The following is a 72089-nucleotide window of genomic DNA, read 5'->3' as shown; positions in this document are numbered from 1 at the left end:
ATTCCAAGATAAGATAGTTCATGCTGTTCCCAACCGAATGGGAAGTTATGTTTACATTGGGTCACCGTATTGGTCGGTAATATTGAGTACTTTCGATTTCTCAAAATTTATTTTGAGGTTGGATAGAGTTTTAAAAAGTGAAAAGTCTGCCAGAAGGTTGGGAATGGTGGTAATGGGGTCAGTGAGGAAAAGCAGGATGTCATGCGCGTATGCGGCCATTTTATATTGTCTGTGATTTATTTCTATGCCTCGGATGGTGGGGTTGTCTCTCAGTTTTCGGAGCATGGGTTCTATGGTCAGGAAAAATATTAGCAGAGATAGGGGGCAGCCCTGACGAGTTCCACTGGATACAGAGAAGGCGATTGACAGGCGCTTGACAGGCCACCCTGATTCTAGCCGTCGGGGATGAGTATAAAGCTAGGATCATCTGTAGTATGCGGGGTGGTAGGCCTAAAGCCCGTAACGTAGCCTCCATGTAATCCCAGGCCACTCTGTCAAACGCCTTCTCTGCATCAAGGGAGAGGAAAAAACCTGGAGTGGAAGTTTTGGAGAGCCAATGGTAGACGTTGAGAGCTTTGGTGGTGTTGTCCCTAGCTTCTCTGCCCGGGACGAAACCAGCCTGGTCCAGTGATACGAGATTCGGAATGAAGGGGAAGATGTGATTCACCAACGCTTTGGCGTAAAGTTTTAAGTCCACATTCAGTAGCAAGATTCGGCGGTAATTGGATACCAGTGTGGGGTCTTTACCCTGCTTGGGGATAAGTGTGATATGTGCTTCGAGGATATCTCTGTGGGCAATTGAGTCTGGTGAAAGGTTGATGAAGGCTCTAATGAGCTGGGGGATGAGAATAGTCGGGAAGGATTTGTAGTAGCATACCGACAGGCCATCTGGGCCAGGGCTTTTGCCTGTCTTCATTTGTTTTAGGGCCGTGAGGATTTCCTCTGTAGACAGGGGTAGGTCTAGTGCTAGGGAGTCATCAAGGGAGAGGGGGGTGGGCCGTATTGTGCTAGAAAGTCCGTGATGGCCGTCCTGCGATCCATGGTGGCTTCAGTGATTTGGGCGGGAGGAAGGTTATATAGTTTAGAAAAGTATTGGACGAATTGGTCAGAAATGTCCTCATTAGTCACCAATGCATCACCGGAGGGGTGGATGAATTTGTGGATCACATGGGCTTGGTTAGGAGAGCCCTTGCCAATAGTTTACCGGCTTTCGATCTGTCAAAGAGGAGACAGCGAGGGACGCCTTGTGTGTCTGTTCAAGCGTATGGATGCATGCAGTCAGTCCAGCAATACGTGCATTTTTAAGTTTGTTACATTGCTCTGCTAGAGATAGTAGTTCACCCCGGATAACACATTTATGTATGGCCCATGTGACAATAGGTGCTATATTGTCTGAGGTATTTTCCATAAAAAAGTTGGATAGGCACGTGGTTATCCTGTGAATGTTGGTGACGTCAGTCAGCAAGGAGTTGTCGAGTCGCCAAATATATGCTCTAGTGGGGGCTGTTAGCAGTTGCAGGGTCATAGATATGGGGTTATGGTCAGAGAGTACAGCTGGGTCAGTGGTGGCTTTGGTGAGGTCAGATCTTTCTGGGAGACAAAGAAGTGGTCCAATCTGGAATACTTATTGTGTGGGACCGAAAAGAAAGTAAAGTCCTTTACTTTGGGATGCAGTGTGCGCCATGTGTCATGGAGCAGTAGATTGCTAAATTGTATTTTTATAGCCCATAGGGCCCTGTAGGTCAGGGAGGATGTTCCGTTTGAGGTATCCATGGAAGGGGTTAGTGCAACATTGAAGTCTCCTCCAACTATTAGGGTACCTGTTTGGAAGCTGGTGAGCAACTGGAGTGTGTTATGAAAAAAGCGACTTGTTTGGAGTTGGGGTGGCGTAAATATTGGCGATTGTGAGTGGTTGACGGTGTAAAGTGCCTTTAATAAAAGGGAATCTGCCTTGCAGGTCTTTTTGAACATCAGTAACCTGAATGGGGCAATTTTTGGAAACAAGAATGGATACTTCATTAGATTTTGCCTCAGTATTGGAGGAGTGATAAACTGTGGGGAAGTAGGTGCTTTGTAGTTTAGGAATGGTGTCTGTTTAGAAGTGCGTCTCCTGTATAAGTGCTATCTGGGTCTTTGATTGTCGAGGTAGTAAAGGAGTTTAAACCTTTTTTCAGGGGTGTTGAGACCCATAATGTTGAGTGAGCATAATTTAAGGGAGTGTATTTGGGGCTGTGTTTCATCCAATCGGGGTCCGGTATCTGTTGTGCCCGCCATGGGTGTGAGGTTGGTGGGTGAAAGTGGGGGGTGAGAGGGGGGAAGAGTCCTCAGTATGTGAGGTTAATGGGAATGGAGCGAGTGGGTCACTGGGAGTAAACCGATGAGGCGTGGAGAAATGTTTCCATCGATCTTGAGGACTTAATGAATCGGTGAGGTACAGAACGTGTACAGTGTGCGTGACCCTTAATGGAATATAGCACCTCGACACGTATCTGTGTGGGAGTTGACCAAAATCAGAGCAGTGAAGAGGGACTATGAATAGGAGATTGGATAGATTCCATAGTCCGCCGCCACAGGATAGAATATAGTATTAGTGGAGGTGGGTGACAAGTGGTTAAACTGTACAGGTCGTGTGGTAGAATCTCGGGAGGGTGTAGAGCAGTAAAACTAGCCGGGGATGCTAAGGTGCTAGCAAGTAACCAGGGACACATCAAGGAGAAGAACCAGTAACAGACAGCCCGTTGGGGGCGGCCGTCAGCCGTAACATGAGGGGGGTGGCAGACTACTGTCCATGCCATCCCCTCCAGGTCAGCATTCACCGCAAAAGAGGGTAATTGCGTGGGCTGAAATCAGGTACCAGGGCAATAAAACAATTGCTATAAGAGTTTGTACACTAGAACTAGAAGCTTAAGGTACTGTACTCCGAAGCTACATGTCAGTCTGTCCAAAACAAAGTGGCAAACAGAGTAAGTTGCAGTATTGAAGTAAAACAGTGAATAATCTGAACTTGAACATGCAGTACAAATAGTAACAGATAGACAGTGGAGGTGCCGTGTTACTACCTTAATCGCTCAATGAGGGTAGAGGGAGAAAAGTACAGGTTGTGTGAGTGATGTCCGTACTGACCCAGAGGTAGGTATCGGGTTTTCAGTACTTTTTTGGCGGGTCTCCGTACTGGTCTGATGTAGGTGCGGATTATCCGCAGTAGATGCAGAGTTGCAGTGTCAGACCCAGGCCGTATGCCTTTGTGTGGTATCGACAGCTGGAAGGGAGTTGCAGGCAGTGGAACCACGGGAGTCTCAGGTAATTCCGCTGCGAAAGGGAGTCACTCGAGACTCGAGACAAACTCTTGAGTGGCGGGCAAGGTGTGTACACCTGCCGGCGAGGGACGAGCTCCAGTTTGCGGTCAGCGCAGGTTATGGGGCTTCCGTAGGTGGGTTTCCGTAGGGACTTGATTGAAGAGTGTCACCAGGGCTTCCGGGGTGGAGGGCGGCGTCTGTCAGGCTTTCCTTCCTGCGAGGGGCGGAGTTACACTTCGCAAAGTATTGTGGTATGTGTAGTTCCAGGCTCTTAGCAGTGTCGCTAGGCAAATTCCAGCCTCCAGTGTGTGACATCTGATACCATAGTGAAGAGCGAGTACGGGCAGCTGTGAAACGGCAGTCAGTGCTATGAGGTGGAGGTGAAGACGTTCAGTTATTCTGAATGTGTCTGAGTGTAGCAGAAATCGTGGAGGATGGGCAGAACTGAAGGGATCTTAGCCCTAAACTAGGCAGACTCCAAAAAGCTGAATAACAGTTAGGGAGCCAAAACATGGGTAAAACAGATGTAAAAGACAAGAAAGAAACCGGTTAATAGGAGCCAAAAGGGGCAAACAGGAGTTAGAAGCCGGGTCACATCAGGCAAAAGTTAGCGGTCCCGGTTAGCGAATCTGTAGGGCTGGGATCTTGGAGTCCAGTAAGGGGAGCGGTGTGGCTTCTGAGAGCTGAAGGGGAACGTCTCCTGCGGTACCTGACATCCTGAGCTTCCATGGGTTCTTCCCGTGCCGCATATTTTCTTGATGTTGTGCAGCGTACCAGTTAGGTACAGGTATCAGGGGAATACCGAGCGAGCTGCAGAAGTGAGGCAGGTCCTCAGGCACCTTAAGGAGGGCTGTGCGGCCGTGGGCTGAGGTAGAGAGGCAAAATGGGAACTTCTATTTATAAGGGATGCTTTTCTCCCATAGGGTGTCCAAGAGAGGTTTCAGGTCCCGTCTATGCTGCAGCGTTATCCCCGATAGGTCTTGGTAGATTTGGATAGGTGTTCCTTCATGGAGAATCTGCTGTCTGCCCCTTGCTTGCTTAATGATCTCTTCCTTTAATCTGTAATCCACTATACAGCAGATGATGTCCCTCGGAGGGTCATTCTCTCTGCCCTTGGGGCGCAAAGCGCAGTGGATTCTCTCCATGGCGATGGGAGTTTGAGTTGGATTGCAAAGAAGGCTGTTAAAGAGCCCACAACTGCATAGGGGATTTGATCGCCCTCGATTGTCTCCGGCATTCCTCGAATCCTGAGGTTGTGGCGTCGACCTCTGTTCTCGAGGTCTTCAATGTGTTGTTGCATGTCCTGCATCTGTAATGTGTGTGAGTCGATGTGGGTGGTGGCAGATTGTATGACCATCTCATGGCGTTCTGTCGCTTTTTCTACATATTGCACCCTGTCATTCAGCGCGCGTAGGTCTAGTCTCAGCTCAGAAATGGCGGCAGAGAGTGTCCCTTATGTCATCCGCAATGGAGCGGAGGTCCTGTATGTTCAGCAGAGGCTGGGTCTGAGTTCAAGACCGATACCCCCCTATTTGGGTGAGTATGCGGGGATGCCGAGGGTTTCGGATCAGTCAGCGGTAGTGGCTGTGTTTGAGAGCATGCCGGTCCGTGGCGGGAAGGTGCCATATTTCCTCTGCCGGCCCTGAACATCTCCAGGATGTTTTGGCTCTGTGTCCCGGATAATTCCCTGGGGGAGTGGGAACGGGAGGTAGAGGAAGTTCGTGAGGCTGTCCCCATCGTTGGAGTGCGGTCAGCAGTGGGAATATCACCGTTTTTTAGGTAGTTATCTCCTGTGGCGGCCGGAGCTCAGGGATCAAGCGACCATCTTCATGCCAGGTTATGCCACACCCTGTGTGGGTTACTACAAGTTTAACGCCATAGAGTTTTGTGCATTACTGTCAGTTTAACACCATTTACTTCTGTGTGCGTTACTGCTAGTTTAACGCCATACAGTTCTGTGCGTCACTGTACGCTTGGCGCATTATATTGCAGTATATTATATTGTATCCATGGAGTGTGTCTTTGTAGTGTGAGTACTCAAATTAAAGGGCACCAAACGCCTCTTTACATTGATTAAAGTGCATCTACGTACAGATTTCAACTTCTCTTTTACATTTGCTTATAAGCACCGCCCCCTCCCTCCCAATAATGTCTGGGAGAACAACAAGGGGAGGCAGACGTTCCCTTGGCACTGTAAGGGGGCCAGCAACAAATGTGTCCACAGGCAAAGGTGGACGTGGTGGTCAGTCCTCAGGCAGGGCATCATTTCCTCTGTTTAGTGAGTTTGCCCATGCTATCCAGCCACAGCATGCAGAGGAGGTGGTGGACTGGCTTACAAAACCTTCCTCATTCTCCTCATCCTCTGTCACACAAGCAGAGACAAGTGTGCAGTCCCCTGCAGTTGCCAGAGTGGATAAACCTGCCTCCTTGTCCACATCTATTCCTGCCATAGCCCTAACATCAGCCATGAGGAGTCAGCTGAGTTATTTGACCACAGCGTCAGCCACTTGCTCCTTGATGATGCCCAGTCATTACTGGATTCAGATGCTGGTTCTGAGGTTGAGGATGGCAGGAACATGAGCCTAGAGAGAGGGAGGAACACTGGTAGACAAATTGGCATTCATGTTCCCCAAGCCGCAGCGTATTGCCAAGTTGTCTCCAGTGGTATTGATGAAGATGGAGGAGATGAAGATGATGATGATGATGATGAGGTCGCTGATGCGACTTAGGTGCCAGATAGAGCAGAGGAGGAAACTGAAGGTGAGGCGGCACAACCCCAAGGAGGTCGGCATCAAGAAAGAGTAGAGAGCAACCACCCTATTCCATCACAATCTGCAGCTGTTATCTCCCTGCCCACTCCCCACAGCTCAGCTGTCTGGGCCTTTTTCAGCACATCTGCAGCAGATCGCACTGTTGCTATCTGAAAACTGTGTCACAAGCACATCAAACGTGGCAAAAACACCAACCATTGTCCAACCACTCAGCCCGTTGGCAGGAGCACCTAAAAGCCACATAAAAGGGGCACAAATCTGTCCCTCCTCCTCTTCCTTACCCACTTCCGTCTGCCCCTGTGATACCGAGTCATTACCTTTCAGCAGCCTTCACTGACAGGGATGATGGTATAGCACAGGGTGTCCAAGGTCCTAGCAGCTCATCTGCCTGCAGCACACCTCCAGCTGTAGACTGTAGACCAATTTTTCTGCAACCATAATAACCCAGCGCCAACGAGTGTACACCCAGAGCTGCACCAGATTTTGTATTCTGCAGTTTTGGTAAATCAACCCCCGTGTGGCAAAGAACGTTAATAAACTTGTGAACAAAATAAACCGGAGGAGTTTATGGCACCACCCTTTCTTGATGATCAATGGACGAAGAAAAAAGATTTAGGAACGCCCTCCCCTCCAGCTGGGCTGACATCATCGCTCCTCGGCACGGAGCTCCGGCCGGACTTCCCTCCTCTCTGTGGAATCACTGCCTGTTCTCAGGTTACATGCACGAAGCCGCCTTCAGGAACTGGCGAGCCATCCCATCTGTATCCCACAGCCAGTGGGGAGTATGTGAGTCTCCAGAGGCTGCAAGCTTTGGGCTTTTTCCTCCCCTTCATCCCCTTTCACTCACAGCCTGGGGTTAGGTCAGTTGGATGGATCTCCGGTTAATGCTATCTGCTACTGATTGGACTTTTCTGTCTGTTTTATATATTTCTACATTTCTCATTCAAGTGTACAATGCTTTGTTATCATGGTATTAATTTTGACAATTGTCTTACTATTCACTAATTTTTTACATTCTGGATCTATTAAAACTTTTTAATTAATTTTCACCTTGGACTGCTGCTATTGTCATTGTGACACCCAGAGCGCTGGACAATTTTTGTCAATTTTTCTGCACCTGTTTGACAGGTGCATATCATTGCAATTTTTTACAGCAAGGCAAATTCTTGCTTACATCAAGAGTACCTCTATAGGGTTATGGTGGGAAGTCACCACCAACACCCACAGACCAATTTTTCTGCACCTGTTTGACAGGTGCATATCATAGCAATTTTTTACAGCAAGACAAATTCTTGCTTTCATCAAGATTATCTCTATAGGGTTACGGTGGGAAGGCGCCACCGACACCCAAAGACCAATTTTAACGCACCCGTTACTTCTATACAAAGTCAAAGTGACACCAGAATGTATCCAAAAAATCTCTAATCTTGTTCTCAGTGCACTACATTGTGGCCTCATCATACACACTTGATTAGAAGTCCGCGCTTAGGAAAATAATTATTAGAAGAGCTGCAGCCTCCCCTTAATTAATTCCTATTAGGAGTTAATTGAAAGTATGTAATGGAGAGATCTGGGGAATTGGCGCTGCCCTATTAACAGTAAGTATTACTTGGAGGTCAGAAAAATAAATAAATAAATAAATAAATAGATAAATAGAAATAGTGACAAAAAATGTGTATATGCAAGGAAAGGACTAGATGTGTGTCCCTTAAGTGAATGTACCCCTATATATGCGCCAAAAATAAATGAATAAAATAATTAATTTATATAGTATAAGATCCTAAAGGGTGAACGTGTAAATCCTCTGTGTTGTGTGAATAAATAATACAGTAAGTGGGTTGGGTTTACACTTGCTCTACCTTCAATGTGAAACTTTGCATATGCAATAAACCAAACAAAACAAAAAATAAAACATTTTTTGTTGAAATTAGTGAATAGCCTCCTTTTTAAAATTATTGGGGTCCGTGAAAAAGCACACTGTTTGGGGGCTAATAGTATCCGTATGAGGTTACCACATATCCCCAATATATATGGTGACTAAAGTGCACTGTGTATAAAGCGAAACCAAAGTGCAAAAAACCTCTATAGTACAGTATATTAAATTTCCTCAAAATTCATATATAAAAAGATAGGAATCCAAACAGTTAACACTCAAATTAAAAACAGCGAATATGAATACAACATCTGTAAACCAGTCCCTGTATTGGACCCAGGCAGGAATAAAATGTCTAATTTGTAGAGACAGGAATAATTAAAAACAACAGGATCGGTTGACATGCATTTAAAAATGTCCAAGGGGTGATAAGAGGTGACTTCCGTGCAAGTAGAAGCTGGTGACTCCAAGTGCTCCCCCCCCCCCGTGCTCCCCCACTCACCAGAATCCGTCACCCCCAAGGGGGTATTAGGCAGAGGAGTGGGTGTCTTTGGGTAGCTGCCTCTGATGGATGTCCCTTTTAGGCTTCACTGCACCATGAGTTTCTTCCGCTAGACCGATGATAAGGGTCCCCTTATACTGATCCAGGCCCGGGTACCTCCGCTACTATCCACCTCCATGCTGCTAGATCCTCCACTGTTTTTTTGGTTAGTTCTCCTTTAAGGGGGTGTGACAGGGGGGCTTGACCTATGCCTACATACCTTTGCTAGTGGGTGTCCCTCATTCCTATCTCAAACTGTTGGAAGGTATGTTCATGTATGAGCTACTGTGATATGGCTGTGAAAAAAAATAGGTTTCAGGTTCTGATGGTGCCCAAACACCATAAGCACACAGAATAGTTCCTGCAGAGCACAGGATGGACCCTGTTTTATCAAGCAGAGAAAAGATAGTGTACTGTTTTTTCAAGCATTCTCATATGTACAACTGTGCTATGGCTGTGAAAAAAAATGGGTTTTAGGTGTGGCTAGTGCCCAAACATTGTAAGCCCACAGAAACATTACTGTGTAGCAAAGAGTGTACCCTTTAAAACAAAACTTACATTTGCACAATTGTGAAAATTGTGGGTGCCACAATAAAATGTATGTTGCAGAGAACAGTAGCTATTGCCCTGGTTTTAGATTGTAATGGTAGCAGGCCGACAGCAGTGGCAGGAGATGATTACAATGGCAGGTAGTGGAATGTACTAACAGTGATTGGGTGTGCTCATAGAGACCAGACATTGAAATGGAAGGTTGAAATAGGTTTAGGAGCATGAGGCTGCAAATTACTGAAGGCAGAGGAACCTGAGTCTTCTTGGTCACTGAAGATAATGTAATCCTCAGCAACCTACCCACAGTCACATACCACTTCTGTAGTTTGGAAGGTATGAAAACCACCCCTGGAGTACTGCCCCATGTCACCTTCAGCCTCAATGTACCCAGGACATTCATAGTCCTCCTCTTCCTCCTCCCACTTTTCCAGTCCTGCTGTGGCCTCACGGGGAGAGTGTCTGGATAGAGCAGGCCCTGAGATGCAAGGAAGTCCTCCTCTTCCTCCTGCTGCTCTTCCTAGAATGTCCTGTCTATGATGCCACACAGTGTGTGCTCCAGCAGGAACACGACTTGTGTCGCTGATGCATGCATCTTTATGGCTCACTATTCTTGTCGCCTCATTAAACGGTGACAATACAGTGCATGCGTCCTTTATCAACAGCCAATGGCGTGTTGAAAAAACACCAGTTCTCCTGAGCTTGTTCTCTTGCTATACTCACACAGGTATTCATTAATAACCCTTTGTGGCCAAAGTCAAGTTCCACCTGGTTTCAGGTAGGTGGAATTCCCTCTGAATTTCACCCAGCCGAGCACTAGCTGCAGAGCCGATACAAGGCAGGGGCAGAAGGGGCAGATGCCCTGGGCGGTACAGTTTACTGCAGGGAGGGGGGGCGCAGGTGAAGTGGGCTTCTAAAAACTGGCTGGAAATTGTGCGATTGTACACACCAGCTGCTAATAGCTGCAGTTGCAACGATGTGCCGAGTGCGCTTCTGCACCTGGCACAAGCCAACATGCCAGCCCTTCACTTGCCTTCCCTGTCAGTGGAGATACTCGGACTCCCCCCCTGGTTCGTGGTTCCGGCCGGCCCGCCGTGACGTCACTCACTGAGAGGCCGGCGATGATGGGAGACGGGTTGGGAGGACGCAGAGGAGCATCATAGAGTGCTGCTGGTGCTGTGACCAAGAGGAGCTGAAGAGGAGGAACTAAACACTGCATGACTGCAGTGTGTATCGCACAAGTAAGCCTATGATTGCAGCTTAATTAACTCTGTAGATTTGGGGGGGGGGGGGTGGAGGTGGCTGAGGGGAGGTTAATTACCAATGGTATTACATTTCAGTAATATACAGCATGAGGGGGTTAATGTATTGCCATTGGTCAAGGATGCATTAGTGACCAGTGTCAATTAATTAACCCCTTTGTGCTGCATTGGTGGCACCAGTGCTAGTGTTAATTAACACTGACACTGGTGCCACTAATGCAGCACACAGGGGTTAATTAACTGCTACTGGTCACTAATGCATCAGTGACCAATGGCAATACGTTACCCCCCCCCCCCCCCCCCCAATGCTGTATATTACAAATTGGGTCAAACACCAGTTGATAAGATAAAAGTCCCAATTACTTGATTGCATCTACCTCCTATCACATGTAATCGCATTAGGAACAAAACAAGCTGGCTGGCTAATCACAGCTACCCGTCCTTCCGGGATTCGAGGAGCGCAGTGATGTCAAGTGATGGAGCGAATCCCAGAAGGACAGGTAGCTGCGATTAGCCAGCCGGCTTGTTTTGAGTCTTGTGCGATTACATGTTTTTGCTGTAAAAGCAAAATTGTATACTTAAATAATGCTTTAGATGTTCGTGTTTATTTTAGAATAATTAGCACAGTTTTTTGCTTTATTTGATGCATATTACAAATGCCATTGGTAATTAACCACTTGCCGACCCATCACAATACATATACTGCTTTGGGGTGGCAGCTACAGGAGTATGACGCTGCCTGTTTCAGGATGTCGGTTGCATGCTCCCACCCACCTACTCACCTGTGATTTGACACATCAGAAGACTGTCAGCAGATACCAGCCAATGATTCATGGCTGGGGCATGCTGATCTGCAGTGTCAAATCACAGCCCTGAACTCTGTTTTGACAATCAATGCAGGGCTCTTTACAGAGGGAATGATCACTTTTTTTCTTTTCCCTGCAAAGCACTGACTCTTTGTTTACACGGGGGGCGCAGTTTGCCATCTTCGCCCTTGGCACGAAATGACCTTGTCCCGGCACTGACTGGCTGTGTAGGACCATCTGAAGTGACTACACATTCTTTTGGCCTCAGAAGATCTTGTAACCCTGGATACCTATCCAAGGACTGCTGCAGGCATTCCTGGCCTGGGGATACTAGTTCACACTTTTTGTAGCATTTCCCATTTTGGCAGCCTTGGGTGGTCACGTACCACCCATCCAGAGATGTTCCTTTGTTTATGCTATGTATGTATGATGTTTTATTATTTCTTACTTTTTGATATCAATAAACCAATTTTTTTGCAATCATGGTTGTATGGTGAGTGAAGTTCTAGATATGTGCTACCATGGGATTGATTGAGCTACAACAGGTTTTTACTGCGTTTGTATCATGTATCTATCTATCATGAATTTATTTTACCAATTTTGATTCCACTGACATACACCTATTTTGGTTTACTATACCATTCTTTCCATGGATGTGCAGTGGTGGTGGGTCCATTTTTTCTTTTCTTTTCTTTTCCTTTCCCCTTCTACTCTTTGGTCACATTTTGTTGTTTCCTTTGTTTCCTTTGTGGATAGTTTTGGACACACTTTCCGGACACCAGCACACCTTCCTTCTACATACACTTAACTTTATATTTTTGTACCTTTATTTTTCCAGGGTTGTACGGATTAGATGTGTCCCCCCACTTTCCATTGTATTTGGTCCACATCACGAAATCTGTCCTGTTTCTTTGCTGTTTCCCTGGTCTGGACAGGGTGCTTCTGCCTCAGCTCCGGGTCAGACACTGTATCTGACACCCTCCGTTTCTACTCTCACTAGCTGGGACAAATTTCTGAGCTGACATGTAAGTATCAGACCCCTTGTGTTTTAAGACTTTCCCTTCCTTGTTCTATATAGGAAATTTTTTACTAATATACCATTTATGTTTAGCACCCACATCTATAGATATTTTTTGGCATTATACTCCTGACGTGTGGATAAATCCACGAAACGCGTAGAGTTCTTGAATGTCAAAACAGTCTGACTATTACAACCTATATCTATCATGTAATTGCTCATGTAAACAGTATCATGTATCTATCTATCATAAATTTATTTTACTAATCATGTGTTATATGTCAGTTTTTTAATGGCCGTTTTTGGCTTTATTACATGTCTCATATAAAGTCCCATGACTACTGTTCTGTGCATATACATGTATAATAGGGATGGAGGCTTGTCAAGGTGTTTGTGTCAGGTCTAACTTTGTTTTTATATGCCTCTACATTTAACTGTGTGCACTACAAAGCCAAGTCCATGGCTTGCTACAAGCAAGGATTTCTGCTTCAGCTTTAAAGAAAAGAGTTTGTTGTCCTCAAACTGTACATAGTTTCTATTTTTGGAGTATCCCACTCAATTCCCTCAACCCTATCTAAGTTCTCCAAAAATAAAAACAACAAAAACAACACCCCTAGACTGGTTATTGAGGAAAAGTGTGCCTGAGATCATGTGCCTGGCTACAGGGCAATCCACTAGGGAAGAACCTGAGCTAATTTCCAGCGGCTCCTACAGGAGTAAGCGCTACACATGGTCTCTTTGAGTGTAGATATTATTATTACATTACTTTAGTAGTAATATTTAGCTATATATTCCAGTAGTTTTCAAAGATGGATCCAAGGTACTATATTTTTTCTAGCAACAAAAATCTATAATGCTATTCTAGCTGTCTTGCTGGAATAGATCAATAACTATCATCAGTGCTGCTGTTAGTAATCATGGGGCCCCATACAGCCTACCTCCCAGAAAATACAGAAAGTACAGGGCCCCCTCCCAGAAAATATAAAAATTCTATTTTTTATAAAAAATACACTAAAATCATTATTAGTGGACCCAAACATTACATAACTTCCAAATATCTGCTAAATATAAAAGCTGAAACTTTATTGAGTTAATACATAAAGTTCTGTGTGTACATGAGGTCTTGGGGTTCATTAACATGTGTGCTGTAGCCTGTACAGTGTGAATCTGTGTTTTTTATTTTAATGTGGCTGGAGCTGTTTGCAAGCAAACTACAGTTGTGCTCAAAAGTTTGCATACCCTGGTAGAAATTGTTACATTTTGACATTGATATTGAAAATATGACTGATTGTGACAAAAAACTGTCTTTTATTTAAGGATAGTGATAATATGAAGCCATTTATTATCACATAGTTGTTTGTGCTCCTTTTTAAATCATAACGATAACAGAAATTGCCCAAATGGCCCTGTTAAAAGTTTACATACCCTGGAATGTTTGGCCTTAGTACAGACACACAAGGTGACACACACAGTTTAAAATGGCAATTAAAGGTTAATTTCCCACATCTGTGGCTTTTTAAATTGCAATTAGTGTCTGTGTAAAAATAGTCAATGAGTTTTTTTAGCTCTCATATGGATGCGCTGAGCAGGTTAGATACTGAGCCATTGGGAGCAGAAAAGAATTGTCAAAATACCTGCGTAACAGGGTAATAGAACTTTATAAAGATGAAAAAGGATATAAAAAGATATGTAAAGCCTTGAATATGCCATTCGGTACTGTTCAATCACTTATTAACCACTTGCCGACCAGCCGCTATCATTATACTGTGGCAGGATCGGCACGATCCCGTGAATCGCCGTAGCTATACCTCAGCTCGCGGGATCGGGATAGCAGGCACGCGCGCGCTGCCGGAGGCATGTGCCTGCTGCACTGCGGGGGTGCCGATGCTCATGGCCGACGGTCATGATGAGGGAGGAGCGGCGTGCTGACGTCACCACATACCGCGCTGAACCCAGAAGCTACGGGCAGCTATTGAGAGCCGGCTGGCTCGTGTCTTTGAATGCTTTTATATACAGCGAAATTCGTATATCTACTACAACAGAGGACACCCCACATAGAGAGTCTGGTGACGTCTAGCCATTCAAGTTTTAAAGGCCCATGGCTGAGCCACAGGCACTCACGATCTCTTTAACAAGAGATCTAAAAAGCTGGTAAGCGGCATTGAGATCACTGGTGGAGGAACTTTCCTATCACACTTTACCACATCTCCTATGGTGTTGTGGACGTATGCCACGAACGTTTGAAAGGCTAAGATATCATCACTGGGAAAATCACTAAGAACTGCCCTTTTAGTGGGATTTCTATCTAAATAGCCCATTGGATGGGACTCTATCATAGATATATTATTCATATATTTTTGTATTCAATATATTCACTTTTATGTTTATTCAGCACAATTTACCTGTGATTATTCATTTATTGGTGTGACATTATGAGTTGTCCATGTTAATTTTATGAATATCTTTTAGGTCACATTTTTTTGATTATTAATATATAGCGCAGCTTTTTTCTTATATATTGTATTTGGTGTGTGTGTCTCACATTATAGATGCAGCTTGGTTGTTTTATTTTTATTTAAGTTTTACTTGGATAGAGCAGTATTATTACCTTTTTTAGTTGGAATTCTATAAAGTTTATCAGATAAATTGATCATATTACGTTGTTGACTCCCCCTTTGTGAGCATTCCTGGGACCGCTGTGGTCTCACCCCTCTTTTTTTTACATAGCTCTTTTTTGCTACGTAGGGGATAGCCCGTCCTATTGACGAATCGTCTGATCTTTATTATCCATTGGTATTTTACAAGTGGATTCAAGGGTGTGCTTTTATTTTTTCTCTGGAAAAAGACTGTGTGGTTGTTTTTATGGAGTACAATAAGACGATATTCGAATAAAATGAGCTGCATGGTCGAGTTGCCAGAAAGAAGCCTTTACTGTGCCAATGTCACAAAAAAGCCCAGTGAGGCATATCAAGGTATTGTTGCCCATATTGTTACCAGGATTTTTTGTTGCATTCATGCAGTAAACGCTTCTTTCTAGACATGCAATTTCTTTCCACCCAAATTTAAATTCTGACAAAGTTTAGGTTATGCGGAGATTCAAATTTATCCGAAACCTCAAATGAAATAGTAACAAATTTAGTTGAAATTTTCAGAACAATGCGAATTTGGATTGGTTGAAATTGATCAACCAATGTGAATTCTGAGTAAAGACTATCTGGTAATTAAAGAGCAGGCCGGGAAGCCGGTCGCCATGTCCTTAACAACCTATGACTCATTAACTGTCAGCGTGCTTCCCCACTGACAGCTGAAATGTAAACAAAAGAATGCCGACAATAGCAAATACTGAAAAAAAATTGTGTGGTGTCCCCCCACCCAATCCATACCAGGCCCTTCGAGTTTGGTATAAATTTTAAGGGGAACCCCAAGCCAAAATAAAAAAAAACAGCGTGGGGTCCCCCCCAAAATCCATACCAGACCCTTATCCAAGCATCAAGCCCCGCAGGCCAGGAAAGGGGGTATGAGTGAGCACCCCCTCCTGAACATTACCAGGCCACATGCCCTCAATATGGGGGGTGCTTTGGGGAGGGGGGCCCTGCCCCCCTCCCCAAAGCACCTTGTCCCCATGTTGATGGTGACAAGGGCCTCTTTCCTACAACCCTGAGTGGTGGTTGTGGGGGTCTGCGGATAGGGGGCTTATCGCAATTTGGCCCCCATATCCCCCCCCATGTGAATGAGTATGGTGTACATAGTACCCCTACCTATTCAGCAAAAAAGTGTAAAAAATTGAATAAAGACAGTTCACAACTTTATGGCAAGTCCTTTTAAATAGCTTGCTGGGCTGCATGCTCAGATAAGATTCTGGTATGGATTTTAGGAGGGGGGTCGCATGCTATTTTTTAAAAAAAATTGGGACCCCACGCTTTTTTTTCTGTATTTTCTGTTGTTGCAATTCATTTGTTTACATTTTAGCTGTCAGTGGGGAAGCCCTCTGACAGCTGATGAGTCATCGGTCGTCAAGTACGTGGCGGCCGGCTTCCTGGCCCGCTCGTTAACAACCCACTATTCTTCACACAGAATTCAAATTGGTCGATCATTTTTAGACCAATCTGAATTAGAAACATTCCCGAAAATTTGGAATTCGTTAGAAAATTCATAAACTAAATGTAATTAAACAAAACTAAACTAAACAAATACCGAAAACAAATCGCTGAAAAAAAATTAGTAACATAACAAATCTATCCGAAACTAAACAAATGTTTCCATTCTGCACATGTCTACTTCTTTCTGGCTACTCGACTATGCAGGCCATTTTCGTTCACGTATTGTCATATTGCGCATAACGTTTCCAATATAAACACTTTGATTTTTAAAAGGCTGTGTGCGTAGACACCGAACATGAGTGTTTTTTCTTTTCCTTTATTTTTGACACTTTCTTCTTTAGAAGATGAACATGTAGCATTAAAGCTCTTTAATGGATGTACAGCAAGACTAAAATGTGCTTTTTCTCTCACAGTTTTAATCTGGTTTACTGAAATTCACAGATAATTAGGCGCTGCTCACTGCATGGGATGTCATTCCATTTACCATTGCTCTGCATCTCCCCACAGTCTTCAATGTTCTTGCTGTTATTTGGCTCTCCTGGGTTCCAGTTCGTAAAATCCACTTTTTCACCTGTAGAGTACTTGAAAGTCCCTTCAACTTGTAAATCTGTTATACCCAGGAAAGCTTTCTTTGAGTTTCCCTTAGTGCGGATTATCTCTTCTACCGCACTATTTTCTGCTGCATTTCTTGGCGTGGCCAAGCTTCCTCCAGCTTCTCTACATGTCTTCTGGGCATTTTCAAAGTTTTCTTCCCCACCGTTAGCCACAAACACTTTATCACCAACTTGTTTACCACCATGGAAGAGCAAAACTAAAAGATTTAAGAATTAAACTGAATTAAATGCGTGACAAATATTGGAAATTTCTATTTTTTTCAAGATATGTCTGATTGCTGTAGGACTCAGCAAATGTAGTGATCCCATAATTAAAGTGTGTATGTAATTGTGACCATAGGTGTGCGCAGCCTAATGCATTAGGGTGTGCACCCTTAAGCTGAAACATACATGCATGTGTATGTATCTACATATATATGACTCTGGCACATTGATCTCCCTGCTGGCACAGTGGAAGAGCAAAGGATAAACACTTCTCTTATAGTAGCCGGTAAGAGGGAGATCTTTCCCATGTTCCTGTTGGTACACATAAGGATAACACTAATGCGCATGGGGGGATTAGGGTGTGCCTGGGCACACCCGGCACACCCTGTGCGCACGCCTATGATTGTGACTATATAAATAAGCCTTCCAATAGCTTAACCAAGATGTGTTTCCCCTTTCTTAGCTGCAGACACAGATATAATTGCAGATGGCAAAGGCGATTGTTTGCTACATTCTTATACTGACCCCTGCTTCAGGCGTGACCAATTAAAAAATATTTTAAAAGTTAAAAATATTTAGACAGATTATTTTTGAAAGTAAGGTGCCCTGGATAACCAATGTGATATGTAGAACAGAGACCATTTACAATGATCATTTAGATTACTTTATAAGTGGCCACTGGGACAAGACTGGTGCAGGTGGGCCTGCTTATCCCCTTCTATTACCACTGCATCAACCATATATGGAGTGGGTTGGAGTTGTGCACCTGGCTTAAGAGAAACCAGCAAAGATATATGCCTTTGATACTCCTAAAGTTCTCCTGATGAAGCGGGTCATTTGTAACCTGTAAATATGTAAGGATACCCTCGCTCCACTACATAATGCTATTTACCATCAAATTCTATCTTGTTCAGTTGTAGTTACTGGGACATATAATCTAATAAAAAACTGGGACATACGATCAGTGGAAAATGTGAGTTTTGACATGTGGAGGTTTTCTTCATTTGCTACAAGCCTATAATCAAAACTGTTGGATTATTAGTGGTTAATAATGTGCTTACTAAATAAAAAAGTGATGGCCCCCCCGCCCCCCCCCGTTTTACTCACCCAAGCCCTGGAGCTTCATTCGGCGCTCTCCTTCTGCCTGGGGTTCTCAGCTCTTGATTGGATAGATTGATAGCAGCGCAGCCATTGGCTCCCGCTGCTGTCAATCAAATCCAATGACGCGGGCGCCGGGGGCGGGGCCGAGTCATACATTCGGAGGCTATGGACACTGAATGATGGACTTAGAAGCGCACCCGCAAGGTAACCCCCCGGGAGAGCGTCTCTCCTAGGGGGTTATCTGATGTGGGGAGGAACCGCGAAAGGGACCCCAGAAGAGGATGTTCGGGGCCACTCTGTGCAAAACGCCACAAGATCACTTTTTTCGGTGGCAGGCGAGGGCCCCCTCCCTCCCACCGCGATCCGGTGCCCACCGCCTCTTACGGAGCCATCAGCAGCGGCGGACCTGTTCCCTGGGTTGACATGGAGACGAGTGAGGGGAAGATGACCCCCACCCGCCTCCATGACACTGCAAGGCAGAAGCGACGTTAAAACGCCACTTCCACCCATAGCTCTTAAAGGGCCATTTTATTTTTTTTATTTTTTTAAATGACAACATTTTTTTTTTTATTGCATTTTAGAGTAAATATGAGTTCTGAGGTCTTTTTGACCCCAGATCTCATATTTAAGAGGTCCTGTCATGTTTTTTTTTCTATAATGCCCCGTACATACGGTCGGATTTTCCGACGGAAAATGTGCGATTGGAGCATGTTGTCGGACATTCCGACCGTGTGTGGGCTCCATCGGACATTTTCCATCGGATTTTCCGACACACAAAGTTTGAGAGCAGGCTATAAAATTTTCCGACAACAAAATCCGATCGCGTCAATTCCGACTGTTTGTGGCCAGTTCCGACGCACAAAGTGCCACGCATGCTCAGAAGAAATTCCGAGACAGAACAGCTGGTAAAATTAGCGTTCGCAATGGATACAGCACTTTCGTCACGCTGCAATGTAAAAAATGGTTTAATACAGCGCACTCTCTTCTTCTTTATAATGTGAGAAGAATGAAGTAGTTTTGCTGCTCATATTCACACAGACTTCTCACAAACTTCTTTCTTTATTATTTATTGTGATTCCCTCAATATATTTGATTTGTCACATCTGACAAAATTTCTTTTTTGTTGTTTTATTTATTTATTTTTTTTTAAAGGCTGTTTTTTTTTTGGGGGGGGGTTGTATTTTTTTCAAGGCTGATCTTTGTTTTATTTTATTTTTAGTTTTACTTCATAACATTTTTGTGTGTGTTTTGTGTGTCAAGTTACCACAACACCATTATTATCTTGTATTATTTAATCTCAAGAAGGTTGCTTGGTGTTGGTGTCCCTTGTTAATTTCACATTGTATTTTTGAAATGTACCTCACAAACTGTCCTTTTTTAAGGAAAACACACATAGGCGAGTATAACCAAACAAAGAGGGAGGCAACACTGGAGAAACATCAGAAATTTGCGAAACCTTGGACCCCCAGGGCAGACATCAAATCTTTTCATGCAAAATTGGTGGCCTGAGGAGTCCATATCTAAGGGAGTGCAGTCTGGTCCAGAAGTCCCAGAGATCATTTTGCAAAAATGACAAATAGGGTGAAATGTGCAGCGCTTATGTGATCATATAAACCATAACAAATAATATTAGTACAGAAAACTTGAATAATAAATGATGTGCTCAAAAATACTCCAAGCAGTCCTCTATTATGACATGTGATGTCTATAAACAGAGTAACTTGGACGTGTGATGTCCAAAAAAGAAAAAAGTCAGTGACAAGCTTCAGTCATGTGTGATGATAATCCTCAACCACGTGTGGATATAATATAGTGACAGTCTTTAACTTCAAATATGTATGATGTAATAACAGTTAATAGTGGGTCCACCACCAAAGACACCAGAAGCTGCTTACCAGAGGGATTGAACTCAAATAGGTGTACACCTAGTGAGTCAATCAAGCTTTGTGGTATAATATACCAAGGGGATCAGATGCTCTATCCAGATATGACCTCCAGATGGACCTCCGAACAAGTGTAAGGTATGGATGGACTCAGTAGATATAGGCAGTCAGCCCCATAATTAAAAGAAAGAGGAAGGCATATAGTGTAACTCGGTATGGAAATTTTAATACATAAAAAGCAAAGGAAATACACTCACGTGTTAAGCAGTAAAATCAAGCGCTTGTATAAAAGAAGACAGTGGTCTCAGCATATCCTTCCGACGCGTTTCGACTTAGAAGTCATCATCTGGGGTCCCAATGTGGAGTCGCCTTCCAAAAGAGGCCTATGTCAGCCTCCTCCAGGTTACTCCTCTTCCTGCCACTTTGTCTTTGAAGGTGGAGGGGAGGGACCTGGGTATTGGGCAGCCTTCTTGGCCTGGCCACCTCCTGGCTGAGACTTCCCTGTGTATGAAAAAGGGACATGGTTTTAGTTTTTGCTTCATCAATCACAATCATAAATTAGTACTCCAAACTCCAAAATTTCATCTATTTAACATCATTGATTGGACAACCAGAAATATTTAGAAGAATGCTATACCTGGCTCAAGCTGGGCTCCTCCACATGTTGCTGCCTGGAAGGCCCAGGTTGGGCGTCAGAAGACTCAGCTGGGGGGGAAGGAAGCGTGGAAGGAAGGCTGGAGAGTGCTGGCCTGGGTTCAGTCTGACCTGCCAGAAAATGCAGCCTGTCATAGTACCACAGCCTGGGGAGATAAATGTCATCTGCAGCTCCGGATCTCTGGGAATCCTGGACCTTCTTGTGCTCCCTTAGATAAGTGCTCCTCAAGCTACCAATTAGGGTCTTCAAATAGGTGATGTCTGCCGTGGGGATCACCGACTTCACAAATTCCAGCAATTGATCCAACGCTGCCTTCCTCTTTGTTTGGTTCTTATATTCAGGGTGGTGTATCTGCCACAGACAGGGCAGCTCCCTGAACATATCAATGAAGATTGCCATAAAGCCCTTATCTTTCAAGATATCCATTTTCACTGCAAGACACAGCACAAGACAAACCCTAATGTCAGCCTAAAGTCTTCTAAACTTGTGCAAATACAGGCTTCAACCTAGAAGCAGTATAGGCCCAATGTTAAATCTTACCTTCGTTATCACGATCGGCGCCTCCAATACTCCTTCCTCCGCTCACAGATCGTACGTACTAGTCAGAGCAGGTGTCTGATATTTACACCAACGAGGAGGAGGAAAGCCCGGAGGCAGAAACATCCCGATCCAGAAGGAGACGATTTAAGGCATCAAATATGTTCTTTGGGGAGATGTTGGAGATGGTCGACATACTGAAGAGTAGGGATGAGCTTCGAGTTCGAGTCGAACTCATGTTTGACTCGAACATCGGCTGTTCGCAAGTTCGCCGAACAGCGAACAATTTGCCGCGGAACACCCTTTAAAAGTCTATGGGAGAAATCAAAAGTGCTAATTTTAATGGCTTATATGCAAGTTATTGTCATAAAAAGTGTTTGGGGACCTGGGTCAATGCAAAAAAAAGTTTTAAAAACAGACGTTTTTTCAGGAGCAGTGATTTTAATAATGCTTAAAGTGAAACAATAAAAGTGTAATATTCCTTTACATTTCGTAGCTGGGGTGTGTCTATAGTATGCCTGTAAAGGGGCGCATGTTTCCCGTGTTTAGAACAGTCTGACAGCAAAATGACATTTCAAAGGAAAAAAAGTCATTTAAAACTACTCGCGGCTATTGCATTGCCGGTCCGATAATACACATAGAAGTTCATTGATAAAAACGGCATGGGAATTCCCCACAGGGGAACCCCCGAACCAAAATTTAAAAAAAAAAAAAAAAAGTGGGGGTCCCCCTAAATTCCATACCAGGCCCTTCAGGTCTGGTATGGATATTAAGGGGAACCCCGGCCAAAATTTAAAAAAAAAATGACGTGGGGGTTCCCCCTAAATTCCATACCAGACCCTTCAGGTCTGGTATGGATATTAAGGGGAACCCCACGCCAAAATAAAGAAAAACGGCGTGGGGTCCCCCCAAAAATCCATACCAGACCCTTATCCGAGCACGCAACCTGGCAGGCAGCAGGAAAAGAGGGGAGGATGAGAGAGCGCCCCCCCTCCTGAACTGTACCAGGCCACATGCCCTCAACATTGGGAGGGTGCTTTGGGGTAGCCCCCAAAACACCTTGTCCCCATGTTGATGAGGACAAGGGCCTCATCCCCACAACCCTGGCCAGTGGTTATGAGGGTCTGCGGGCGAGGGTCTTATAGGAATCTGGAAGCCCCCTTTAACAAAGGGACCCCCAGATCCCGGCCCTACCCCTGTGTGAAATGGTAAGGGAGTACAAAAGTACCCCTACTCTACTATTTCACTAAAAAACTGTCAAAAATGTTTAAAATGACAAGAGACAGTTTTTGACAATTCCTTTATTTAAATGTTTCTTCTTTCTTTTATCTTCCTTCATCTTCTTCTTCTTCTTCTGGTTCTTCTGGCTCTTCTGGTTCTTCCTCTGGTGTTCTCGTCCAGCATCTCCTCCGCGGCGTCTTTTATCTTCTTCTCCTCAGGCCGCTCCACACCCATGGCATAGGGGGAGGCTCCCGCTCTTCTCTTCATCTTCTTCTCTTCTTCATATTCTTCTCCGGGCTGCTCCAGATCCATGCTGGCATGGTGGGAGGCTCCCGCTGTGTGATGCGTCTCCTCTTCTGACGGTTCTTAAATAGCGGGGGGCAGGGCCACCCGGTGACCCCGCCCCCTCTGACGCATGTGACATGAGGGGACTTCCCTGTGGCATTCCCCATGACGTCACAGGGAAGTCCCGTCAAGTCACCGTGCATCAGAGGGGGGCAGGGTCACCGGGTGGCCCCGCCCCCCGTTATTTAAGAACCGTCAGAAGAGGTGACACGTCACACAGCGGTAGCAGCCTCCCACCATGCCAGCATGGATGCGGAGTGGCCCGGAGAAGAAGATGAAGATGAAGAAGAGAAGAAGATGAAGAAGAGAAGAAGATGAAGAGAAGAGCGGGAGCCTCCCCCCATGCCATGGGTGCGGAGCGGCCCGAGAAGAAGATAGAAGATGCCCCGGAGGAGATGCTGGACGAGAGCACCGGGGAAGAACCAGAAGAACCAGAAGAACCAGAAGAAGAAGAAGATGAAGGAAGATAGAAGAAGCATTTAAATAAAGGAATTGTCAAAAACTGTCTCTTGTCATTTTTAACATTTTTGACAGTTTTTTAGTGAAATGGTAGGGGTCCTTTTGTACCCCTTACCATTTCACACAGGTGGGGGCGGGATCTGGGGGTCCCCTTGTTAAAGGGGGCTTCCAGATTCCGATAAGCCCCCCGCCCGCAGACCCCCACAACCACCGGCCAATGTTGAGGGCATGTGGCCTGGTACGGTTCAGGAGGGGGGGCACTCTCTCGTCCCCCCTCTTTTCCTGTGGCCTGCCAGGTTGCTTGCTCGGATAAGGGTCTGGTATGGATTTTTGGGGGACCCCACGCCGTTTTTTTTTTTTAATTTGGCGCGGGGTTCCCCTTAAAATTCATACCAGACCTGAAGGGTCTGGTATGGAATTTAGAGGGACCCCCCACATCATTTTTTTTGTTTTAAATTTTGGCCGGGGTTCCCCTTAATATCCATACCAGACCTGAAGGGCTTGGTATGGAATTTAGGGGGACCCCCACATCATTTTTTTTTTAAACTTTGGTTCGTGGTTCCCCTTTGGGGAATTCCCATGCCATTTTTATCAATGAACTTCTATGTGTATTGTCGGACCGGCAATGCAATAGCCGCGAGTAGTTTTAAATGACTTTTTTTCCTTTGAAATGTCATTTTGCTGTCAGACTGTTCTAAACACGGGAAACATGCGCTCCTTTACAGGCATACTATAGACATCCCCCAGGTATGAAATTTAAAGGGATATTACACTTTTATTGTTTTATTATCTTATTAAAATCACTGCTCCCGAAAAAACGGCCGTTTTTAAAACTTTTTTTTGCATTGATCCATGTCCCCTGGGGCAGGACCCGGGTCCCCAAACACTTTTTATGACAATAACTTGCATATAAGCCTTTAAAATTAGCACTTTTGATTATTCATGTTCATGTCCCATAGACTTTAATGGTGTTCGAACAAACTTTTTTCCTGTTCGCATGTTCTGGTGCGAACCGAACAGGGGGGTGTTCAGCTCATCCCTACTGAAGAGGGCCGACTATGACGGGAAGTATGGACCTTACCCCAACCCCAATGTCCGATCATGGCGAAAGTGGTCAAAAGTCTGCACCGGAATTTCAGGGTACGTCGATCGAAAGATCAGCTCAGGAAGCGGTGGTCGGACCTAAAATTAAGAGAGCACGAGCAGTACAGAAAGATCCGGAGAGTGCTGCAAAAAAGTAAGTAGTTGTGCTGTGGTCCTAGTCTTTTTGTGTTTATTACGTTCGTGCTGCTCCATGTGCTTTTCTTAACTGTTATCCAGTTTAAAATGTCAACTTTCATGTTCATGGGCACATTATTTGTTCGTATCAAACATTTTTCTTTCTTCCTATAAAACACCATTGTTTTGGCCATATGCATTTGCCCACATTTTTTTAGGGCCTACTTGTCTGAAAATAATTTGGTTGTGTAGATGTGTTTGTTACTAGAATGAAATGCAAACTAGATTCTGTGTAAGGAGAGGACACTCAGTAGCTGTTTACACATCTGGACGCTGGAGCACTAGTGTGGGACACAAGAACACCCTTTTTATTAGGGGGCCCCACACAGGTGCTCCAGTGTATACTATAGGGGAGTCTCGATCTGTGAAGCTTATACAAAACAGGTAAAGTATTGAAGCTTGACAAAGAACACTAAAAATTCTACATCTTGGAACTCTGCCAAAACAGACAATTGTACCCCACTTCCAAGCAATGTTTCATATTTATAGTTCTTCCCTCAAATATCTGTGTGATACGTATACCATTTTTTTTTTACATAGGGGAGAAAAGACTCGGAGGACACCCCTCATCCGAGGAGACCAGAGACCCCCCACCTCTAGAAGAAGGGGAAATGCACCCAAGACAAACAGAGCAGGAGGAGGAAGACGAGGTGGAAATTGGCACCACAACAGGTGAGTGTCTGCGACCACAGGCTCAGGTAAGAGATGGATGCCTGCATATTTATAATAGATGTTTTTTTTTTGGTTTCTATCTTTTTAGGTGATCGTGATGTTGTGGATCCAGATCCTTTCACCTCAGAAAGTGCACAGATCCTGATTGGGGAGATCATGGGGTGTAATAGGGACTTGGAAAACATCAAGAAAAACATCAATGATGTTCTTCAAAAAAATAAGAACATCATTGATGTTTTGGGGAGAGTTTAAAACCCCTCCAAATCCCTTTGTTTTATGATGTGCTACAATTTTTTAACATTTTTTGTCAAATTGGAGAAAAGCCAAATTTTGAAGATGCACACAGTGTGTCAACATGTGCTATCTGCCATCACGGGAGATCAATGGACGCGTTTTGGGGGTGCAACTCCTTCCTCAATAATAAAGTAGCTGAGAGGAAGGGGTTGCTCCCCCAAAACATGTCCCTTGATCCCCCGTGATGGCAGCTAGCACATGTTGACATTTGGCTATTTGTGTGCATCTTCAAATTTGGCTTTTCCTGGGGTGACTTCACCCCATCTGAACGCAATATCAAACACAGTTTGTAAATACTCATGTCTGATATTGCCTTCAAGTTCTACCAAATGTGAACTTTGTAAGTTCAAGATTTGTGTCTTTTTGTTGGTTTTAAACATGCCTGTTTTATCTTAAATTGACATTTCTACTTTTTCTAATGTGACCCCAAAAATTGTTATACAACAACATGTTGGTTTGTTTTAAAAACCTTTTTTAAATGCACATGTGATTGTGCAGGTATTAAAAAGATTGTTAATCAAGAATGTGTGGATTATTGTCTCAATGCTACAACACTTTTGGGGTGCTCTAATTGCTGCTTTCTGTGATAATGGGGGTTATTTCCTAAGGGCAAATCCACTTTGCACTACAAGTGCAGTTTCAAGTGCACTTGTAGTGCAAAGTGTCTTTGCCTTTAGTAAATAACACCCAACAGTGCTTTGTAAGGTTACACAATCACGCCATTTTCAGGACTCACCACATTTCTGTCAGGGTCAGCTAAAAGAAACACAAGCAGTAAATGTCACCAAAGATTTGCTTATTTTGTTTTTTTTATTTGAAAAAGGTTTTACACATTGTCTGGCATATTGATAGCCCCCCTACCTGCAAAGAATTCAAGGTATCTTAGCCGGACATCACGGCACTCAGGGGGGGCAAGCCAGGACGGCCACTTTCAAGCGCTGTCAGGGTTGTTTCATTTTGAATCCCGGCCTCAGGCCCAACTGAGCCAGCATAGTTGGCAGAATGTTGCCGTAAAAAGTTGTGTAGAACACAGCACGCCAGGATAATGTGATTCAGTTTGTACTCCGCCATATGTATGGGTGTAAGTAATAGGCGGAACCGGCTGGCCATGATTCCAAACGTGTTCTCCACCACTCTTCTGGTTCTGGCCAGCCGGTAATTAAAAACCCTCTGGTCCGGGGTGAGGGTCCTCATCGGGAATGGTCCCCCAGCGCAAAAGCTTCATCAGCAATGAAGACGAATGGGAGTCTTTCCACATTGTCTTCTGGAGGTGGCAAGTCCAAGCTGCCATTCTGGAGACGCCTGTAGAACTCCGTCTGGGCGATGACTCCACCATCGGACATCTGGCCATTCTTCCCCACGTCCACATACAGAAATTCATAAGTAGCCGACACCACCGCCAACATCACAATACTATTGAACCCCTTATAATTATAATAGTATGACTCCGAGTTGGGTGGTGGGATGATGTGGACGTGTTTCTCATCAATTGCCCCTCCGCAGTTAGGAAAGTCCCACCACTGGGCAAAGTGGGAGGCCACAGTCTGCCATTCCTGTGGCGTGGAAGGAAACTGTGGAGGAAAACAAAAAAAATTAGTCTTTTTGCACATAAACATGGAAAGCAGATTAGACACAAACATTCTTGGCCAACATCAAGATAACATTTATTTATGGGAATTTTTAAAGACCAAAGTATAAGGTACACCTAATTATTAAAAACCCTAAGTAATTAAAAACCCTCTGGTCCGGGGTGAGGGTCCTCATCGGGAATGGTCCCCCAGCGCAAAAGCTTCATCAGCAATGAAGACGAATGGGAGTCTTTCCACATTGTCTTCTGGAGGTGGCAAGTCCAAGCTGCCATTCTGGAGACGCCTGTGGAACTCCGTCTGGGCGATGACTCCACCATCGGACATCTGGCCATTCTTCCCCACGTCCACATACAGAAATTCATAAGTATCCGACACCACCGCCAACATCACAATACTATTGAACCCCTTATAATTATAATAGTATGACTCCGAGTTGGGTGGTGGGATGATGTGGACGTGTTTCCCATCAATTGCCCCTCCGCAGTTAGGAAAGTCCCACCGCTGGGCAAAGTGGGAGGCCACAGTCTGCCATTCCTGTGGCGTGGAAGGAAACTGTGGAGGAAAACAAAAAAAAATTAGTCTTTTTGCACATAAACATTGAAAGCAGATTAGACACAAACATTCTTGGCCAACATCAAGATAACATTTATTTATGGGAATTTTTAAAGACCAAAGTATAAGGTACACCTATCATATTCCCCCTCCCCCCTCATGGGCCATTTCTAACATTATAGGGGGGAGCTCTTGGACAGGTAACCCTCTCCACTTCATTGAGAGATGAATGCCTAAATAATGTGTATTACTTGGAACAGCCCCTCCTTAGTTACACTATTGACAGCCCACTGGACAGGTAAGAAGTGTCATAATACAAAGATATAAATACACACTGTACACATTTTAGCACATTTGGACATTCTGCTATTACCTATCAAGACAATAATAGGATACCAAAACTTTAAACAGTACCATTTGAAAGTTTACAGGCAGGCCTTTGCACTACATGCTTTGGGGAATTCATCCATACATCTGACCACAAAAGAGGTACCCTGTTTCCCCGAAAATAAGACCTAGCGTGATTGTCGGTGATGGCTGCAATATAAGCCCTACCCCCCAAATAAACCCTAGTTAAAGTCCTTGTAGGTCTTATTTTCAGGGTAGGGCTTATTTTTGGGGAAACAGGGTAGGGCTTATTTGGGGGGGTAGGGCTTATATTGCAGCCATCACCGACAATCACGCTAGGTCTTATTTTCGGGGAAACAGGGTAGGTATAGTGTGTATGGGTTTGGCAAAGTCAGCAGATAGATGATTGAGGATAGACAGAGAATTGGTATCAGCTGACTTAGCAGTTGGGGGGAGGGAGGGTTCCAAATGATTTGGGGACCCCCAAAAAAAGCCTCTGGCACGCTGCCTGAATTTAAAGCACAAATCACATTTCAAAACATTTTAGGGGTGTTTGGGGTAAAACACTACTATGGAGCTGATAAAATACCGTATTTATCGGCGTATAACACGCACTTTTTTCCCCTTAAAATCAGGGGAAAATTGCGGGTGCGTGTCTTCACTCGAGCGCCGCCCGAACCTAGCCGAGTGTACTCGGCTAGGTTCGGATAGCTCCACTCGGGACTACGAGTGGAGCCGAAAGTAAACGAGAGCCGCCGAGAAGAGCCGAGGACCGGCTCTGTGTATTTCGGTGCCGGCGGAGCCATTTTCAAATCGCGGTCAGCGATTTTGAAAGACAGGATGGCAGGGGTCCGGGATCACGGGATGCGAGGCTGCACTGGGGAAGGCTGCACTGGGGAAGGCTGCACTGACCAGGCTGCACTGGGGAAGGCTGCACTGACGAAGGCTGCACTGGGCAAGGCTGCACTGACAAGGCTGCACTGGGGAAGGCTGCACTTGGGAAGGCTGCACTGGGGAAGGCTGCACTGACAAGGCTGCACTGACATGGCTGCACTGACATGGTTGCACTGGGGAAGGCTGCACTGACAAGGCTGCACTGACATGGCTGCACTGACATGGCTGCACTGACAAGGCTGCACTGACATGGCTGCACTGGGGAAAGGCTGCACTGAGAAGGCTGCAATGATGGGCATTTAAATGTAAGTTTTTTTTCCTTCAACTTCCCTCCTAAAAGTTTTTTTTTCCTTAAAATTCCCTCCTAAATTGGGGTGCGTGTTATACGCCGATGCGTGTTATACGCCGATAAATACGGTACATTGTTAAGTGACTACATGAGGTGAATATAGGGCCAGGAGAGCATGCTGGGGAGGTAAGTGAAGGCAAATATGTATGAAGGACAAAAAAAATAATTACATAAAAATCCAGCATGAATGAGGACAAAGGGGACATTCACAGCATATTACAATTATGGTAATTAGGGAATGAGGAAAGAAATACAATATATTAGCAAACATTATATACAATAAAATGTGATATTAAAGGATAAAAATCTTACCTTAATATACTCCTTCTGCAGGACCTGGATGATGGCAGAACAGGTCTCTGGGATAATGATACCCAGAGCCTGGGGGGAGATGCCTGTCGAGAACTTGAGGTCCTGCAGGCTTCTCCCTGTCGCCAAGTACCACAGGGTGACGACGAGCCTCTGCTCCGAAGTGATGGCTTGCCTCATGCAGGTATCCTGCCTGCTAATATAAGGGGTCAGCAAAGCCAACAAACGGTGAAATATGGGGTCCGTCATCCGGAGAAAGTTCCTGAAATCATCAGGATTATTCTCACGGATCTCACGGAGAAAAGGCATATGACAGAACTGGTCACACTGAAGCAACCAATTCTTGGTCCATGAACTCCTCCCCACCCTGTTCATGGACTGGACTTGTGTCAAGGTCAGGACCCCAACACCAGGCCCCCGCACAGCACGAACTCTACGAGGAGTACGTATACGCAACATGGCTAGAAAATGGTCTGCTGCTCAGAACGAAGTAACAGAACGCATTGAAGAACAGCAAGGCCCGTGAAGAGCGACCTGAAAAACAGTAACGAACGAACAAGAACAGAATAACAAGAGTCACGTGTCACTTGCTGCACGCACTGAAGAGCAGATACAAACCCACAAGCACAAACTGAACAGCAGAAAACAATCTGAAAACCACGAGTCTGAAAAAGCGTGAATCGTCTCTCACTAAACTTTTACTAACACGAGATTAGCAAAAGGAGCCCAAAGGGTGCCGCGCTTGGTTCTGAACTGGCCTTTTCTAGTCTCGTCGTATGTGATGTACGTCACCGCGTTCTTGGCGATCGGAAATTCCGACAACTTTGTGCGACCGTGTGTACACAAAACAAGTTTGAGCCAACATCCGTCGGAAAAATCCATGGATTTTGTTGTCGGAATGTCCGATCAATGTCCGATCGTGTGTACAGGGCATTACAAGGGATCTTTACATTCCTTGTAACAGGAATATAAGTGACTCATTTTTAAACAGTATAAAAATAAAAAGTAAAAGGTAAAATAAATAAGGAAAAAAAAAATTTAAGCGCGCCCCATCCCGCCGAGCTCACGTGCAGAAGCAAACGCATACGTGAGTAGCACCCGCATATGAAAACATTGTTCAAACCACACATGTGAGGTATCGCCGCGATCGGTAGAGCGAGAGAAATAATTCTAGCCCTAGACCTCCTCTGTAACGCAAAACATGCAACCGGTAGAATTTTTTAAATGTCACCTATGGAGATTTTTAAGGGTAAAAGTTTGTCGACATTCCACGAGCGGACGTAATTTTGAACAGTGACATGTTGGGTATTAGTTTACTCAGCGTAACATTATCTTTCACAATATAAAAAAATTTGGGCTAACTTTTCTGTTGTCTTATTTTTTAATTCAAAAAAGTGTATTTTTTTTTAAAAAAGTGTGCTTTTAAGACCACTGCGCAAATACGGTGTGACAGAAAGTATTGAAACAACCACCATTTTATTCTCTATGATGTTAGAAAAAAATGTATAATGTTTGGGGGTTCCAAGTAATTTTCTAGCAAAAAAAAAAAATGTTTTTAACTTGTAAACACCACATCTAAAAAAGAGGCTTGGTCCTTAAGTGGTTAAATAGACAAAACTTTACAATCACTTTAATAGCTGCTTCCCAGTCTTTATATGTCTGTATTATTGCGATTGTTAACTTAATATTGTGTTTTTTATCTGATACTTTTTTTGCTTATTGGTAAATATATACAATTGATTATGAAAGCCCAATAAAAGTGAACACATCATGGAAAGGGTTGGACAAGAATTGTGGTATATGGTATATATAGCTGCTCCAAAGCATTACTTCTTATGCATGTACTTTTCCTGTGAAATAAAGATTCCAGGCTAATAATTTTATTTTCTTCTGAATCATCTGAATCTGCTTAAGAAGCAGATTTTTGTTCTGAGAAATGCATCCCTCCTCTTCAGGATGGAGGTTTAACATATATTTACTTGCACTCCTACAGTAATGTCAGCACTGTGAGGGCGATCTAATAAATGAGGAAAACTGTTCACTGAGCTTAGTGAAGGTGAAGCTACATTCACTTTAGTCACCGAATTGAGAGGAAGCAAAACTCCTGTTTATTAAAGCTGACCCCTTGGCAAACAGCTGAATAGATGGATAAAATACATATGTGAGAGTCGTTTTACCTGGCAAAGATTTGTATTGTTTCCATCTAGTTCAAAGATTTGCACAGTCCTACTATAAAGCACAGCTGTCGTAGCCTGGCAACACAGAAGACTGAATTTTTCTCTGCTTCAGTTATGTTATACTGTTATACAGGTCTTCTCACTCCCCCAGCCTGTGAGCTAATTGGAAGGAGAAGCAATAGACTGATGACCTCACCTCCTTGTCACTCTGCTCTATTCTCCTTTGAGTGTCCCTCCTGTTATCACATGAGCACTTCAGTACAACTAATTGGCTTCTTGTACTGCTTCTCCCTTCCCCAGTTGGAACTCTATTGTACAAAACTGCAAGATGCTGATACCAAAAATTAAAATTAATGAAGTGTAAATTTTAAACAGGACTTTGTGTGTTACTATTATTTTAGTGATTTTTTTTGTATAGCATAGGCAATGCTCATTTGCTAGGAAGGATAGATAGTTTGGACATGTGTATATTGTATTACTATATACTCTGTATGTCGTGTATTGTTTTCCTACCATTGTAAGTAGTTTGTATGTACAGCATTCTTGTTTGGTAAAGTATATTAACCGCTTAAGGACCGCCCCACGTACATGTACTGTGGCAGGGTGGCCCATAAGCACAAAATCACGTACCTGTACATGATTCCTGTGATCAGCTCTGGGGCGCATGAGTGCGCCGCCGGAGCCCCGCTCCTGCTGTGATTGGACACAACAGGAGCCAATCAGCGGGCCCCGCGGCCACAAAAGCCGCCAGCCACCCGCAATCATTCACAGGAGAGGCAGTACGGCGACCGCGGTCCTGCCAGAGAAGCTAAGCAGAAACACGGATCTCTGTTTTCCTTTAGTCAAAGCACATCATAGGGAACACATTTAACCCTTAGATTGCCCCTGATGCTAACCACTCCCTGCCAGTGTCATTTATACAGTGACAGTGCTTTTTTTTTTGCCTGGCTATACCCTCCCCCACTTTACACTGACTCCGATATATCAGGGCTTCTGAGCCCTGACACCGAGTCATTCATATGTGCCTCCTCATCCGCAGCCTGCTATCTGTCTCCTCTGTGCTCTCTTCCCCTCCCCTCCCTGCCTGTCAGCTTGTGACAGTGTCCACCCCCACAACTCCTGTTGCTCAAATAACTTTCACATCTTCATACTATCCCCTCTGTGTTTTAATCCTGTGTGCCCCTGTGTGAGTGATTTATAAAAAAAGTCTGCTATACCTCATTTCACAGCTCTTCTCAGCGATCACATGATGGGCTGGCTCTCTCTCTCTCTCCTCTCCCGAGTGATGTCAGCAGGGGAATCTTGGCCCTGCCCGCTGCATCTATCAGACTATCATGTGATTGCTGAGAAGAGCACTGAAATGAGGTATAGCAGGCTTTTTTTTTATAAATCACTCACACATGGGGTACACAGGATTAGAACACAGAAGGGATGGTATGAAGATGTGAAAGTGGCTTAACAACCAATTTAATGCATAGGTGTTTACTTCCACTTTAAGCAAACAGCCTCTACTTATCCACTAGTATCTTCCACTAGTACATCAACACCCTAGAGAATTAAAAGTTGGACCAAAGGGCATAAGTACTCAGAATACGTAAGATATGAAAAAAAAAAAAGAAACTTAGAGGTGCCACCATGTACCTTTTACCAGTCTTTATGAGTAACCTGAAACAATGGGTGCTCTATAAAATGCACATTTCTACTTAGGGACCTACCTCAAGCTTCAAACATTTCATTCATTCTATCTAATGGCTGATTTACTATAGGGACTGATTTGAAAGGCACATCATCATGTCAATTTCAATATTCGGCATTACCATTTTTTAGCCAGAACAATGTTCTCTCTAAGGAAACAATTCGACTTTCCAAAGCCACAGTTTTCTTGGCGCTCTCCACATCTATGAAGAAAATGTTTAATAGTTTTATCTCAAATACGAAGTCTAAGTATTATAGAATGATGTCACATATCTGCAGAAAATAGTTCTATTCATCTCGACAATCGGTTAAGGTTATTTATGTTTTGGGTAAAAGTATATCTATAGCAAGATTTGGATAAAGTGGGGACAGATCAGAACTCCTGTAAGGATTTACTGTTCTTGGAGGCCCTGTTGGACAAATTCCTTTAATTCTTGTCTGATTAAAAGATTGTCACAAGACAGCGAATGAGAGGAAATCTCTCTAGCTGAGCCTTGGGTCATAGGGTAAGGACCAGAATTGTGTTAAAACCTTTCAAAGGATCACTCACATTGAAAATAAAAAACAATACAGAATCATCTGTATAAACATACTGGGATGAGTTGTCATCACCGCCCAGTCGGCATCATGGAGCTCCAAGTAGAGGCTTGCATGGAGAGAAAGTCGGCGTCTATCTTTCTGGGACCACAATGGAAAATGTGTTCCATTGTATTGCATGTATTGTTTTTTAAAATGTGAGTGGCCTTTTGGAGGGTTTTAATATTTTTTTTTTGCCTTTTCTGCACTTACAGGCTCTTTCTTTTTTTCTTTTTGTTGCATACACACTGACCCTGCTTCTGCTGTTGGATTAGCCTGCCCAAGTGAATGAACATTCTTGTATTGGACTCATTTTGATTGGCTCTTTATTTTATTTTACTTCATTTAATATAGAGACCATTTTAACTTAGTGTGCCTAACGGTACTTGTTTTTATAACCTTTTCTCACTAGAATAAAAAAAAGCTTGGGGTATGGATACATTTTAAATGGATGTTCTTTTGTGTGTGTATGATACATAGTGGTATGCTATTTTTGTTTTCCCATAAATCTGTCACAATAAATTGTTAATCTTATGTGTACAGTGATAGCAGACACCTGCACATAGCTTTGGTAGGAAGTTTAATTGAATCTGTGCTTTAACCCCATGGGGCAGTAGCATATACTTATGTTTATTTTGCTCCCAGCTGTTCTGATTTACTGCTGGAATTGAAGGGAATCTTCTAATAGTCATTGGGGTTGTAGCTCACATAGGAATCCCAATATGACAGCCCTGATTGGCTTAGCGGCATTACTAGGGACGAGCTTGACATTTCATCACTTTTGCAGTCATTTTGAGAAAACCCCACTATATGTTTGCTATCTGTTCCCATTCACAAAGCATACCTAAAAAAATATATATTATTTCTCTTAGATGTTTTTGAAGAGAAGGTGTCATAGCTGACTGCAAAAAAATTTCAACTAGCTAATCATGATCTGTCAGAATTCGGAATTCTCTTCGGAAAAAGATATGACGGTTTTTCTGACGGATTCCGCTCAAGTTTGCCTTCCATACACAAGGTCACATAAAAGTTCACTGAAATTACGACCGTCAAGAATGCGGTGACGTACAACACTACGACGATCCCAGAAAATGAAGTTCATTGCTTCTGAGCAAGCACTGAATTGTTTCCTAGCATGCGTAGGAATTTTGCGCGTCGGAATTGCCACAGACAATCGCATTTTCGGATAGGAACTGAAAAATTGAGAGCATGCTCTCAATCTTTTGCGGGCCGAAATTCCGATCGTGTGTATGTTTCATAAGGCTATATTTTTTTTCATTCAACAGTGAGTAGAACATAAAAATAAACAAATTCCCCCATTCACACTAGCGAAGTTAATGGAGGAATTCCAGCCTTCTTATAACAAAGAAAACTAAGCAGGATTTTTCCTTGTCGGAAGTTCCAAAAACAACATCTAAAAAAGGTAATCTGAAACTTTAAGATTTTTTTTTTTGTTTATGCTTAATAGGGACAAAAAAAAAGCAGGTATCCCAATTTGGCTGCAAACGTGGAAATACATTTTAAAGTACAACTGAATGCATAAAAGTCTAAACAAATACTATTTGTATGAGATGTACATTTATTTATTTCATGTACTTATAGTTACATAGTTTCATAGTTAGTAAGGTTGAATAAAGACACCAGTCCATCCTCAGTGAGTGTGGGTGTGTGTCTACAATTATCCCTATTTATTTAAGGTACCCATATAGTGCCGTCAATTTACGAAGCGCTCCACACATACATCGCACACTCACATCGGTCCCTACCCCCAAGGAGCCCACAATCCAAGGTCCCCAACTCACATTGATATTCTAGGGCCAATTTTGGACAGAAGCCAATTAACCTACCAGCATGTCTTTGGAGTGTAGAAGGAAACCGGAGTACCCGGAGGAAACCCACACAGGCACAGGGAGAACATGCAAATTCCAGGCAGGTAGTGTCGTGGTTGGGATTCAAACCAGCGACCCTTTTTACTGCTGGCGCGAGTGCTACCTACTACTACTTTTTTTTTTTTTTAAAGTCTTTTTGCTGATTTTCAAAAAGAGAAACCAAAAAGAGAACAAACACTTAAACATACATTGGTCTTATATGGTGTCAATGTGATCCTTGCAGGAATCACGCTATCACCTTATTATACGTAAACATCAGGTATGAAATACATATTATGATAGTGGTTATAGCGGCACAGTTCGCTGGGTCACAAGGTGGTGCTATGCACAGTTGTACATGGTATGGTAAAACATTATAGATTCATTGTGTACACTTGGCACCTGCTTGGGAGCTATTTCATGATCGGGATCTACTAAGAGGTCTCTGAAGCAGTGGAGGGATCTGCCAGCCATTTAGACCAGACTTTGCCGCATTTGTTGGGGCAGCCTCCATTGTCATATGTGTCTTTATACAGAGGTAAGCTATTGTTAATTAATTGTTTCCACAGGGAGAGAGGAGGGGGGGGGTTGGTTTGCGCCAACTAAGGGCTATGGCTTTACGGGCATAGAACAGGAGAAATCTCACCAGTGTGCGTCCCGCCACCGTAGGAATTAGTTGTCCTATCAGGCCTAGTATGCAGATTGACATTGATGGTTGTAGTGGCACAGAGGTGATTTGTGTGATAAAGTCTAACATTTCCCTCCAGTATCCGACAATTCCAGGAGATGTGGGTGAAGTCCCCAGGAGTCCCACCACAACTCCAACATCCAGGAGGGGAGTTGGGGTTCATTTTGTGTAGTCTATGAGGGGTGAAATATGTCAGATGGACTATCTTAAATTGGATCAGGCGATCTCTCGAGAGACCAGGGAGTTAAATGGGAAATCCCATATGTCATCCCAGTCCTCATTGTCAAAATCGGGGATGTCACGGGACCATTTAGATCTTAGCTTTTCCAGAGACGGGAGGGAGGTGATAATCATGTGTGAATATAATTGAGAAGTGGGTTTTTTCACACAATCTGATCTAAGAAGGTCCTCTAGTGAAGATTGGACTAGTTGAGGAGGGGAGTTGGAGAATTGGTGGCTGAAGGCATAGGAGAGTTGAAGGAATCGGGAAAAATAGGACTGCGGTATGTTAAAATCAGAGTTCAGTTTGGAGAGCGGGACTAGGGATTGATTGGAGACAATCTGTGTGACCGTTTTGATGTGCTCCAGGGTTGGGTTTAGCCAAAGGAGAGCATTGGGTGAGATTGCCTGTTGAGGGTATTTTTCAATTTTGAGACCTGCCCCTCTCTACCTGGGTAGCTGGGTTGGAGATATCCAGATTGAGCCACCAAGCAGCCGTTACTAGCTGGGCGGCTAGATAGTACCTGTATAGATCTGGAAACGCCAAGCCACATTGGGAGGTTAGGCGTATCAGTGTGGTCCAGCTGTATCTGGTAGATTAGGATCCCCATATGAAAGAGGCGAGGAGGCGATGTAGACATATGAAAAAAGATTTAGGAATCCACTATGGAGAGTGGCGAAATAAGTATGTGAATTTGGGGAGTATTTTCATTTTAAACAAATTTATGCGTCCCAACAGTGAAAGAGGCAACGATTCCCATGCCTTCAGCCGTTGCTGAGTCTCTTGAACTACCGGGGACAAATCTAGGGGTAAGTAGTCAGAAGCCCGCCTGGAGACCACCACCCCTAGGTATTTAAAATTCTCGACCCATTGTAGATGGATGTCAGTGGGAGCTGTGTCACAGGCCGCAGGGTCGATGGGGAACAGGAGAGATTTTTTCCAGTTAACTCTGAGGCCCGTGACAGAGGAAAAGAGTTGAGGACCTGTAGGGCTCCCTCGAGTGATGGACCTGCGTCATTGAGGAAGAGTAGGAGGTTGTCTGCTTACAGGGCGACCCTCTCCTCCAGCCAGCCAACTCACAGCCCCCTAACGCGAGGAGAGGTGCGAAGGGTCTCTGCAAGTGGTTCCATCGCAATGGCAAATAAGGCTGGAGAGAGAGGGCAGCCCTGCCGCGTGCCCCTGGACAGATGGAAGGACTGTGATAGGCCCCCTCCCAGCTTAATGGCCGAGGTGGGGTCACGGTAAAGGACCTTCATCCATTCAATGAAGATCAGGGGGAACCCCATCCTGCGGAGGACCTCCCAGAGAAAAGGCCACTCGACCCTGTCAAAGACCTTTTCAATGTCCAGGGAGACCGCCAGCCTAGATCCCTCATTGAGATGTTGCGCGTGTTTGTTGGTGAACAGGCGCCTCAAGTTTACGTCTGTCGCTCTATTGGCCATGAAACCAGTCTGGTCAGTCTCAATGATAGATGGTAGTAGGGGCTGTAGTCTCGTGGTTAGTAATTTGGTGAGGATCTTGAAGTTTGTATTAAGTAGGGCGCTTGGCCTGTAGGAGGCGCAGAATGTGGGGTCTTTAGACGCTTTATGGATGAGGAGTGACATGGGCATGACCCATGGAAGCCAGGAGGGCACCATCAGCCAAACATTGGGAAAAAAGCTGGGCCAATTTGGGGGCCAGTAGGTCCCCATGAGTCTTGTAGAACTCAATGGGTAGTCCATCTGGGCCTGGAGACTTTCCCACGGGGAAGGACCTAATTGCCTTCAGTACCTCCTCCGGGGTAATCGGCCTCACTAGGGATTCTTTCTCTCCATCAGGCAACCAGCCAAATGCCAAGAGGTCCAGCCAGGGCACGAGGTACCATGACCGGAAGTCCGAAGGTAGCACTGAGGTATAGAGAGAGCTGAGGTACTGGCGGAAAGCCTCTAGTATGTCTGGCAGGGAAGAGGCACATTCTCCCGAAGGTGACACCACACTAGGGATCACCGTCAGGGGTTTGTCATGTTGTGCCAGCATCGCCGTTGTGGTCTCCTTGTTCAAAGCACCATTGTTTGTTTCGGTAAAGGTCAAGTCCAGTAACCTTGGTGAGGTGGAGGTGTAACTCACGTTTTGCCGCATTGAAGGAGTCAAAGTTTGTGTCAGTGGGGTCAGCTGCATAGATGTCTGATTGGGATTGCGCAGTGGTCTGTAGGGCAGTAGTGCTAGCTGCCTGCTCTCTTCAGATCCCAGCAATAGAAGAGATGTATTGCCCTCTGGTAAAAGCCTTAAAGGCATCCCAGGTCACCGCTGGGGAGGAGGACCCCATATTAAGATCCCAGTATTCCGCTAGGCGTGGTGGAATGGTATCTGCCAGGTCAGCATGGGAGATCCAATGGGTCTCCATGCGCCAAAAGGACGAGGAACGGGAGGACAGGGAGCGAACGGTAAGGAGTAGGGGGCAGTGATCTGAGAGTCCGCTGGGCAAGTATGAGGCGTCTAATACATCTGTCAGCATTGTCGGGTTGGCAAAGGCAAGATTGAAGTGGTTGGAAGTTTTATGTGTATTGGAGAAACAAGAGTATGCTCTGGTCGTGGGATGTTTCCATCTCCACACCTCAGATACACCTAGCACCTCTGCCCATGAGAGCAAGTCAGTAGAGAATTGTTTGGGGGGGGTAGGTCTGTCCAGGTCCGGGGCCAGAATGGCGTTGAAATCGCCCATGAGTAACAGTCTGGCAGGGCAGTATGGAGTGATTTTCCCTAGAATGGTGTTAAAGGTGGAGGAGGAAAAAGGAGGGGGGATGTATACACTTACCACAATATATCAGACACTCTAGACAGTGAACACTATTAGTACATATTTAACCTGGGGGTCAGTGTGAACATGTTCCATCACACATGGGAAGGATTTACTGATCAGGATTGTGACCCCTCTGGCATATGTGGAATAGGAGGTGTGGAAAGCTCTCTGGATACATGGCTTTTTCAGCGCCAGTAGTTTGCTGCCCATCAGGTGCGTTTCCTGTAAAATTACCATATGTGGGGAATGCGATTTGAGGTATTTGAAGAGCACCTCTCTCCTAAATTTAGAATTGAGCCCCCAGACATTCCAGGACAGCGCACTAAAGGTGGGGGCATCACGTCCTGTCATTGTGCGGAGGTCTGATGGGGGAAGAAAGGAGGAGTGAAGCAGGTGCGCGTGCACATCTCAGGAGCAGCAAGGACCCAGGGAGCCTGTACCAGGTGAAATTATGACCCATGAAAGACCAAATAGACAAATGAACATGAATGTATACATAACTAATAAACAATACCCGTGATGACACCGAGGTGTCAAACCTGCCCTCATCTGATGACATCCCTAAAAACTCGGGAGTGATCAGATCGGGCCTATACCCAAAACTCAAAAACAGTAAACCCTTAAACTTTAATTAGCAACAGTTCAGTGCTGTATTTCAACACTTGTGGAAGCTCTTAGGTAGGGGAAGCAGGTTCAAGACAGTAGCACAGTCAATAAAAAGAAAAAAGAGGGAAAAACAAAATCGGTGGTTGCTGCTGGAGCTCCCCAGACAGGAGAAGTGGGCCGTAGTCTATGCAACAAAGGACATTGAACAACCAGTTGGGGTAATGGTGGATTAGAGCAGAGAGGAAAGACCTAGGGATGGATAGTGAGTAATACTGTGAGTCAACATGGGACAGGAGGTAGTCCTGTTTGGGGGGGTTGTGATACTTAGCTGCTCCCAGCATGTTGCAGTCAACCACGGTTCCTTGGTCATATGTTGTTAGCGGGTATCCAGCCATGCCGCAGCAGCCTCCAGGGTGTCAAAGAAACACGTGTTGTCACCATTGGTGATCTGCAACCTGCTGGGATATAATAGACCAAAGCGTATTCCCTTTTCCCGGAGCCGGCGTCTCACATCAGTAAAGGACTTGCGGCATTGCTGTACTTCCTGAGAGAAATCCGGGAAAAAGAGCAGTTTGGTATTTTTATATTTAATTTCAGGCATGGCGCGTGCCAGGATGCGATCCCGATCGCGGTAATTTAACAGCCGCAGCAGGAAGGGGCGAGGAGGGGCCCCTGGTCTTGGAGGGAGTGGCTGGACCCTGTGGGCTCTATCCACCACGAAGGTGGGAGGCATATCACCCAGGCTGAACAGGGTGGACAGTAATTGTTCAGTAAACTCAGCTGGTCTGGGGCCTTCAGCTCTCTCAGGTAATCCAAGTATGCGGATGTTATTCCACCTGAGGCGGTTCTCAGTGTCTATGGCACGCTCCTGGAGCTCTTTCACTTGGAGCTACAGGGCCCTCACCTCCCTGGAATCTGCTCGGACTGTATCCACTGTGGAGACTCTGTCCTCCACGATACAGGACTGGAATTTATCCATATCCTGAGGGATGAGACCGACATCTATGGTCAGGAAGTCGATCTTGGTTGTCAGAGTTTCCTTGCACGCTGTAATAACCACCAGGATCTCTTCTCTCGTGGGGACCACCGCCGCCCCCGGCCCCGCGACTGCCTGTATGCTCGCCACCATCACGGTAGCGGGCCGCCTTGTAGAGGAGACGGTCACAGTGGGGGGGTACGAGATGCCCTCGGACCAGATTTTGAGTAGCGGGTCCTAGGGTGACCCATCTGAGGTTTGTCCCGCGATGAAGGAGGTTCTTAGGGGGCCTGCGGGTAGGTATCAGGGTCCACGGAGTAGGATGGAGGATTCGAAGGTGGTGACGGGGCGAAGCTCCAGCGGGACTCGTCCACTCCCTTCACAGGCTATCCACTTCCCCAGCCACAGCATGAGTTAGTCTTTCCCCCAAGGGAGTTTGGCAGGAGGGAGGGAGGAGAGTATAGCCATATCACAGTGCCCAAGCTGGGAGGATGCTGCTGGTTCTGTAGGCCCGAAGATGGCGGCGGGCTGCAGGTAAGGGGAGTCTGCCCTCAGGGATCCTCAGGCAGCCCTCCGATGGCACACTTCCGGACTACCCCCTCTAAAGAAGTCACCCCATGTAGATGGGGATGGGGCTGCCACTCATCTCACGGATCGCGGCACTCGAGCGCGGAGGATATAGGCAGTCTTGCCCGCAAGATGGCAGCGGGTCCCGGCTGTGTGGAGCTAGCCACGGGCCAGATAACAACACTAGAAGCCGGCCGGGATCCACAATTTGGGCTGTGATCGAGGCAGGGGATGCCCAGGCACCTATGGGGCAGACTTGGAGGCTCACCAGGTTAGTCAGTGTAGAGGATAGCAGTAGATGGCGTGGAGGACACAGGAGGCTCCGTAGGCCACAAGATGGCAGCGGGCCATGGGTGTGGAGAGCCCGTCCTCGGGGATCTTCAGGCAGGCCTCCGATGGCTCACTCCCGGTCCACCCCCTCTGGAGAAGTTGCCCTAGAGGGATGATGGTGGGGCCAAAGCTCGTTCCGCAGATCACGGCACTCGACTCGTGGAGGATGTATGTGGCCTTGTAGGCCACTAGATGGCGGCGGGTCCCGGCTGTGTGGAACCGGCCGCGGGCCAGATAACAACACTAGTGGCCAGCTGGGATCCACAATATAGGCTGTGATTGAGGCAGGGGATGTCCAGGGACCTATGGGGCAGATTTGGAGGCTCACCAGGTTGGTCAGTGCAGAGGATGGCAGTAGATATTATCAGGATGTGCGGAGCTCCACAGCAGCACATCTTTCTCGGCTCACATCCGGACATGCCCCCCCATAGCGCCATAAATTTACTCAGCACTTTACACACAGTATACAGTGCCTTGAAATTTTTCACATTTTGTTATGTTACAACCAAAAATGTAAATGTATTTTATTGGGATTGTATGTGATAGACCAACACAAAGTGGCACATAATTGTGAAGTGAAAGGAAAATTATAAATGGTTTTCAATAATTTGTAGAACCACCTTTCGCTGCAATTACAGCTGCAAGTCTTTTTGGGGATGTCTTGACCAGCTTTGCACATCTAGAGAGTGAACTTTTTGCCCATTCTTCTTTGAAAAATAGCTCATGCTCTGTCAGATTGGATGGAGAACATCTGTGAACAGCAATTTTCAAGTCTTGCCACAGATTCTTAATTGGATTTAGGTGTGGACTTTGACTGGGCCATTCTAACACATGAATATGCTTCAATCTAAACCATTCTATTGTAGCTCTGGCTGTATATTTTGGGTCATTGTCCTGCTAGAAGGTGAACCTCCGCCCCAGTCTCAAGTCTTTTGCAGACTCTAAAATGTTTTCTTATAAGATTGCCAGGTATTTGGATCCATCCATCTTTCCATCAACTCTGACCAGCTTCCCTGTCCCTGCTGAAGAAAATAATCCCCACAACATGATGATGCCACCACCATGTTTCACGCTGGGGATGGTGTGTTCAGGGTGATGTGCAGTGTTAGTTTTCCGCCACACATAGCGTTTTGCTTTTAGGCCAAAAAGTTCAATTTTGGTCTCATCTGACTAGAGCACCTTCTTTTACATGTTTGCTGTGTCCCCCGTATGGCTTCTCGCAAACTGCAAACAGACTTCTTATGGCTTTCTTTCAACTATGACTTTTTTCTTGCCACTCTTCCATAAAGGCCAGATTTGTGGAGTGTACGACTAATAGTTGTCCTGTGGACAGATTCTCCAACCTGAGCTGTGAATCTCTGCAGCTCCTCCAGAGTTACCATGGGCCTCTTGGCTACTTCTCTGATTATTGCTCTCCTTGCCCAGCCTGTCAGTTTAGGTGAACGGCCATGTCTTGGTAGGTTTGCAATTGTGCCAAACTCTTTCCATTTTTCAAATGATGTACAGTGCTCCGTGAGATGTTCAAAGCTTAGGATATTTTTTTTATAACCCTAACCCTGCTTTAAAATTCTTTACAACTTTATCCCTTACCTGTCTGGTGGGTTCCTTGGCCTTCATGATGTTGTTTGTTCACTGAGGTTCTCTAACAAACCTCTGAGGGCTTCACAGAACAGCTATATTTATACTGAGATTACGAATTAGGTGACTTCTGAAGGCAATTGGTTTCAAGGCTTCCAGATGTTTGACGCAGAGAGAAACAGCTTTTAAAATCCTACTTTTCTGGTAGAGAACACCTGAGGTGGTACATCGCCCTGACTCTTCACTTTCCTATCTATGCTGGAGTTGGGGCAAGGAAAAGGGTACCCAGTATCGTATTTTTTGGCAATGTGAGCTTATAGCCCCCTTTGGGAAAATTGTGATGCCTCTCATCCAACGTATGTTTGAAATATCACTTCCGTTGGACTTGATACATTACCTAATAGGCATCCCATTTCCTAGCATTGGTAAACCTTCAAACAAATTAGTCTCCTACATATTATTAGCAGCCAAGAGAACTATCGGGATACATTGGCTATCTTCTACATCCCCCTCCCAAGCCCAGCTTTTACACACCATTTCAGAGATTCTAAAAATGAAGTATATGACAGTTTGGTTCCTGATGCCATAGCCCAATTCAGTAGGATATGGGATCCCCGGGACCAATCTGAATATGGTTCCCCTCCCATGTCTTGTTGAGGTTGTGTCTGGGGTGACATCCCCTCTTCTCTCCATGACCCCACTTTGTTGCAATTAACTCCTGGTGTATGCTTATAGAGTATATGGTCTGTTCCCTTATTCCATTTAAAAAAATGTCCTTCCCCTCATACTGTATATGTTTATGATCTACTTATTACATATAAACAAGTTTTCTGTCTTGTTCTATAAATCGTTTTGTTCAATGATATCCTCCCATTGTATTGTTTCCTTTTTTCTCTCCTATGCAAATTTAGTATTTCTGGAATTCCTTCAATAGGAATACAATTTTAAAAAGGAAAAGAAATACCTTTCACTTGTATGTTGGATGGTTAATTTATGTTAATGTTATGTTAATGTTAATTTTTGCACTTTTTCTAAGTAAAATGCACAGCACACACGCAACACAGAGACTGGGATTTCTCTGAGAGCCCTGGGTCTCATAGTAACGACAGGGTCCCCAGACTGTCGGTTCCAGGTCACCTGATTGCTGTAATAGCCTCTAATTGGCTACCACAGCGATCAGCCACTGTGAGCCCGCACTGTGTTTACTTCCTCTTCTGAATGAAAAGAAAGATGCATAGGGCTTGATTTACTAAAGGCAAATAGACTGTGCACTTTGCAAAGTGCAGTTGCACTCTGCAAGTGCAGTTGCTCCAGAGCTTAGTAAATGAGGTAAAGATTCACTTTGCAAAGAATACCCAATCACATGCAAGGGAAATAAAAAAAACAGCATTTTTGCTTGCACATGAGTGGATGACAGAAGTCACCAGAGCTTCTGCTCATTTACTAAGCTCTGGAGCAACTGCACTTTGCAAAGTGCACAGTCTCTTTGCCTTTAATAAATCAACCCCATAGTATTTTCCTCTTCTTGAAGGAGAGGAAATGTAAACAAATCAAAATGTGTAAAAAACAAAAACTAAATAAAAATAAAGAATAAAAAATAATTTGAAAAAATAGCAAGTTCAAGGTTTGCCAGGGTTAGTGTTAATGTCAAGGTCAGGGTCAAAGGTTACAGTCAGCATATTTTCTGTAGAATTTAAAACAAAAAATTATAATTGGTATCAGTGTCAGTTTGTGACAGTGTCAGTGCGTTTTAGGCAGGATTAAAAAAATAAAAATGCGCACCATTGTTTCTGGGCTGTACTACGGGTACAAACAACAACTAACATACACATATGTGTTATCGCTGCAATCGTTAGGAGCAGGAAAATTATTCTTTGGTGGTAAATTCTGATAATAGCAAGAAATATACAGCTACATTTTAAAAATATATTTTTTTCACTACAGTATTTTGGGCCAATTGTCTGTTATATCCGAGATATCCATTTACCACCAAAAGAAAGCCCAATTTGTCCTGGAAAAAACAAGGTATAATTCACCTGTATACACTAAGTAGCTGTGACTATATGTACAGTTTTACTAACACATGTCAAAGTTGCAAAATTGTGCTTAGGCATTTAGCTTTGTTTTACGCTTAGGCGTGAAGGGAGTTAAACTGTTTAATTACTGTGTATACTGGGATTGTACTTAATACTTAACCATTGTATACCAGTTTATTTTTGTTGGACATTTTATGGCTTGTATTCCACTATAGCTGTCTTTTCTTGTTTTGGCGAACCTCTCACAATAAATAACAAATGTTAAAAAAACAATAAAAAGAAATACAAGTCTCCTTTATATTAATTACTGCTACTGGTTTTCCTGAATTACCTGGGCTTCCATTCTCTCCTTTTTGGCCTTGTCCTCCTGGCAAACCCACTCCTCTTTCCCCTTTCTCCCCTTTATATCCAGTCGGGCCTAAGGAAAGAAATATTATACAAAAGATTAGAGATGTCATGGTAAACAAATAGCAGTAATAATTACATTGCTATAGAAATAATAGTTTAACATAAATACGTAAAAAATTCAAGTTCTAGGCAAGTTCTGCAATCTTTAAGTATATCAATACCCTACAACCAAAATGTAATTTATTGCAGCTTACCAGTTCCTAAATGTGGTGGGTGTATTGGTCTTATTTTTTCTTTATTTCCTCTATTATTATTTTTTCCATTATTTTAACTCAGAATTGATGTGAATAACACACTTTTTGGCCATGCTCATGTACCACACTGTGTCTATGGAGGGAGCCATGGTTGTCACCCAAGCTGAACTTCAAAGATGTCTGTCTCTATTTATCTCCATGGGGAGTATTCATTTACAGAAGGAAGATAACACTGTTTATGCTTTTAGTTCAGCTCATAGAAGTGAGATGGACACTGCATTTCTGGAAAGATCAACATGTAACTTCTGCACTTGATGAAAATGTGAAAATTATGAGCACCATCATTAAGGATGAGATTGAAATGTCATCAAACTTAAAGTACAACTAAAGGATCCTGTCTTGCAGTGTAAACCAATACCAAAGCCAGTTCTAGTGCATAAGTAAATAAAAAAAAAAAAACGTCCTTTATCTTCGCTGACTCAGCCAAATACTCCATTATTTGGGTCTCTTGTGGTTCTCCCTCTAAACTCGACAACTCACAGTGGTAAGGTTTCCTTAGCATATTCAGTCCTGCCAATCCAGAAAGGAGTGGGCAGTTCTGGTTTTGGCCAGTTGTTAATTGAGAAGCTACAGGTTTGTGAATCATCAGTGACAATACTGATAGCCACAAACCATACATCAAGTTTTCATCTCACTGCAATGCTCTAGTGCAAGCAGACAAAGCCTACATGAAGAAATGCAGCTGTGTTGTCCCCTCATCACATAAAGCTGCATTAGGTGGACTTCACTACCAGGCTTGACAGGTTTTTTGCGACCTTACAGGGGGACTAAAGCCTCGCACATACAATCAGATTTTCCGACAGGAAATGTGTGATGACAGGCTGTTGGCAGAAAATCTGACCGTTTGTACGCTCCATCGGACAATTGTTGTCGGATTTTTCACGGACAAATGTTGGATGGCAGGGTTAAAAATTTTCCATGGACAAATGTCTATTGTCGGATTTTCCAAGCGTGTGTACACAAGTCCATCGGACAAAAGTCCAAAGTATAAACACACATGCTCGGAAGCAAGGACGAGCCAGAAGCGGTCAGTCTTGTAAACTAGCGTTCGTAATGGAGAATTAACATTCATGACGTGGCAAATTGAAATGAAATCTTGAAATGCAGCGCACATTCTCTTCTTCTTTAATGGGATAATAATGAAGCTGCTTTGCTGGTGATACTATGGAGTTATTGGAAAACAAATTTTCAAAGGCTTTTTTTCTAGTGATATCAAGAATAATATTATTATGCTTTTTTTTTTTTTTTTGGGCAAGTTACCACAACACCATTGTCCCGTAGTTTTTAAGATCAAAGGTACAACTATGTTGGTGTCCCTTGTCAATTTTACATTGTATTTTTTTAAACGTAACTGCCTACTCCCAAAATGTAATTTGAAGTAAAACACATAGCCAAGTATCATGCCGCGTACACACGAGCGGAAATTCCGCCAGCAAAACTCCGATGAGAGCTTTTGGTCGGAAAATGCGACCGTGTGTATGTTCCATCGGACTTTTGCTGGCGGAATTCTAGCCAGCAAAAGATTGAGAGCAGGTTCTCTATTTTTCAGTTGGAAAAAGTTCCTATCCGAAAATGCGTTCATCTGTATGCAATTTGGATGCGCAAAAAACCATGCATGTTCAGAAACAATTCGACGCATGCTCGGAAGCATTGAACTTCATTTTCTCGGCGTGTTGTACGTCACCGTGTTCTTGGCGGTTGAAAGTTCAGAGAACTTTTGTGTGACCGTGTGTATGCAAGCCAAGCTTGAGCGTAATTCCGTCGGAAAAACCATCCAAGATTTTTCCAAAGGAAATTCCTCTCGTGTGTACGGGGCATTATTCTCCACAATTTTTTTTATTGTGCATTAAAAAAAGAAAACAAATAACATTAGACTTGCTATCTGCCAATAGAACTTAACCAAAAAGTGCATTCTATGCATCCAAAAATATAGAAGATATAACAAATCAAATCATTATCATTCAACCAAAAAATAAAAGCCTCATGCATGTGTCCTGCTTCTTAACATAGAGGATCAACAATGCCAAGAGTTGGTGAAAGCAGGGGTCCGTCATCCAGAGATATTTCCGAAAAACATCTGGATTATTCTCCTGCAGCTCCCGCAGCAAAGGCATATGACATAATTGGACACGATTAATAAAGCAACCAATTTTTGGTCCAATAACTCCTCCTCCTCCTGTTCCTGAACTGGACTTGGGTCAAAGCAATAACTCCAAGGCCAATAATAAATAACACGTTATCTCCTCTGATTCCGCAACATGGCTGGTTGACGAATGGCCGTTCAGAAACAAACTGAAAAGCACGAAATGAAAAGCGCGAACTGAAAGCGCTAAATGAAAAGCGCAAAATGAAAAGCGCAAATCAACACCCACCAAACTTCTACTAACACGAAATTAGCAGAAGGAGCCCAAAGAGTGGCACTAAAGAGCTGAAAAACCACATAGTACGTCACTACTTTCGTGTTTGTTGGCCGACAATTCCTTGCCTTCGGACAAAATTCCACGGTTTTGTTGGTGGAAAATCCGATCGTGTGTACGAGGCTTAAGAGAAAACTGATAGTGCAGATGCACTTAGTTGGAGTTTAAACATAGTTGTCCAGCCTTTCTCAGATGTCTCTGCTTATGGCACATTTCCATGTACTCCAATCTCAATCAACTCTGTTTAATTATTTATATTTAATTTTTATTTTACTCAGTTCTGTTGCATCTGTGTATCTCTGTTTTCTTCTTCAATATCGCAGCAGCAATACCAAAACTTTTAATGCAAAGAGGCCCTTTGAACCAGTTTGGAAGTGGTTATCTGCTTATATTTATAAAAACTTTCTGCTCCTAGTCTTGGAAACAGCTAGCCTCCCAAATACACAGTATATATACACAAATGCACAGTAAAACTGTCACAACCATTTTGCTGAGAGGTATCCTGATTTGCATCCAATAGTGTCCCTAAGTTGCTTGATAAATGTCCCCTGCTGAGTCAGGTGAATACAGTGCAATATGACAATAAGACATATAGTACATGGGCCATAGATAAATATACTTTATGAGATTCGTGTTCATATACTTTAGTAAGTCCTTGTTTGACACAGTTGCAAGTCAATCATTGCTTTAGTTCACTTCATATTTCATTACTTTTAATGGTTTTCTTGAATTACCTTGGTTTCCCTTTTCTCCTTTTTGCCCTTGTCATCCAATTTCTTGGAACCACCCTTTCTTTTTACTACCCTTACACTTTCTCCTTCAGTTCTCCTCTTCAGTTCTCCCTCTTCTACCTTCTCCTCCCTTTATGTGATTATGTCATGAGGAGAAGCTCTGGAAAGTTTTTACACTGCCAATGGCTCACCTTCCAGGGCATCTGCACCATTTTTGCCTCTTCTGAAGATGCAAATAAAATTGGCTGAAGCACTGGTGGCCACTGATTGGTCGCATGCCAATGGTCTTGTACACGGCAGAAGACCCTATAATGAAACATGGCAAAGGTGCATATGACAGCAAAAAGATCATAGCTGGTGGGAAGGACCATCAGGATGCTGCACACAGCTCTTGAAAACATCAGTACTCCTCCCAAGAAGAGCTATGCAAAAATCATAATGACTTAATGGGTAGAAGTCAATCTGGAGGTTTGGACACTCCTAGCCAGGCTGTATTTACATTCAGACTGCCATAGATAATGTTCCCATGTGGTGCTAAGTCTCCAGGATAGAAAAAACTAAAAGACAATGAATGAGAAGGGTGGGAAAGATGCTGGGGAGGAACGAGATAGATGATGGTGGATGAACTCCAGCAAGCAAATAGGGTGAGCTGTAGCCATTTAACCACTTGCCGACCGGGCCATAGCCGATAGACGGCTACAGCGCAGTCGGCTTATTCTGGGTGGACGTCCGTGGGACATCCTCCCAGAATGTTGCTCCTGCACGCCCCCTGGGGCGTGCACCCGGGAACATTCATGACCACCGGGTCCGGAGGACCCAGTGTCTTGCCGAGAAAGTTCCCCCGGCGGATAAGGGCCCCCCTGTACTGCACATGCTCTGCGCTTGCGCAGTACAAACTACTGTGGTGATGCCGAAAATTGACGAACATAAACAGCTGTGAGTGAACTCTACACCGCGCATGCGCAATTAACATGACATTCTACCAAACTATGCTACACGCTCACGATGCTCGTGCTACTCTGCAAGGGGCAGGTCTATTATTACTGTTATATCGTCTAAGCAAGGGGTGGGTCTATTATTACAGTCTATTATTACTGTTATATCTGTAGGCATCCGCCCCTTACACGATATAACAGTAATAATGGACCCGCCCCTTGCAGAGTACCATGAGCATCTGGAGCGTGCGGCATCGTCTGGTACAATGTCATGTTAATTCCGCATGCGCGGTGTACAGCTCACTCACAGCTCTTTATGTTCGTCAATCTTCGCCAGCTACGTAGTCCTTCGAACTGCGCAAGCTCTATGCCTGCGCAGTACAGGGGGGTCCTTATCCGCCGGGCGGACCTTTCTCAGCAGAACACTGGCGCATCACGGATCAGGGTGAATAGCCGCTGATAGCGGCCATTTACCACGTGATTGTTCCGTCAAATGACAGAGCGATCACTTGTAAACAAACCGGCGTCACGTCATGACGCCGGTTCCTCTCTCCCCTCTCTGTACCGATCGGTACAGTGCGAGGGGAGAGGGGGAGAGATTGCAGCAGCCCTGTGGGCTGGATGTGTAGTTCCCACAGCGCTGCTCAGTGCCAATACTCTGCAATACTCTGCAACACTGTGCAATACTCGTCAATACTCTTCAATACTGTGCAATACTCTGCCAATACTCTGCAATACTGTGCAATACTCTGCCAATACTGTGCAATACTGTGCAATACTCTGCCAATACTCTGCAACACTGTGCAATACTGTGCAATACTCTGCCAATACTCTGCAACACTGTGCAATACTCTGCCAATACTCTGCCAATACTCCCTAATACTCTGCCAATACTCACCAATACTTTGCCAATACTTACCAATACTCTGCAATAAATTTTAACAAAGAATTTTTTTTTTTCACCAAATCTTCAGTCTTTTTTGATTTATAGCGCAAAACATAAAAAACCCAGTGGTGAGTAAATACCACCAAAAGAAAGCTCTATTTGTGTGAAAAAAAAGGACAAAAATTTCATTTGGGTACAGTGTTGCATGACTGAGTAATTGTCATTCAAAGTGTGAGAGCACCGAAAGCTGAAAATTGGTCTGGTTAGGAAGGGGGTTTAAGTGCCCAGTGGTTTAAGTTGTTAAATGCACCAAATATAATTTATCTAATTTCTATGAAGAATGCATATATTCGGTGTTCTTCAGGTATGTAAAATAATTTTGAGTAAAGGTATAAAGATGCCATAGCAAATTCTGGCGCTTATTATGCTTGCTCTTGCTCTGTCTCACACAGAAATGTAGATTAATTCAGTGATATGTTCAGACAAATAATCTTACCTGTAACTCCATTAATTCCTTTTTCCCCTGGATTGCCTTTTGGTCCTACTTTCCCTGGAAGTCCTGGGTTTCCTCTTTCACCTGGAATTCCAGGCTCTCCACGCACACCTCAAGAGAACATGTAACAATAATATTGACAGTCTGCAATCTGTATGCTCTAGAAATGGATACAATATATCATGTTTAAAGTATAACTAAAAGCAAAACTTTTTTTTTTTTGCTTTGGATAGAGTGGAGACAGATTGGAATACCTGTCAGTTTTTATTGCTGTCTATGCCGTTAATGAGGTTCACCTTTTTTGTCCTATTTACCATTATCATTGAAAGTGAAACTAGAAGAACAGCCCAAATTCTGGGTTGTCCCCAGAAAAATAATAGAGGGGAAGTCTTGCAATGGGGACACTAGTTCTGGTGACCTGGGGTCTCCAAGGAATTCCCTTAATTTACAGGAGTTTTATGATGTGTTCTAGTTGGCTATGGGACAGGAAGTGAAGGGAAATCTCCGCAATGGGAGACAGATGGCGAAAAAGAAAAAAACTGACAGGGGTTATAACCCTCCTTTACTCTATCCAAAATGGAAAAAAGATAAGTTTTGCCAATAGTTCTACATTATTCGTTATAAATTATAACACAATTAAACATATTCATTATTAAGTAAATGGCAGTGATGTAAGGTCTCTGCCCCCTTTTGTTTACAGGAGTGTGGTCAACTTTTTTTTTATTAAGGGGCCCTCAAGTGTGACATTATTAAGGGTTGCACATAACAAAAGAAAAGGGATGGACAGTATAGAAAATAAGTTTAAAAGTGTGTACAAAATTAGGAAGACCATTTAACTACTAGAAGTCAATCTAAAGAATGCAGACTGTCTGCAGGGGCCCAAATGCCACACAGTAAGTGCCAAAGGACAGCAGGATGCTCAGCTGGGAGTAGATGTTATCAGCAATATTGAAATGCACAGCAAAGAGCATTATCATTAAGACCCATGAAGGCATTGCTTGTCCTAAGTCAGCTGGAAACATCTTGGCAAAACATGTTCATATATTTTTCCAATGCAGTCATTTTAAAAAGTGGCAACATTTCTCTTGTCTCTTTCTATCTTGTCACTGTACCAATAAGAGCTGACAAATTTGTATTAAGCATTTAATTTCCTGCCAGCCTGATAATAGCATAATGTAGCACCACTGCATGGCGATAACTAAATGTTTCAAAATGACGGGTATTTCAAACAAATGTTGACAATAAAGTTAAAGTAAAAAAATAATAAAATTCACCTGGGTCGCCCTTTGGGCCATTAGCCCCATCTCTTCCATCTCTACCATTTAAGCCTGGACACATGGCTGGTGTTTCTGAATGACTCAGGTTAAAAACCACAGACAAAACAACTAGAATGCATAGACAGTTTGTAAGAGAATTCATTGTTCAGCCGTTCAGCCTGTGAGAAAATAAAAGTATTGGTTCCCCTTATGTATTACATATATTTATTATTCAATGCTATACTAATGAAATAGATGACTAAGTTAAAGTCGTAAAATAATACTTGCCTAATTGTTGTTGTAGTCGTTTTCCTTCGTGTCTGAATTCCAACCAAACTTATATCACAACAAACCAGGTCTATGGCATCTGGTCATTTTATTTGCAAGGATATCGATTATTTTGGATTTGTTTGGAACTTTGTACCTGGTGAACGAGGTCAGTGTCTATATCTTTGGAACGTGCGTGTGTTTCATACATTCTCCTTTTAGTAAAAATCTAAACGTTTACTACTACTGCAGACAAAATAATATAAAGGAAAAAAATGGGGTGCTGCTCATTATATAGACTCCCTCTATAACAGCATTAGAAGTGTCCTTGTTTAATACCCCCCTTTTGCTAGGATACTATAGGTTTTATTTTGTTGTTCCAGAATAATTCAGTATGCCTGAGAAGTTCTTGTAATTCCCTCTATCCAAAGCAAAGAATGTAATTATGTATCATTTTTAATAATTTCACAATCCATTGCATGTATCCTGCAATGTTATGGCCCCTAACTTCAAAACCAAATGATCATTGATTTTTGATACATGAAACAATATAAACTGTATATAATTATAGTATCCCTAAATTAGATGTATCAAAACTATATTAATAGTGTAGGCATGGGACTTTTAAAGCATGGTATTTTTTGATAAAAAAATAACATTTATTCAAATGATAAAATTAAACAATGTTCAGTTTATATTGTAACAAACCACAATAAAATACAATTCTATAAAACCAGTCAATTGATATTTGCAATGATTGCATATAGCAGTCTTTACAGCTCAACACATTTCTCGGACAAGGTCCTCTTCATCAGGAAATATTAATATAGACTTTCTATAAATGCCATTTAGAATGACAAACTTTTAATAATCGTATTATAACACAAAGATATAGCAATATTCCATTTAACAGATTATATAATGGTATTCCCTTTAGGGATGGAGATGCAAGGAACCTGATACCCACACATATATACCACCCACAGGAGTCCCCAATATTCCCTCTCCTCCTTCCCCTCCTCCTCCAACCTTCAATATAGTAACTTTCATATATTGCAAGGATTCCCTTTTAAATCAATATCATAAACTTATTTTTTTTAAAAACAATGAAATACTTTTCCCTTTTTCTTAGGGTAAAGGAGATTGGGCTGTTGTTGTTCTATGTCTTTATCCCAAAGGGTTAAGTTATGATCTGGCAGATTCACTTAAAAGTACTACCTCTCTATATGAGAGATAAATATTGATTTCTTTCAAATAATTATAATACAATGCAGATGGCACTATGACACATGTAAAACATGTGTTCATAGTGTTATAATTACCTTCTATGATGTAGTGTGTATTGTGCCATGAACATTTATGTTATCACTCCTGGTGTGGTATAGGTATTCCAGTGAGCAAACTTGCAGTCCAGATTATTAGCTATACCATAGTAAATCTTTATAACCCCCCCCCCCTTTTAATAGTGCACAACTAGATACTATCAGGACTGCTGTATTACCATTAGGGATGAGCTTTATGTTCGGGTCGAACATGAGTTCGACCCGAGCATTGGCTATTCGGCAGTTCGTCGAAAATTGAACATTATGCAGCATTCGCACCAAATTAGAGCGCCGCGTAATGCCCCATAATGCACTGCGGGAGTGCAGTGCATTGCTGTATGATGATTGGCCAAAGCATGCACCATGACCTGCATGCTTTGGTCAATCCCAGCACCCTCAGCTAAGAGATCCATAATTGGCCCAGGCTCAGGGGGACTAAATCCACGCCCCACACTATATAAGGCTGTGTGTAATGTGTTGTTGGCATGGACGGAGAGAGTGTCATTTAGAATGATCAGGCAGGTTATTCAGTTAGCTGCAGTGTATATTTAATATATATATACAGCATATCCACTGCATCCAGTTTAGCTATATCTGACTGCAGGCCATTCCTGGTGTACTTTTTCTAATATACTTCAGGCAGGCAGGTTATTCAGTTAGCTGCAGTGTATTTAATATATATATATATATATATATATATATATATATATATATATATATATATATATATATATATATGACAGTCTTGTATGTGTATATATATATATATATATATATATGTAAGTGTATATATATATATATATATATATATATATATATATATATATATATATATATATATATATACACACTGCATCCAGTGGAGCCAAGCTTATATCTGACTGCAGGCCATTCCTGGTGTACTTTTTCTAATATACTTCAGGCAGTGTACACAGTACCGTGCACCCATAATGCAGTTGCTACTACTTTTCTGGTGGTGTACACAATACAGTACAGCCATAGTTGTTATTACACTTCTGTTGGTGTACACAGTGCCATGCACCCCTAGTGCAGTTGCTTCTACTTTTCTGGTGGTGTACACAGTACACAATACATACAGTGCACTCATAGTTGCTAATAGACTTCTGGTGGTGTACACAATACCGTTCACCCCTAGTGCAGTTGCTACTACTTTTCTGGTGGTGTACACAATACATACAGTGCACCCATAGTTGTTATTACACTTCTGTTGGTGTACACAGTACCGTGCACCATTAGTGCAGTTGCTACTACTTTTCTGGTGGTGTACACAGTACACAATACATACAGTGCACCCATAGTTGCTATTAGACTTTTGGTGGTGTACTTTTGGTGGTGTACACAATACCGTTCACCCCTAGTGCAGTTGCTACTACTTTTCTGGTGGTGTACACAATACATACAGTGCACTCATAGTTATTACACTTCTGTTGGTGTACACAATACCGTGCACCCTTAGTGGTTCAGGAGGGGGGCGCTCTCTCACCCCCCCCTTTTCCTGTGGCCTGCCAGGTTGCATGCTTGGATAAGGGTCTGGTATGGATTTTTGCGGGGACCCCCACGCCATTTTTAAAAAAATTTTGGTTTGGGGTTCCCCTTAATATTCATACCAGACCCAAAGGGTCTGGTCGAACATCGGGCTCATCCCTAGTACACAGTACCATGCACCCCTAGTGCAGTTGCTACTACTTTTCTGGTGGTGTACACAGTAATACATACAGTGCACCCATAGTTACTATTTGACTTCTGGTAGTGTACACAATACCGTTCACCCCTAAAACAGTTGCTACTACTTGTCTGGTGGTGTACACAATACATACAGTGCACCCATAGTTGTTGTTACACTTCTGTTGGTGTACACAGTACCGTGCACCCCTAGTGCAGTGGCTACTACTTTTCTGGTGGTGTACACAGTACACAATACATACAGTACACCCATAGTTGTTGTTACACTTCTGTTGGTGTACACAGTACTGTGCACCCATAGTGCAGTTGCTACTACTTTTCTGGTGGTGTACACAATACAATGTAGTGTGGTTTTGCTAAACAAAATTTACAGCATGTCCGGAAGGCCACCAAGGAGAGGCAGACACTCACAGGCCAATAAAAGAGGGCAAGCAGGCTCTGTGTCTACAGTCGACAGTGCTGGTCATGGACACTGTGCATCCTCAGCACATGGCCGTGGGGCACGCTTGTCCTTTTTTTCTGCAGCTGGCCGTGCTATTAAGCCACAACATGCAGAAGAGTTGGTGGAATGGATAACAAAGCTGTCCTCATCCTCCTCATCCTCTGTCACCCAGGCTCAAAGTAAGTTGCCTGCCAATGCAGCTGCCAAAGTGGCCTAGTCCATCAGCTCCATGTCACTCCTTCCCTAGCCCCACCATCATGCATGGAGGAGTCCCCCGAACTATTCGACTACAGTGTCGGGTACATGCTGCAGGAGGATGCGCAGTGATTTGAAGGCTCTGATGATGGTACCCAGGTTGAGGAAGGGAGTAACGTCAGCCTAGAGAGAGGGGGTGCCCAAGAAGGTCAAGAAGCTGGCAGTCATGTTCCCCCAGCTGCAGCATACTGCCAAGTTTGCTCCAGTGACGAGGAGGGAGGGGATGATGAGGTCACTGACTTTACTTGGGTGCCTGATAGAAGAGAGGAGGATGAGGAGGTGGCACATCTCCAATGGGGCATGATGCCCTCCAGGGGGCAGCTTAAGGGCGGCCACCCTATTGCATCACACCGCAGAGCTAAGCAGGTGCAGGGCGCTGCTGACTCCCCACATATTTTGAAAAGTTCTTTGGTGTGGGCCTTTTTTGACACGTGTGCAGCAGATCGCACCGTTGCTGTTTACAACATATGTCTGAAGCGTAGTAAGCGTGGCCAAAACAGTAGCTGCTTGGGCACCACATGCTTGACCAGACATATGACGACCTCCCATGCAGTCCGTTGGCAACAGCACTTAAAAGACCCACATCAAAGAACAAGGCGGACCTCTCCTTGCTCCTCATCAGCTGGTATCTCCAACCCCACTATACCTCCAGTCCTCTCAGAAACCTGCACTGAGAGGAATGAAGGTATAGAAATAGGTGTCCCAAGTACTTGCGGCCAATCTGCTAGTGGTACAGCAACATCCAATTTTAGCAGGCAAATTTCCCTACCCCAGTTGCTAAACTGTCGAAAAAAATTCGGTCCCAGCCATCCACATGGTCAGCGGCTGAATGCTAGCTTAGCCAAATTGCTAGCACTGCAACTGCTACCTTTTCAGCTGGTAGACTCTGCCCCTTTCGTGAATTTGTGGAATGTGCTGTACCTCAGTGGCAGGTTCCCAAACGCCATTTCTTTTCACGGAAGGCCATTCCGGCTCTCTACCAGCATGTGGAAGGCAATGTCTTGGCCTCGTTGGACAGGGCGGTCAGCAGTAAGGTGCATATTACCGCTGACTCATGGTCCAGCAGGCATGGACAGGGAGGTTACCTTTCTTTCACGGCACACTGGGTAACTCTGCTGGCAGCTGGGAAGGATGCAGGACAGGCTTCAGTATTGTTGGAGCTTGTTCCACCACCACGCCACCAAAATGCTAGTAGTCGTGATTCTGCCACAGCTCTCTCCTCCACCCCCTCCTCTTCTTCTTCCTCTATGGCCTCTTCCTCTGTAGATTTGTCCTCTGAACCAGCGGTGCTCCGTAGGTGTTCAAGGGGCTACGCAAACACTCAGGCAAAAAGATGCCATGCGGTGCTTGAGTTGGTCTGCTTAGGGGACAGGAGCCACACTGGGGCAGAGATTCTAGCAGCTCTGCAGGGGCTGACGCCATGCCAGCTTCAGCTAGGAATGGTTGTATGTGACAATGGCAACAACCTCCTCTCCAACCTCCGACAGGGACACTTGACCATGTTCCCTGTTTGGCTCACATCCTGAATTTGGTGGTGCAGTGGTTCTTGAGCAGGTACCCAGGCTTACAGGATCTCCTGAGGCAGGCTAGGAAAGTCTGTGATCATTTCCACCGGTCATTTAATGCCAGTGCCCGGTGAGCTGACATTCAAAGAGAATGCAACCTGCCCAAGAACTGCTTAATTTGAGACATGCCCACCAGGTAGAACTCAACATTGGCAATGCTGCAGCCTCTGCACATTAATGAGTACCTGTGTGAGTATGGCACCAGGACAGGGTCAGGGGAGCTTGGCTTTTTTTTGCCACGCCAGTGGCTACTGATCAAGGATGCATGTACTGTCCTGTCACCATTTGAGAGGCCACGAAGATGGTGAGCAGTGACAGTGCATGCATCATTGATACTGTCCCTCTTGTCTTCCTGTTGGAGCACAGGCTTCGTGGAATAATGGACAGGGCACTTGAGGCAGAACAGCGGGAGGAAGAGAAGGACTTCCTTACCTCTCAAGGCCCCCTTTATCCAGATACTTTTATTCCTGCAGGCCCGCCGATCACACAGGAAGAAGAAGAGGAGGAGTGTTGTGTCAGCATGGAGGTGGAGGATAACACTCAGCATCAGCAGCAGTCTTCAAGGGATCGTTTTCAGTCCCCAGAAACCCATGGAGTTGTAAGTGGCTGGGAGTAGGTGGTTGAGGATCATGTAATCCTTAGTGACCCAGAGGACTCAGGATCGAATGCCTCTGCAAACTTACGCTGCATGGCCTCCCTGATCCTGCAAAGCCTGCGAAAGGACCCTAGGATTCGTGGTATCAAGGAGAGCGATCAATACTGGCTGGCAACCCTTCTTGATCCACATTACAAGAGTAAGGTTGCAGAACTTATCCAGCCTTCACAGTGGGAACAGAGGATGAAACATCTTTGGGAGGCCTTGCATAAAGGTTTGTGCAATGCGTTTCCAGGGCCTGGGAGGTCACAATTTCCTGGTGCTCGACAACATGTTGCCGAGGATTCATTCGGTCACAGAAAGAGCGGGGGAGAAGGTGACCGGCTGACCGATGCCTTCAGGCAATTCCTTAGTCCTCAGCGCCAAGGTTTGATCGGTTCCAGCAACCATCACCAGCGTCTGAATTACATGGTGCAGGAATATTTAGGGGCAAGATCAGACTTGGAGACCTTTCCAACAGAACATCCACTGGGTTACTGGGTCTTGAGGATGGACCACTGGCCAGAGCTTGCTCAATATGCAATTGAGCTACTGGCCTGTCCTGCATCCAGCGTTCTTTCTGAACACACATTCAGTGCTGCTGGAGGCTTTGTAACCAATCACAGTGTACGCCTGTCCACAGACTCTGTTGATCGGCTCACATTCATAAAAATTAATCAGTCTTGGATCACCAGCTACCAAGCACCTGATGCTGATGTAACCGATTAATTTTTTTATGTGAGATGTGAGATCCCTTGAAGACTGCCTATGCTGATGCTGAGTGACTATCCTGTTATGCTGAGTGACTATCCTATTCCTCCTCAATGTTCATGTTGATAGCTTCTAAGGACATTTTTGATTCTGGGCACCACCACCGGTGTCTAAAGCCTAATTTTTCTGTCCCTGTTTAACAGGGGCATGAAATTACAATTTTTGATCAAATATTTAACAGCAGGGCTCGTTCTTGCGCTCAGCAAGAGTATCTGTGAGGGGTTGCAGTGTTGTGGCACCACCACCACTGCCTAAGGCCCAATTTTTCTGCCCCTGTTTAACAGGGGGATGTAATTACAATTTTTGCTGTAATATTTTGTAGCAGGGCCCGTTTCTGCGCTCAACAAGAGAATCTGTGAGGGGTTACAGTGTTGTGGCACCACCACCACTGCCTAAGGCCCGATTTTTCTGCCCCTGTTTAACAGGGGCACGTAATTACAATTTTTGATCAAATATTTCACAGCACGGCCCGTTCCTGCGCTCAACAAAAGTATCTGTGAGGCTTTACAGTGTTGTGCCACCACCACCACCGCCTAAGGCCCAATTTTTCTGCCCCTGTTTAACAGGGGCATGTAATTACAATTTTTGCTCTAACATTTCACAGCAGGGCCTGTTCCTGCGCTCAACAAGAGTATCTGTGAGGGGTTACAGTGTTGTGGCACCACCACTACTGCCTAAGGCCCAATTTTTTTGCCCCTGTTTCTAATAAATAACATAATATGTTATTTATTATATAATATGTTTGTAACCCGGGGACCGCCTGTATACTGCTGTACTGCTGGGGGCCCCATGCCTTTTTTGTTGTAAATTGGGTTCCCCTTAATATCCATACCAGACCCAAAGGGCCTGGTAATGGGCTGGGGGGGGGGGGGGGACCCATGCCATTTTTCTCAATGATTTTAATTCATATTGCCGGGACCCGACATTACATTACAGCCGAAAGCAGTTTTAAATTACTTTTATTCATTCAGAAATGTCATTTTGTGTAGGGACTGTCCTAAACATGGGAAAAATGCGCCACTTTACAGGCATACTATAGTAACCCCCCAGGCACTAAATTTTAAAGGAATATTTCACTTTTATTGTTTCACTTTAAGCATAATTAAAATCACTGCTACCAAAAAACTGACGTTTTAAAAACTTTTTTTTAGCATTGATACATGTCCCCTGGGGCAGGACCCAGGTCCCTAAACACTTTTTATGACAATAACTTGCATATTAGCCTTTAAAATTAGCACTTTCGATTTTTCACGCTCGAGTCCCATAGACTTTAATGGTGTTCGCACGAGTTTTTTGCCTGTTCGCATGTTCTGCCGCAAACTGAACCGGGGAGTGTTCAGCTCATCCCTAATTACCAATAACTGACACAATAACACAGTGGAAGACATTTAAAGCATATTTTTGGGGAGCATTCATCCTAGAGAAAGTTAAAACTGCTGTTGAAAAAACATACATAGGCAACTATAAACCAAAACTATTAAATACAGCAAGAGCCCTTATGCTCATCTTTAGGGAAGAAAACAACTACAGGAAATCTTTTTAAATTTGGGTACAGAAATGGGTTTCTCCTGGCCTACTTAGCAAGGCCTTATTATACCCCCAAGGCTATAGCTAGAATACATACTGAATAAGATAATACCACTGTTGACACTCAAAAAAATAGTTACTTATTCCACATACCAATCCTTCACAAAAAGATCTATAGATACCACTCACAGTTCAGGAAATGAACAGAGCTATGTCAGTAAATCAATGGAAATGAATGTATATTGAATGGTAACAGACATATAGGGAAACAATTACTTCTCACCTACTACACCTTTAAAACGAAATTTTGAAAGAGGGCAGTTTTCCTCCCTTGATGCAAAAATCATTGTTAAAATTAATCTCTAAGCCTAATAAAGATCCAATAATCTGTGAATCTTATGGAAAGAGAAAGATTGCCTGTGGCGCATGTTTCTAGTTCAGATCAAAAAAGAAAAAGGGTAAACACAATCCGTAGAATAGCTACAAAGTAAACTGACTCATCATATTAAAAAAATGTAATCCTAATAAGGAATGACAGTAATATAAACATACACAAATAGTGTGTTAAACATTAAGATTCCAGGAGGTGTAGCTTAATACTAGATAAACAAAATTGTAAACTGACTAAGCTACGCTGCTGTCTCTTAAACAGATTTGGGGGTACCGACTACTGTGAAAACAAAAACAAGGGAGAGAGACTCCAGAGAGCCGTATAGTGCAGTAAGTTTGTTTGTGAAAATAAAGATCAAAAACAAGTATTATGGACTCAGAAGTGTAGGTATAATCAAGATACAGGCAGTTTATTTATTTCTCCCCTTGTTCCCCACAGCTCCCAGATGGTCTAATACATCTTCCCTGGGCCCCATCAGTTTATTCAGAAGGACCCAGGAGGATGCAGCATGGAGGGCCATTTTTTATAATTCTTCATGCAGGTGGATTAATACAACCTGGCTGCCACATTTGCCAATAATGAACCTAAAGTTCCAGCCCACATCCTCAGTCCCTGGGTGGATTGATTTTATAGCAGCGTTTTCACTGCTGATTAAGTGGTGAGGAGGCGGCAGGCTCAGGCTGAGAGAATCTGCAGCTGCCTTCATCAGCGCAGCTTCTGTGTGAGATACAGACAGAGCCAGCACAGCACACTGTTAGTGGTATCTATAGAAGGTCTTTTTTGACCCCAACAATCATAATGGCTGAGGCTTTCTCTGCCCCACAGCTGCATGTATACATGTAGTTGTGGAGCAGGGAACGTCTCAGCCTCTTAAAGTTACACAGTGAGTCAGGTTGAAAAAAGGCACAAGTTCATCTAGTTCAAACAATAAAAGAGAAAAAAAAAATCATAAAATCCCATATACACAATTCTATACCCACAGGTGATCCAGAGGAAGGCGAAAAACCCCAGCAAAGAATGATCCAAATTGCTACAGCAGGGGGAAAAAATCCTTCCCGATCCCCTGAGAGGCAATCGGATATTCCCTGAATCAACTTTACCTATAAATGTTAGTATCCAGTTATATTATGTACATTTAGGAAAGAATCCAGGCCTTTTTTAAAGCAATCTACTGAGCTGGCCACAGCTCTTACTGCGAAGAAACCTTTCCTTATTTGGAGATGAAATCTCTTTTCCTCTAGACGTAAAGAGTGCCCCCTTGTCCTCTGTGATGACCTTAAAGTGAATAACTCAACACCAAGTTCACTATATGGATTCCTTATGTATCTGTACAGGTTGATCACATCCCCCTTAATCTCCTCTTCTCAAGATAGAATAAATTAATTTCCTCTAATCTATCCTCATAGCTGAGTTCCTCCATGCCTCTTATCAGTTTGGTTGCTCTTCTCTACACTTCCCCAATATCCTTTTGTGAACTATTGCCCAAAACCGAACTACATATTCCAGATGAGGTCTTATTAATGATTTATATATGGTCAAAATTATATCTCTCTCTGGAGTCCATACATCTCTTAATACAAGAAATGACTTAGCTCACTTTGGAAACTGCAGCTTGGCATTGCATGCTTTTATTAAACTTATGATCTACCAAAACACACAGATCCTTCTCCACCATTGATTCCCCCAGTTGTACTCCCAGTAGTATGTATGTTGCATGTATATTCTTTGCCCCCAAGTGCATAACTTTACATTAGGGATGAGCCGAACACCCCCCTGTTTGGTTCACACCAGAACATGCGAACAGGTAATAAATTTGTTTTAAAGGGAGGTGACTGGTCTACCTCGGTTAAAAGGGAAAGGGGGCCGTGCCACATCCAAAAAACTTTTTTAGGAAAAAGAAGGGGTTCCCCTGAGTGGATTTTTCCAGCACTTGCAAAAGTAATTTATATAAAATAGGAAAATACACGTATATATATATATATAAAGTAAAACAATGTTTATGTTTATTCAAAATGTTCTAGTGTTAAAAACAATGCATACATTTGCAGACAACAATAACATGTACATTAGACATATTACAAAGCGGTTGTGATATCTATTTCGGTTGGCAGGTAACAGATGACGTTTAAATAGTGGAATTCTTTTCAAGCCCAACGCGTTTCGGGTACATTCTATTTCAGTCCTTCTTCAGGGGCATAATTGAAAAGAAAGGTTCATCTAGATTACTTGAAAAACATATATTTGATCAATTGCCATATAAATCTATATGTCAATAACCAATTGTAGGTTAAATGATCCATAGATCACCTACCTGTTATGTTACCGTTGGTGTTTATGCAGAAAAAGACATTGGTAATTACAACCAGGGGCGAGAAAGGCTTGCAAGAGAGATGGCGTTTGATTTGGTGTTCATGAGTAAAAAAAGCTGTTCTCTGGGTACTTGTATCTCATACGTAACACTTCCCCAATGAGAAGGGGGAGAGATGAGGGGGAGGGAAAGGGTTTATAGAGTTTATTTTGGTTTTATTTTTGTGATGTATATAGAGGTTCACCTACCCCTGCCTCCCCCGGATGCGTGCGGGCCACAGCGGTATACTGGAGCGAAGAGGAACCGTCCTATAAATAAAAGTTCATATAGTTTGAATGAGTGACATGTTCTTATTTCATAAAGCGAACAATAATGATCTTTTATTCGTATATGTCCATTAGTTGCTGATAGCTAATGGACCAAGTCCACTTGTAAGTTTGTGTGTAGTGAAACACTACTTACTACTTTTAGGGCAGCTATACAAAAGAACTAGTTCTTTCTCTTCCATTTATAAGTAACTACCCACTAAGAGTATTTGTAAGTATACAAAAATCTGTAATTATGTGTTTCTCTGATTCTCTACCCACTTTTATATATAGATGGCTCATAATGGACACTTCCCCCCTCTTTTAGGGTTAATAATTCTCAAATACTAACTTGTTTGCCTTTGTCCCGGCCCCCCCTTGGATGCGTCCACCACTAGCGGTTGCCCGGCACGGAAAGGCCGCCCAGCACTCTTAGCTGGGCGGCACTACAGGAGGTTACCAGGGCAACACAACATCTATGCCCTTCACCTCCATATTGCCACTCCGGCGGACATGCGTAGTCCGCCGGTGGGGCTTTCCGTGCCGGTGGGAGGGGTGTGCGTGACGCCACTCCAACGTAACTGCGCTCGCGCATGCGCGGTAGGGGCGGCGCCGCGCATCCCCGTCTCAGGGAGCTTTTGAGGCTTGCTAGCTGACGAGGATTACCAGTCAGCTGAGCGCGATCATTGCGCCAGCTGATTGGAACTCGCCACACATATAAACTGGCCCCACTCATTCCCAGCTAAGGCGTCTTACCTGCCGGATGCTGGGATGCGTGGCTGGCTTAATATGATCACTATCTAATAACAGGTATTAGAACTCTGCTTTTTAACCACTTAATATACTGATCTTTTCCTTCTGCTCTACATGCTTGTATGTATTAGATCTCACATTGTCTATCATCATCTTTCTACTAGTACTATTGACTTAAAACATAATACTAAAGTTATCTACAGAAGCATCCATTATCTTTCATCCATGCACACACTTAATTGTGTGTGGATATATGTGCACATGCATGTTTGCATACACATATATTTATATAGTTCTTTTTCTATTCATTAGTTTTTGTTCGCTATTATACACCCCCTATTTTATAATTTTAAATACTATGACCACACAATGCTATTACTGTCAGTATGCTTCAATACGAATCATATGAATGTCTGTAAGGGGAGTGTACAGTACAAATCAAACATAACCTCTATGAATTTATATTCTTTACCTACAATGACTGATTAAGAGCTGTGTACTATACATGCAAGTATATTTTGTAGGCGGACCATGTCCATTAACTACCAGCTTAATTAACAATACATTTTTTCTTTTACCTTGAATGACATATAAGTAGTGTTTCACTACACACAAACTTACAAGTGGACTTGGTCCATTAGCTATCAGCAACTAATGGACATATACGAATAAAAGATCATTATTGTTCGCTTTATGAAATAAGAACATGTCACTCATTCAAACTATATGAACTTTTATTTATAGGACGGTTCCTCTTCGCTCCAGTATACCGCTGTGGCCCGCACGCATCCGGGGGAGGCAGGGGTAGGTGAACCTCTATATACATCACAAAAATAAAACCAAAATAAACTCTATAAACCCTTTCCCTCCCCCTCATCTCTCCCCCTTCTCATTGGGGAAGTGTTACGTATGAGATACAAGTACCCAGAGAACAGCTTTTTTTACTCATGAACACCAAATCAAATGCCATCTCTCTTGCAAGCCTTTCTCGCCCCTGGTTGTAATCACCAATGTCTTTTTCTGCATAAACACCAACGGTAACATAACAGGTAGGTGATCTATGGATCATTTAACCTACAATTGGTTATTGACATATAGATTTATATGGCAATTGATCAAATATATGTTTTTCAATTAATCTAGATGAACCTTTCTTTTCAATTATGCCCCTGAAGAAGGACTGAAATAGAATGTACCCGAAACGCGTTGGGCTTGAAAAGAATTCCACTATTTAAACGTCATCTGTTACCTGCCAACCGAAATAGATATCACAACCACTTTGTAATATGTCTAATGTACATGTTATCGTTGTCTGCAAATGTATGCATTGTTTTTAACACTAGAACATTTTGAATAAACATAAACATTGTTTTACTTTATATATATATATACGTGTATTTTCCTATTTTATATAAATTACTTTTGCAAGTGCCGGAAAAATCCACTCAGGGGAACCCCTTCTTTTTCCTAAAAAAGTTTTTTGGATGTGGCACGGCCCCCTTTCCCTTTTAACCGAGGTAGACCAGTCACCTCCCTTTATGACTTGATTTCTTGGTAGAAAATACCATTCCCCGCCAGACTGAGTAAACCTAGGTTAACGTATTTTGTTACTTTGTGGGATAATTCCCATTTCTACAAACTCACTAAAATTCTCCCTATTTTAAAGATAAATTTAACCGTTAGTATAATTACAACCCCTTGATGTCTTCTGAAATGGAAAATGCAAGCTTTGAGAATGTATTTGTGGGCCAAGACTGGGAATCACTAATGCAGAAATATTTGGACAAATTTGGAGACAATGAATGGATTGAAGCAGAGATATCCTCTCTGTTCTTCAAACTCTCCAAAAATTTAGAAAAAAAGTCGCTCTTCTTTTGGCATATTAAATCCTTCCAGGACTGTATCCAAAACAACATTAACCCATTGGGTCTCCGTGTCCAGATCTTCCCCACGTTGGAAGACCTGGACACGGACTTTAAATCTACATGGGAAAATATATTACAAACATGCTCACGTAGCCTTATGGAAACGTTGATCAATGAATATACAAAAAGAACTAATGCACTAGATATAGAAATAACCAAAATTTGCGAACTTCTAAAGAAACTCAGAACACACCATTCTGTCACAAACAAGGAGAAAAAACTCAAGATTCATTTGGAATCTTTTAACAAAGATATCCTTATTAAGAAAAATCATAAATTTCAAAGAGATAAAAATGCATTCGAAACTGGGAAGACATATAAATGGAACCAAAATAGAAATACCAATAGAAATACTAACACTATACCAAATTCTCGTTCCATCAAACCTTCACCACACAATTTCCCTCCAACTACTTCTCAAACAAAATCTACACTTGGTACAAAACGCCAATTCCAAGGCGAGTCTACACAAGATCACAAATCTAAAAAATATGTCTCAGAAAGGACACCACTATCTTCACATACCAATTCTGCACTCACTGACAAACCCACTAATGCATCCATATCTCACCATGCACCACAACAATGCACTTCTTCTAAAAATCACGACATGCCAGGCTCACATGAGCCGAGCCATAACGACTCATCTTTTTTAGATCAAATACTGGCAGGCGTCAAGCCACCCCCACCCAATTTGAACACCTACACACAAATGACACTATAGGTATTCACCCTATCACACAGACACACATGGATTCTGATCTCAGTATCATTAATCTATCATCACATCCCCTATCGATGAGTGAAATATCTCTTTTGAAGAAAGGCCTTAATTTTTGCCCCAATAACAATCTAGACAAATTTGCGTTATATAAGGATCTCCAACTATTTGTCCGTAAAGTAATTCTTAAAAAACTTTACCAAAAACAAGATATCACAATAAACTATACTCCTCAGGAAAACCAAGCCTTGGACCAATTGATTGCTCTCCTAGAAGAAAGCGATACGGCTGATTTGATTGATCAAATAGATCTCGCTCAAATCTTACAATCAGTAGAACATTTAGATATGGATGATCGGACTCGTCCAACTATGTCCAAATTAAAGAAAAAATCTGATTGATGCCCACCACCGAGTACGTGTCCGAATGCGGCAGCCTTCTTAAAACTTGTCAATAATGACTTAGACAAACTTAAAATACAAATTAAAAGACCTCTTAACCTAAGTTCGGAAGAATCAGATGCACTAACTGCCCTAGCTACTAACAAAAAAATCACTATAAAACCATCAGACAAGGGAGGCAATATAGTTGTACTAAATAACGAACACTATGTCAGCATTTGTAAAAAAATTCTCGACAATGCGGACTGGTACCGCCGTATGCCGGCCTCCATTGTCGAGAAATATAACAGAGAGTTCTACACGCTAGTGGATTCGGCATTTTTGAACAATACCATCACTAAATCAACTTGGACCTTTATAAGGAACAATTTTCCCAGAACTCCGACGTTTTATACACTCCCAAAAGTACATAAAAACCTAACAGACCCTCCAGGGAGGCCTATTATCTCAGGCATTGGATCGATCAGCGATAATGCTAGCAAACTGGTCGATGAACACTTAAGACCATTCGTAATTTCATTGACATCCTACATTAGAGATACAAGCCACCTTCTACAAATTTTGGATCAACTATATATACCAGATCAATCAACCTTAGTCACAATTGACGTAGAGACACTCTACAGTTCTATTCCACATGACCGTGGACTAGCGGCAATTAGACACATACTTCAACAGAATCGTAACTCAGATCCTGTCTATAATGAATTCATTATCGCGCTGCTCGAGTACATCCTCACCCATAACGTTTTTTCTTTTGATGGCTCCCACTACCTCCAGGTGCAGGGGGTTGCGATGGGGACATGTTGTGCCCCATCGTATGCCAACCTGTACCTGGGGGAGTGGGAGAAGACTTTTTTGTCGGACGATAACCTCTCCCAATATACCAACCATATTGTGGGTTGGTATCGATATATAGACGACATTTTGATTATTTGGAACGGTCCTTTGGATGTACTCGAGCAGTGCGTACTAAGAATGAATAAAAACGACTTCAACCTGACATTTACCATGTCTTCCGATACAAACCGGATAACCTTCTTAGATCTAGAAATCTACAAAAATGAGCGAGGTGGACTGTCTAGTAGACTATTCAGGAAAACCACCTCAGGAAATACTATATTACACGCAGCGAGTTTTCACCCCCAACCTCTTATTGATTCGATACCTTACTCACAGTACCTTAGAATCAAACGTAACTGCACAGATAATGACACATTCATAAGGGAAGCCGCCAACTTAAGAGACAGACTATTGGCACGAGGATATACACGTAGGTCCTTGAAAAAATCTTTCAAGAGAGTATTGGATAAACCTAGGAGTACACTTTTCCAGACCTCTAAACCCAAAGATACCAACTCATTACGGATTATAACAACGTATAACCAACAACATCGCCAAATTAGAAAAATAGTCGAAAAATATTGGCACTTACTAACTCTTGACCCTTCCCTAGGCCATCTGATACCAAACAAACCCCAATTTACGTTTAGGAGAGCAACATCCATTGGTGACAAGATGGTGAGCAGTGAATTCAAAAATGAATCAACTAAAACACACTGTAAATACAGAGGAACATTCATATGTGGCTCGTGCCGATATTGTGGATACATGCTGACACAGAAGAACCCCATCCTCCCTAATGGCAAAAAATTATTTCCAAAGCACTTCGCAAACTGCAGAACCACTGGAGTCGTTTATCTTCTCCAGTGTGACTGCGGTTGTTTTTATATAGGTAAAACCAAATTGGAGTTTTGGAAAAGAGCATACAGACATATTGTGTCAATGCAAACTTCTGATCCTGATCTCCCCTTGGGTCGCCATGTTGCCCTGGTACACGGGGGCAAATTTCCAAAATTAAATTTCTAATCTTGGATCGGGTGCACCCTAGCCCTAGGGGGGGCGACTGGAATAAAACCCTACTCCAGAGGGAATTAAAATGGATTTATTCGCTGAAGGCTACCCTGCCCCCAGGCCTCAACGATGCCATGTGTTTTAAACCATTCCTCGAGGGTTTCAACTCCGATGGAATGGAGAAATGAAATATTAATAGATTAAGCTAACAGATTCGTTATTAACATTTAAGGAATATGCTCTACCTGCGATCTGTGTCCTTTTCCACACCCCTAACTATGCTTAGATATTGTGAAATAATGTTGTGCCTGATGTCTATACTGTAAACTTTTGGGCTATCTGTCCTGTACACATATCACCCCCTGATTACGTATTGCTATGTCTGTATAAAAGTCAGCCCTACCCTTTCCCTTACCATACTTTTGTCAATGCAAAACTAAGCATTTATCCTTTACCTTCATTCCTAAATTTAAGACATGACGGCCTTACATGCAACTCCACACTATGGTGGACACATCCCATCCACCCATAATGGAAGGGAGCTATGTGTGCAGGTGTACAGATAGCCCAATGGTATCAACTTTATAATACCCTTGGCTTGTCAAACTCCCTGTGTTTGTTTAGTTACACTGGTGTAACGAACGAAGTGATTCCTCGGTCACACATGAATTGGCAATGAGGTATTACCCATTTGCCCCACAATTACTAACCTTAATAGATATATGTTCATGATATAAATTGCTATATACTTATTTTGATATGATGCAATCAATACATTTAAATATAGTTGGAATCTGCTAGAATACAAATTTTGAAGCCAGATCAACTCTGTTATCTATTTTGTTGATAAAGATCCTTTGTGATATTTGTAACAACCTGCACTATCTATGTCACTCTTAGTTTTTTAGGGCAGCTATACAAAAGAACTAGTTCTTTCTCTTCCATTTATAAGTAACTACCCACTAAGAGTATTTGTAAGTATACAAAAATCTGTAATTATGTGTTTCTCTGATTCTCTACCCACTTTTATATATAGATGGCTCATAATGGACACTTCCCCCCTCTTTTAGGGTTAATAATTCTCAAATACTAACTTGTTTGCCTTTCTCCCGGCCCCCCCTTGGATGCGTCCTCCACTAGCGGTTGCCCGGCACGGAAAGGCCGCCCAGCACTCTTAGCTGGGCGGCACTACAGGAGGTTACCAGGGCAACACAACATCTATGCCCTTCACCTCCATATTGCCACTCCGGCGGACATGCGTAGTCCGCCGGTGGGGCTTTCCGTGCCGGTGGGAGGGGTGTGCGTGACGCCGCTCCAATGTAACTGCGCTCGCGCATGCACGGTAGGGGCGGCGCCGCGCATCCCCGTCTCAGGGAGCTTTTGAGGCTTGCCAGCTGACGAGGATTACCAGTCAGCTGAGCGCGATCATTGCGCCAGCTGATTGGAACTCGCCACACATATAAACTGGCCCCACTCATTCCCAGCTAAGGCGTCTTACCTGCCGGATGCTGGGATGTGTGGCTGGCTTAATATGATCACTATCTAATAACAGGTATTAGAACTCTGCTTTTTAACCACTTAATATACTGATCTTTTCCTTCTGCTCTACATGCTTGTATGTATTAGATCTCACATTGTCTATCATCATCTTTCTACTAGTACTATTGACTTAAAACATAATACTAAAGTTATCTACAGAAGCATCCATTATCTTTCATCCATGCACACACTTAATTGTGTGTGGATATATGTGCACATGCATGTTTGCATACACATATATTTATATAGTTCTTTTTCTATTCATTAGTTTTTGTTCGCTATTATACACTCCCTATTATATAATTTTAAATACTATGACCACACAATGCTATTACTGTCAGTATGCTTCAATACGAATCATATGAATGTCTGTAAGGGGAGTGTACAGTACAAATCAAACATAACCTCTATG

General features: G+C 43.5%; 1 protein-coding gene across 1 annotated transcript; it reads right to left on the bottom strand.

Moving 5' to 3' along the window:
* Positions 1-16513: 16513 nt before the first annotated feature.
* LOC141106242 (mannose-binding protein C-like) lies at positions 16514-53432 on the bottom strand. The gene is made up of 6 exons (XM_073596857.1): positions 53282-53432; positions 53012-53172; positions 51741-51848; positions 45945-46031; positions 33512-33592; positions 16514-17024 (listed from the first exon to the last, which is right to left on the bottom strand). Exons 2-6 carry the CDS (start codon positions 53154-53156, stop codon positions 16639-16641), a joined length of 807 nt encoding a protein of 268 aa, XP_073452958.1. The 5' UTR covers positions 53157-53172; positions 53282-53432; the 3' UTR covers positions 16514-16638.
* Between the last annotated feature and the right edge of the window lie 18657 nt (positions 53433-72089).

The sequence above is a fragment of the Aquarana catesbeiana genome, linkage group LG08 (assembly GCF_042186555.1).
Source record: "Aquarana catesbeiana isolate 2022-GZ linkage group LG08, ASM4218655v1, whole genome shotgun sequence".
NCBI classification, from domain to species: Eukaryota; Metazoa; Chordata; class Amphibia; order Anura; family Ranidae; genus Aquarana; species Aquarana catesbeiana.
Note: the sequence above shows the minus strand (reverse complement) of the source record. Positions and strands in the feature narration are given on the sequence as shown.

Bases quoted from the DNA above. Each gene is read 5' to 3' on its own strand.
- LOC141106242 (XM_073596857.1), bottom strand. From the start codon at position 53,156: ATGAATTCTCTTACAAACTGTCTATGCATTCTAGTTGTTTTGTCTGTG. The intron at 33,593-45,944 runs GTAATTCAGGAA...TTTTCTTCATAG, and splicing joins AGGAGAGAATGGAAGCCCAG to ATGTGGAGAGCGCCAAGAAA. The intron at 17,025-33,511 runs GTAATGCCGAAT...TAAATCTTTTAG, and splicing joins ATTGTTCTGGCTAAAAAATG to TTTTGCTCTTCCATGGTGGT.